The sequence below is a fragment of the Dermacentor variabilis genome, chromosome 10, assembly GCF_050947875.1.
Source record: "Dermacentor variabilis isolate Ectoservices chromosome 10, ASM5094787v1, whole genome shotgun sequence".
Classification (NCBI taxonomy): Eukaryota; Metazoa; Arthropoda; class Arachnida; order Ixodida; family Ixodidae; genus Dermacentor; species Dermacentor variabilis.
The window spans coordinates 128,040,333-128,112,421 of NC_134577.1; positions in this window are offsets into that span (position 1 = coordinate 128,040,333).

Here is a 72,089-nt window from a genome sequence, read left to right on the forward strand (position 1 = left end):
CGTCATTCAACTAGACAATGTAATCAACGTTACTCTCGGACATGGAGACCAACGGCAAGAGACGGGAATCACGTCCGACACTATAAATCGGCCACTGTCAATCTACGGCTTCAGTTGGCACGACGGCACAGGGTATGAAATGTCGTCCTACCACCTTCTGTTGCTTGAACAGGTGATGCGGATCACCGCATCATACCAACTGCATGCGTGGAACCAGTGTGCCATCGGACCATCTTTGGACCATAGCATAATTCAACTGGACCATGCTATCAACGTTACTCTCGGACACGGAGACCAACGGCAAGATACGGGAATCACGTCCGACACTATAAATCGGCCACTGTCAATCTACGGCTTCAGTGGGCACGACGGCACAGGGTATGAAATGTCGTCCTACCACCTTCTGTTGCTTGGACAGGTGATGCTGATGGCCGCATTCCAGCTGCATGCGTGGAGGCAGTACGCCATCAGACCGTCATTAGACCATACCGTCATTCAAGTAGACCATGCTATCAATGTTACTCCCGGACACGTAGACCAACGGCAAGAGATGGGAATCACGTCGGACACTATAAATGGACCACTGTCAACCTACGGCTTCAGTGGGCACGGCAGCACAGCGTATGCAATGTCGTCTAACCGTCTTCTGTTTCTTGAACAGGTGATGCTGATCGCAGCATCATACCAGCTGCATGTGTGGAACCAGTGCGCCATCGGACCGTCTTTGGACCGTGCCGTCATTCAACTGGACCATGTAATCAACGTTACTCTCGGACACGGAGACCAACGGCAAGAGACGGGAATCACGTCCCACACTATAAATCGGCCACTGTCAACCTGCGGGTTTACTGGGCACGACGGCACAGAGTATGCAATGTCGTCTAACCGCCTTCTGTTGCTTGAACAGGTGATGCTGATCAGCGCATCATACCAGCTGCATGCGTGCAACCAGTGCGCCATCGCACCGTCTTTGGGCCGTACCGTCATTCAACTAGACAATGTAATCAACGTTACTCTCGGACATGGAGACCAACGGCAAGAGACGGGAATCACGTCCGACAATATAAATCGGCCACTGTCAACCTAAGGCTTCAATGGGCACGGCGGCACAGCGTATGCGATGTCGTCTAACCGCCTTCTGTTGCTTGAACAGGTGCTGCTGATCGCCGCACCATACCAGCTGCATGGGTGGAACCAGCGCGCTATCTGACCGTCTTTGGACCGTACCGTCATTCAACTGGACCATGCTATCAACGTTACTCTAGGGCACGGAGACCAACGGCAAGAGACGGGAATCACGTCCAACACTATAAATCGGCCACTGTCAACCTGCGGCTTTACTGGGCACTACGGCACAGAGTATGCAATGTCGTCTAACCGCCTTCTGTTGCTTGAACAGGTGATGCTGATCAGCGCATCATACCAGCTGCATGCGTGCAACCAGTGCGCCATCGGACCGTCTTTGAACCGTACCGTCATTCAACTGGACCATGCTATCAACGTTACTCTCGGACACGGAGACCAAAAGTAAGAGACGGGAATCACGTCCGACACTATAAATAGGCCAGTGTGAACATAAGGCTTCAGTGCGCACGACGGCACAGCGTATGCAATGTCGTCTGACCGTCTTCTGTTTCTTGAACAGGTGCTGCTGATCACCGCATCATACCAGCTGCATGAGTGGAACCAGTGCGCCATCGCACCGTCTTTGGACCGTACCGTCATTCAACTAGACAATGTAATCAACGTTAATGTCGGACACGGAGACCAACGGCAAGAGACGGGAATCACGTCCGACAATATAAATCGGCCACTGTCAACCTAAGCTTCAGTGGGCACGGCGGCAGAGCGTATGCAATGTCGTCTAACCGCCTTCTGTTGCTTGAACAGGTGCTGCTGATCACCTCATCATACCAGCTGCATGCGTGGAACCAGTGCGCCATCGGACCGTCTTTGGACCGTACCGTCATTCAACTGGACCATGCTATCAACGTTACTCTCGGACACGGAGACCAAAAGCAAGAGACGGGAATCACGCCCGACACTATAAATCGGCCACTGTCAACCTATGGCTTCAGTGCGGACGGCGGCACAGCATATGCAATGTCGTCTAACCGCCTTCTATTGCTTGAACAGGTGATGCTGATTGCCGCATCATACCAGCTGCATGCGTGCAACCAGTGCACCATCGGACCGTCTTTGGACCGTACCGTCATTCAACTGGACCATGCTATCAACGTTACTCTCGGGCACGGAGACCGACGGCAAGAGACGGGAATCACGTCCGACACTATAAATCGGCCACTGTCAATCTACGGCTTCAGTGGGCACGACGGCAAAGTGTATGAAATGTCGTCCTACCACCTTCTGTTGCTTGGACAGGTGATGCTGATCAGCGCATCATACCAGCTGCATGCGTGCAACCAGTGCGCCATCGCACCGTCTTTGTACCGTACCGTCATTCAACTAGACAATGTAATCAACGTTAATCTCGGACACGGAGACCAACGGCAAGAGACGGGAATCACGTCCGACAATATAAATCGGCCACTGTCAACCTAAGCTTCAGTGGGCACGGCGGCAGAGCGTATTCAATGTCGTGTAACCGCCTTCTGTTGCTTGAACAGGTGCTGCTGATCGCCGCACCATACCAGCGGCATGGGTGGAACCAGTGCGCCATCGTACCGTCTTTGGACCGTACCGTCATTCAACTGGACCATGTAATCAACGTTACTCTCGGACACGCAGACCAACGGCAAGATACGGAAATCACGTCCGACACCATAAATCGGCCACTGTCAACCTACGGCTTCAGTGGGCACGGCGGCACCGCGTATGCAATGCCATCTAACCGCCTTCTGTTGTTTGAACAGGTGATGCTGTTCCCCGCCTCATACCAGCTGCATGCTTGGAACCAGGGCGCCATCGGACCGTCTTTGGACTGTACCGTCATTCAACTAGACCGTGCTATCAAAGTTACTCTCGGACACGGAGACCAACGGCAAGAGACGGGAATCACGTCTGACAATATAAATCGGCCAGTTTCAACCTACGGCTTCAGTGGGCACGGCGACACAGCGTATGTCGTGTCGTCTGACCGCATTCTTTTGCTTGAACAGGTGCTGCTGATCACCGCATCATACCCGCTGCATTCGTGGAACCAGTGCGCCATCGGACCAGGTGACCAGGACCGTCTTTGGACCGTACCGTCATTCAACTGGACCATGCTATCAACGTTACTCTCGGACACGGAGACCAACGGCAAGAGACGGGAATCACGTTCCACACTATAAATCGGCCACTGTCAACCTGCGGCTTTACTGGGCACGACGGCACAGAGTATGCAATGTCGTCTAACCACCTTCTGTTGCTTGAACAGGTGATGCTGATCAGCGCATCATACCAGCTGCATGTTTGCAACCAGTGCGCCATCGCACCGTCTTTGGACCGTACCGTCATTCAACTAGACAATGTAATCAACGTTAATCTCGGACACGGAGACCAACGGCAAGAGACGGGAATCACGTCCGACAATATAAATCGGCCACTGTCAACCTAAGCTTCAGTGGGCACGGCGGCAGAGCGTATTCAATGTCGTCTAACCGCCTTCTGTTGCTTGAATAGGTGCTGCTGATCGCCGCACCATACCAGCTGCATGGGTGGAACCAGTGCGCCATCGGACCGTCTTTGGGCTGTACCGTCATTCAACTAGACCGTGCTATCAAAGTTACTCTCGGACACGGAGACCAACGGCAAGAGACGGGAATCACGTCCGACACTATAAATCGGCACACTGTCAACCTAAGGCTTCATTGGGCACGGTGGCACAGCGTATGCGATGTCGTCTAACCGCCTTCTGTTGCTTGAACAGGTGATGCTGATCAGCGCATCATACCAGCTGCATGCGTGCAACCAGTGCGCCATCGGACCGTCTTTGAACCGTACCGTCATTCAACTGGACCATGCTATCAACGTTACTCTCGGACACGGAGACCAAAAGCAAGAGACGGGAATCACGTCCGACACTATAAATAGGCCAGTGTGAACATAAGGCTTCAGTGCGCACGACGGCACAGCGTATGCAATGTCGTCTGACCGTCTTCTGTTTCTTGAACAGGTGCTGCTGATCACCGCATCATACCAGCTGCATGCGTGGAACCAGTGCGCCATCGCACCGTCTTTGGACCGTACCGTCATTCAACTAGACAATGTAATCAACGTTAATGTCGGACACGGAGACCAACGGCAAGAGACGGGAATCACGTCCGACACTATAAATAGGCCAGTGTGAACATAAGGCTTCAGTGCGCACGACGGCACAGCGTATGCAATGTCGTCTGACCGTCTTCTGTTGCTTGAACAGGTGCTGCGGATCACCGCATCATACCAACTGCATGCGTGGAACCAGTGCGCCCTCGGACCATCTTTGGACCATAGCATAATTCAACTGGACCATGCTATCAACGTTACTCTCGGACACGGAGACCAACGGTGAGAGACGGGAATCACGTCCCACACTATAAATCGGCCACTGTCAACCTGCGGGTTTACTGGGCACGACGGCACAGAGTATGCAATGTCGTCTAACCGCCTTCTGTTGCTTGAACAGGTGATGCTGATCAGCGCATCATACCAGCTGCATGCGTGCAACCAGTGCGCCATCGCACCGTCTTTGGGCCGTACCGTCATTCAACTAGACAATGTAATCAACGTTAATCTCGGACACGGAGACCAACGGCAAGAGACGGGAATCACGTCCGACAATATAAATCGGCCACTGTCAACCTAAGCTTGAGTGGGCACGGCGGCAGAGCGTATTCAATGTCGTCTAACCGCCCTCTGTTGCTTGAATAGGTGCTGCTGATCGCCGCACCATACCAGCTGCATGGGTGGAACCAGTGCGCCATCGGACCGTCTTTGGGCTGTACCGTCATTCAACTAGACCGTGCTATCAAAGTTACTCTCGGACACGGAGACCAACGGCAAGAGACGGGAATCACGTCCGACACTATAAATCGGCACACTGTCAACCTAAGGCTTCATTGGGCACGGTGGCACAGCGTATGCGATGTCGTCTAACCGCCTTCTGTTGCTTGAATAGGTGCTGCTGATCGCCGCACCATACCAGCTGCATGGGTGGAACCAGTGCGCCATCGGACCGTCTTTGGGCTGTACCGTCATTCAACTAGACCGTGCTATCAAAGTTACTCTCGGACACGGAGACCAACGGCAAGAGACGGGAATCACGTCCGACACTATAAATCGGCACACTGTCAACCTAAGGCTTCATTGGGCACGGTGGCACAGCGTATGCGATGTCGTCTAACCGCCTTCTGTTGCTTGAACAGGTGATGCTGATCAGCGCATCATACCAGCTGCATGCGTGCAACCAGTGCGCCATCGGACCGTCTTTGAACCGTACCGTCATTCAACTGGACCATGCTATCAACGTTACTCTCGGACACGGAGACCAAAAGCAAGAGACGGGAATCACGTCCGACACTATAAATAGGCCAGTGTGAACATAAGGCTTCAGTGCGCACGACGGCACAGCGTATGCAATGTCGTCTGACCGTCTTCTGTTTCTTGAACAGGTGCTGCTGATCACCGCATCATACCAGCTGCATGCGTGGAACCAGTGCGCCATCGCACCGTCTTTGGACCGTACCGTCATTCAACTAGACAATGTAATCAACGTTAATGTCGGACACGGAGACCAACGGCAAGAGACGGGAATCACGTCCGACAATATAAATTGGCCACTGTCAACCTAAGCTTCAGTGGGCACGGCGGCAGAGCGTATGCAATATCGTCTAACCGCCTTCTGTTGCTTGAACAGGTGCTGCTGATCACCTCATCATACCAGCTGCATGCGTGGAACCAGTGCGCCATCGCACCGTCTTTGGACCGTACCGTCATTCAACTGGACCATGCTATCAACGTTACTCTCGGACACGGAGACCAAAAGCAAGAGACGGGAATCACGTCCGACACTATAAATAGGCCAGTGTGAACATAAGGCTTCAGTGCGCACGACGGCACAGCGTATGCAATGTCGTCTGACCGTCTTCTGTTGCTTGAACAGGTGCTGCGGATCACCGCATCATACCAACTGCATGCGTGGAACCAGTGCGCCCTCGGACCATCTTTGGACCATAGCATAATTCAACTGGACCATGCTATCAACGTTACTCTCGGACACGGAGACCAACGGCAAGAGACGGGAATCACGTCCCACACTATAAATCGGCCACTGTCAACCTGCGGGTTTACTGGGCACGACGGCACAGAGTATGCAATGTCGTCTAACCGCCTTCTGTTGCTTGAACAGGTGATGCTGATCAGCGCATCATACCAGCTGCATGCGTGCAACCAGTGCGCCATCGCACCGTCTTTGGGCCGTACCGTCATTCAACTAGACAATGTAATCAACGTTAATCTCGGACACGGAGACCAACGGCAAGAGACGGGAATCACGTCCGACAATATAAATCGGCCACTGTCAACCTAAGCTTGAGTGGGCACGGCGGCAGAGCGTATTCAATGTCGTCTAACCGCCCTCTGTTGCTTGAATAGGTGCTGCTGATCGCCGCACCATACCAGCTGCATGGGTGGAACCAGTGCGCCATCGGACCGTCTTTGGGCTGTACCGTCATTCAACTAGACCGTGCTATCAAAGTTACTCTCGGACACGGAGACCAACGGCAAGAGACGGGAATCACGTCCGACACTATAAATCGGCACACTGTCAACCTAAGGCTTCATTGGGCACGGTGGCACAGCGTATGCGATGTCGTCTAACCGCCTTCTGTTGCTTGAACAGGTGATGCTGATCAGCGCATCATACCAGCTGCATGCGTGCAACCTGTGCGCCATCGGACCGTCTTTGGACCGTACCGTCATTCAAGTTGACCATGCTATCAACGTCACTCTCGGACACGGAGACCAAAAGCAAGAGACGGGAATCACGTCCGACACTATAAATAGGCCAGTGTGAACATAAGGCTTCAGTGCGCACGACGGCACAGCGTATGCAATGTCGTCTGACCGTCTTCTGTTGCTTGAACAGGTGCTGCTTATCACCGCATCATACCAGCTGCATGCGTGGAACCAGTGCGCCATCGCACCGTCTTTGGACCGTACCGTCATTCAACTAGACAATATAATCAACGTTAATCTCGGACACGGAGTCCAACGGCAAGAGACGGGAATCACGTCCGACAATATAAATCGGCCACTGTCAACCTAAGCTTCAGTGGGCACGGCGGCAGAGCGTATGCAATGTCGTCTAACCGCCTTCTGTTGCTTGAACAGGTGCTGCTGATCACCTCATCATACCAGCTGCATGCGTGGAACCAGTGCGCCATCGGACCGTCTCTGGACCGTACCGTCATTCAACTGGACCATGCTATCAACGTTACTCTCGGACACGGAAACCAAAAGCAAGAGACGGGAATCACGTCCGACACTATAAATAGGCCAGTGTGAACAGAAGGCTTCAGTGCGCACGACGGCACAGCGTATGCAATGTCGTCTGACCGTCTTCTGTTGCTTGAACAGGTGCTGCTGATCACCGCATCATACCAGCTGCATGCGTGGAACCAGTGCGCCATCGGACCATCTTTGGACCATAGCATAATTCAACTGGACCATGCTATCAACGTTACTCTCGGACACGGAGACCAACGGCAAGATACGGGAATCACGTCCGACACTATAAATCGGCCACTGCCAACCTACGGCTTTCGTGGACACGGCAGCACAGCGTATGAAATGTCGTCTAACTACATTCTGTTGCTTGAACAGGTGATGCTGATCAGCGCAACATACAAGCTGCATGCGTGCAACCAGTGCTCCATCGGACCATCTTTGGACCGTACCGTCATTCAACTGGACCATGTAATCAACCTTACTCGCGGACACGGAGACCAACGGCAAGAGACGGGAATCACGCCCGACACTATAAATCGGCCACTGTCAACCTATGGCTTCTGTGCGCACGATGGCGCAGCATATGCAATGTCATCTAACCGCCTTCTATTGCTTGAACAGGTGATGCTGATTGCCGCATCATACCAGCTGCATGCGTGCAACCAGTGCACCATGGGACCGTCTTTGGACCGTACCGTCATTCAACTGGACCATGCTATCAACGTTACTCTCGGGCACGGAGACCAACGGCACGAGACGGGAATCACGTCCGACACTATAAATCGGCCACTGTCAATCTACGGCTTCAGTGGGCACGACGGCAAAGGGTATGAAATGTCTTCCTACCACCTTCTGTTGCTTGGACAGGTGATGCTGATCAGCGCATCATACCAGCTGCCTGCGTGCAACCAGTGCGCCATCGCACCGTCTTTCGACCGTACCGTCATTCAACTAGACAATGTAATCAACGTTAATCTCGCACACGGAGACCAACGGCAAGAGACGGGAATCACGTCCGACAATATAAATCGGCCACTGTCAACCTAAGCTTAGGTGGGCACGGCGGCAGAGCGTATGCAATGCCGTCTAACCGCCTTCAGTTGATTTAACAGGTGATGCTGTTCGCCGCATCATACCACCTGCATGCTTGGAACCAGTGCGCCATCGGACCGTCTTTGAACCGTACCGTCATTGAACTGGACCATGCTATCAACGTTACTCTCGGACACGGAGACCAAAGGCAAGAGACGGGAATCAGGTCCGACACTATAAATCGGCGACTGTCAACCTACGGCTTCAGTGGGCACGGCCGTACAGCGTATGCAATGTCGTCTAACCGCCTTCTATTGCTTGAACACGTGATGCTGATTACCGCATCATACCAGCGGCATGCGTGAAACCAGTGCGCCATCGGGCCGTCTTTGGACCGTACAGTCATTCAACTGGACCATGCTATCAACCTTACTCTCGGACACGGACACCAACTGCAAGAGACGGGAATCAGGTCCGACACTGTAAATCGGCCACTGTCAACCTACGGCTTCAGTGGCCACGGCGGCACAGCGTATGAAATGTCGTCTAACCACCTGCTATTGCTTGAATAGGTGATGCTGATCACCGCATCATACCAGCTACATGCGTGCAACCAGTGCGCCATCGGACCGTCTTTAGACCGTAACGTCATTCAACTGGACAATGCTATCCACGTTACTCTCGGTAACGGAGACCAACGGCCAGAGACGAGAATCAGGTCCGACACTATAAATCGGCGACTCTCAACCTACGGCTTCAGTGGGCACGGCGGCACAGCGTATGCACTGTCGTCTAACCGCGTTCTGTTGCTTGAACAGGTGATGCTGATCGCCGCATCATACCAGCTGCATGCGTGGAACCAGTACGACATCGGACCGTCTTTGTACCGTAGCGTCATTCAACTGGACCATGTAATCAACGTTACTCTCGGACACGGAGACCAACGGCAAGAGACGGGAATCACGTTCCACACAATAAATCGGCCACTGTCAACCTGCGGCTTTACTGGGCACGACGGCACAGAGTATGAAATGTCGTCTAACCGCCTTCTCTTGCTTGAACAGGTGCTGCTGATCGCCGCACCATACCAGCTGCATGGGTGGAACCAGCGCGCTATCTGACCGTCTTTGGACCGTACCGTCATTCAACTGGACCATGTAATCAACGTTACTCTCGGACACGGAGACCAACGGGGAGAGACGGGAATCACGTCCGACACTATAAATCGGCCACCATCAACCTACGGCTTCAGTAGGCACGGTGGCACAGCGTACGCAATGCCGTCTAACCGCCTTCTGTTGATTTAACAAGTGATGCTGTTCGCCGCATCATACCACCTGCATGCTTGGAACCAGCGCGCCATCGGACCGTCTTTGGACCGTACAGTCATTCAACTGGACCATGCTGTCAACCTTACTCTCGGACACGGAGACCAACGGCAAGAGACGGGAATCAGGTCCGACACTATAAATCGGCCACTGTCAACCTACGGCTTCAGTGGCCACGGCGGCACAGCGTATGAAATGTCGTCTAACCACCTTCTGTTGGTTGAATAGGTGATGCTGATCGCCGCATCATACCAGTTGCATGCGTGGAACCAGTGTGCCATCAGACCGCCTTTGAACCGTACCATCATACAACTACACCATGCTATCAACGTTACTCTCGGCCACGGAGACCAACAGCAAGAGACGGGAATCGCGTCCGACACTATAAATCCCCCACTCGGAACCTATGGCTTCAGTGGGAACGGTGGCAAAGCGTATGCAATGTCGTCTAACCGCCTTCTGTTGCTAGAACAGGTGCTGCAGATCGCTGCATCATACCAGCTGCATGCGTGCAACCAGTGCGCCATCGGACCGTCTTTGGACCGTACCGTTATTCAACTGGACTATGCTATCAACGTTACTCTCGGACACGGAGACCAAAGGCAAGAGACGGGAATCAGGTCCGACACCATAAATAGGCCTCTGTCAACCTAAGGCTTCAGAGGGCACGGCGGTACAGCGTATGCAATGTCGTCCTACCACCTTCTAGTGCTTGGACAGGTGACGCTGATGGCCGCATACCAGCTGCATGCGTGGAGGCAGTACGCCATCAGACCGTCTTTAGACCATACCGTCATTCAAGTAGACCATGCTATCAATGTTACTCCCGGACACGTAGACCAACGGCAAGAGACGGGAATCACGTCGGACACTATAAATCGACCACTGTCAACCTACGGCTTCAGTGGGCACGGCAGCACAGCGTATGCAATGTCGTCTAACCGTCTTCTGTTTCTTGCACACGTGATGCTGATCGCCGCATCATACCAGCGGCATGCGTGAAACCAGTGCGCCATCGCACCGTCTTTGGACCATACCGTCATTCAACTGGACCATGCTATCAACCTTACTCTCGGACACGGAGACCAACGGCAAGAGACGGGAATCAGGTCCGACACTATAAATCGGCCACTGTCTACCTACGGCGTCAGTGGCCACGGCGGCACAGCGTATGAAATGTCGTCTAACCACCTTCTGTTGCTTGAATAGGTGATGCTGATCACCGCATCATACCACCTACATGCGTGCAACCAGTGCGCCATCGGACCGTCTTTGGACCGTAACGTCATTCAACTGGACAATGCTCTCAACGTTACTCTAGGTTACGGAGACCAACGGCCAGAGACGGGAATCAGGTCCGACACTATAAATCGGCGACTCTCAACCTATGGCTTCAGTGGGCATGGCGGCACAGCGTATGCACTGTCGTCTAACCGCCTTCTGTTCCTTGAACAGGTGATGCTGATCGCCGCATCATACCAGCTGCATGCGTGGAACCAGTGCGCCATCGGACCGTCTTTGTACCGTAGCGTCATTCAAATGGACCATGTAATCAACGTTACTCTCGGACACGGAGACCAACGGCAAGAGACGGAAATCACGCCCGACACCATAAATCGGCCACTGTCAACCTACGGCTTCAGTGGGCACGGCTGCACCGCGTATCCAATGCCGTCTAACCGCCTTCTGTTGTTTGAACAGGTGATGCTGTTCCCCGCCTCATACCAGCTGCATGCTTGGAACCAGTGTGCCATCGGACCGTCTTTGGACCGTACGGTCATTCAACTAGACCGTGCTATCAAAGTTACTCTCGGACACGGAGACCAACGGCAAGAGACGGCAATCACGTCCGACACTATAAATCGGCACACTGTCAACCTACGGCTTCATTGGGCACGGTGGCACAGCGTATGCGATGTCGTCTAACCGCCTTCTGTTGCTTGAACAGGTGATGCTCATCGCCGCATCATACCAGCGGCATGCGTGGAAAAAGTGCGCCATTGGACCGTCTTTGGACCATACCGTCATTCAACTGGACCACGCTATCAGCGTTACTCTCGGACACGGACACCAACGGCAAGAGACGGGAATCACGTCTGAAAATATAAATCGGCCAGTTTCAACCTACGGCTTCAGTGGGCACAGCGGCACAGCGTATACCGTGTCGTCTGACCGCCTTCTTTTGCTTGAACAGTTGCTGCTGATCACCGCATCATACCCGCTGCATTCGTGGAACCAGTGCGCCATCGGACCAGGTGACCAGGACCGTCTTTGGACCGTACCGTCATTCAACTGGACCATGCTATCAACTTTAGTCTCGGACACGGAGACCAGCGGCAACAGACGCGAATCACGTCCAACATTATTAATCGGTGACTGTCAACCTACGGCTTCAGTGGGCCCGGCGGCACAGCGTTTGCACTGTCATCTAACCACCTTCTCTTGCTTGAACAGGTGATGCTATTCGCCGCATCATGCCAGCTGCATGCGTGGAACCAGTGTGCCATTGGACCGTTTCTGGACAGTACCGTCATTCAACAGGACCATGCTATCAACATTACTCTCGGACACGGAGACCAACGGCAAGAGACGGGAATCACGTCCAACACTATAAATCGGCCCTGTCAAACTACGGCTTCAGTGGGCATGGCGCCACAGCGTATGCAAAGTCGTCTAACCGCCTTCTGTTGTTTGAACAGGTGATGCTGATCGCCGCATCATAGCAGCTGCATGCGTGCAACCAGTGCGCCATCGGACCGTCTTTGGACCATACCGTCATTCAACTGGACCATGCTATCAACGTTACTCTCAGGCACGGAGACCAACGGCAAGAGACGGGAATCACGTCCGACACTATAAATCGGCCTCTGTCAATCTACGGCTTCAGTGGGCACGACGGCACAGGGTATGAAATGTCGTCCTACCACCTTCTGTTGCTTGAACAGGTGATGCTGATCAGCGCATCATACCAGCTGCATGCGTGAAACCAGTGCGCCATCGCACCGTCTTTGGACCGTACAGTCATTCAACTAGACAATGTAATCAACGTTACTCTCGGACACGGAGACCAACGGCAAGAGACGGGAATCACGTCCGACAATATAAATCGGCCACTGTCAACCTAAGGCTTCAGTGGGCACGGCGGCAGAGCGTATGCAATGTCGTCTAACCGCCTTCTGTTGATTGAACAGGTGCTGCTGATCGCCGCACCATACCAGATGCATGCGTGGAACCAGTGCGCCATCGTACCCTCTTTGGACGGTACCGTCATTCAACTGGACCATGCTATCAACCTTACTCTCGGACATGGAGACCAACTGCAAGAGACGGGAATCAGGTCCGACACTGTAAATCGGCCACTGTCAACCTACGGCTTCAGTGGCCACGGCGGCACAGCGTATGAAATGTCGTCTAACCACCTGCTATTGCTTGAATAGGTGATGCTGATCACCGCATCATACCAGCTACATGCGTGCAACCAGTGCGCCATCGGACCGTCTTTGGACCGTAACGTCATTCAACTGGACAATGCTATCCACGTTACTCTCGGTAACGGAGACCAACGGCCAGAGACGAGAATCAGGTCCGACACTATAAATCGGCGACTCTCAACCTACGGCTTCAGTGGGCACGGCGGCACAGCGTATGCACTGTCGTCTAACCGCGTTCTGTTGCTTGAACAGGTGATGCTGATCGCCGCATCATACCAGCTGCATGCGTAGAACCAGTACGACATCGGACCGTCTGTGTACCGTAGCGTCATTCAACTGGACCATGTAATCAACGTTACTCTCGGACACGGAGACCAACGGCAAGAGACGGGAATCACGTTCCACACAATAAATTGGCCACTGTGAACCTACGGCTTCATTGGGCACGGTGGCACAGCGCATGCAATGTCGTCTAACCGCCTTCTGTTGCTTGAACAGGTGATGCTGATCGCCGCATCATACCAGCTGCATGCGTGGAACCAGTGCGCCATAGGACCGTCTTTGTACCGTAGCGTCATTCAACTGGACCATGTAATCAACGTTACTCTCGGACACGGAGGCCAACGGCAAGAGACGGAAATCACGTCCGACACCATAAATCGGCCACTGACAACCTACGGCTTCAGTGGGCACGGCGGCACCGCGTATGCAATGCCGTCTAACCACCTTCTGTTGTTTGAACAGGTGATGCTGTTCCCCGCCTCATACCAGCTGCATGCTTGGAACCAGTGCGCCATCGGACCGTCCTTGGACCGTACCGTCATTCAACTAGACCATGCAATCAAAGTTACTCTCGGACACGGAGACCAACGGCAAGAGACGGGAATCACGTACGACATTATAAATCGGCACACTGTCAACCTACGGCTTCATTGGGCACGGTGGCAGAGCGTATGCGATGTCGTCTAACCGCCTTCCCTTGCTTGAACAGGTGATGCTCACCGCCGCATCATACCAACGGCATGAGTGGAAAAAGTGCCAAATCGGATCGTCTTTGGACCATACCGTCATTGAACTGGACCACGCTATCAACGTTACTCTCGGACACGGAGACCAACGGCAAGAGATGGGAATCACGTCTGACAATATAAATCGGTCCGTTTCAACCTACGGCTTCAATGGGCACGGCGGCACAGCGTATGCAGTGTCCTCTGACCGCCTTCTTTTGCTTGAACAGGTGCTGCTGATCACCGCATCATACCCGCTGCATTCGTGGAACCAGTGCGCCATCGGACCAGGTGACGAGGACCGTCTTTGGACCGTACCGTCATTCAACTGGACCATGCTATCAACGTTAGTCTCGGACACGGAGACCAGCGGCAACAGACGCGAATCACGTCCGACATTATTAATCGGTGACTGTCAACCTACGGCTTCAGTGGGCACGGCGGCACAGCGTTTGCACTGTCATCTAACCACCTTCTCTTGCTTGAACAGGTGATGCTATTCGCCGCATCATGCCAGCTGCATGCGTGGAACCAGTGTGCCATTGGACCGTTTCTGGACAGTACCGTCATTCAACAGGACCATGCTATCAACATTACCCTCGGACACGGAGACCAACGGCAAGAGACGGGAATCACGTCCAACACTATAAATCGGCCCTGTCAAACTACGGCTTCAGTGGGCATGGCGCCACAGCGTATGCAAAGTCGTCTAACCGCATTCTGTTGTTTGAACAGGTGATGCTGATCGCCGCATCATACCAGCTGCATGCGTGCAACCAGTGCGCCATCGGACCGTCTTTGGACCATACCGTCATTCAACTGGACCATGCTATCAACGTTACTCTCAGACACGGAGACCAACGGCAAGAGACGGGAATCACGTCCGACACTATAAATCGGCCACTGTCAATCTACGGCTTCAGTGGGCACGACGGCACAGGGTATGAAATGTCGTCCTACCACATTCTGTTGCTTGAACAGGTGATGCTGATCAGCGCATCATACCAGCTGCATGCGTGAAACCAGTGCGCCATCGCACCGTCTTTGGACCGTACAGTCATTCAACTAGACAATGTAATCAACGTTACTCTCGGACACGGAGACCAACGGCAAGAGACGGGAATCACGTCCGACAATATAAATCGGCCACTGTCAACCTAAGGCTTCAGTGGGCACGGCGGCAGAGCGTATGCAATGTCGTCTAACCGCCTTCTGTTGATTGAACAGGTGCTGCTGATCGCCGCACCATACCAGATGCATGCGTGGAACCAGTGCGCCATCGTACCGTCTTTGGACCGTACCGTCATTCAACTGGACCATGTAATCAACGTTACTCTCGGACACGGAGACCAACGGCGAGAGACGGGAATCACGTCCGACACTATAAATCGGCCACCGTCAACCTACGGCTTCAGTAGGCACGGCGGCACAGCGTACGCAATGCCGTCTAACCGCCTTCTGTTGATTTAGCAGGTGATGCTGCTCGCCGCATCATACCACCTGCATGCTTGGAACCAGCACGCCAACGACCGTCTTTGGACGTCCCGTCATTCAACTGGACGATGCTATCAACATTACTATAGGGCACGGAGACCAACGGCAAGAGACGGGAATCACGTCCGACACAATAAATCGGCGACTGTCAACCTACGGCTTCAGTGCGCACGGCGGCACAGCGTATGCAATGTCGTCTGACCGCCTTCTGTTGCTTGAACAGGTGCTGCTGATCACCGCATCATACCAGCTGCAGGCGTGGAACCAGTGCGCCATCGGACCATCTTTGGACCGTACCGTCATTCAAGTGGACCATGCTATCAACGTTACTCTCGGACACGGAGACCAAAGGCTAGAGACGGGAATGAGGTCCGACACTATAAATCGGCGACTGTCAACCTACGGCTTCAGTGGGCACGGCGGTACAGCGTATGCAATGTCGTCTAACCGCCTTCTATTCCTTGAACACGTGATGCTGATCGCCGCATCATACCAGCGGCATACGTGAAACCAGTGCGCCATCGGACCGTCTTTGGACCGTACCGTCATTCAACTGGACCATGCTATCAACCTTACTCTCGGTAACGGAGACCAACGGCCAGAGACGGGACTCAGGTCCGACACAATAAATCGGCGACTCTCAACCTACGGCTTCAGTGGGCACGGCGGCACCGCGTATGCAATGCCGTCTAACCACCTTCTGTTGTTTGAACAGGTGATGCTGTTCCCCGGCTCATACCAGCTGTATGCTTGGAATCAGTGCGCCATCGGACCGTCCTTGGACCGTACCGTCATTCAACTAGACCATGCAATCAAAGTTACTCTCGGACACGGAGACCAACAGCAAGAGACGGGAATCACGTACGACACTATAAATCGACCACTGTGAACCTACGGCTTCATTGGGCACGGTGGCACAGCGCATGCAATGTCGTCTAACCGCCTTCTGTTGCTTGAACAGGTGATGCTGATCGCCGCATCATACCAGCTGCATGCGTGGAACCAGTGCGCCATAGGACCGTCTTTGTACCGTAGCGTCATTTAACTGGACCATGTAATCAACGTTACTCTCGGACACGGAGGCCAACGGCAAGAGACGGAAATCACGTCCGACACCATAAATCGGCCACTGACAACCTACGGCTTCAGTGGGCACGGCGGCACCGCGTATGCAATGCCGTCTAACCACCTTCTGTTGTTTGAACAGGTGATGCTGTTCCCCGCCTCATACCAGCTGCATGCTTGGAACCAGTGCGCCATCGGACCGTCCTTGGACCGTACCGTCATTCAACTAGACCATGCAATCAAAGTTACTCTCGGACACGGAGACCAACGGCAAGAGACGGGAATCACGTACGACATTATAAATCGGCACACTGTCAACCTACGGCCTCATTGGGCACGGTGGCAGAGCGTATGCGATGTCGTCTAACCGCCTTCCCTTGCTTGAACAGGTGATGCTCATCGCCGCATCATACCGACGGCATGAGTGGAAAAAGTGCCAAATCGGATCGTCTTTGGACCATACCGTCATTGAACTGGACCACGCTATCAACGTTACTCTCGGACACGGAGACCAACGGCAAGAGACGGGAATCACGTCTGACAATATAAATCGGTCCGTTTCAACCTACGGCTTCAATGGGCACGGCGGCACAGCGTATGCAGTGTCCTCTGACCGCCTTCTTTTGCTTGAACAGGTGCTGCTGATCACCGCATCATACCCGCTGCATTCGTGGAACCAGTGCGCCATCGGACCAGGTGACGAGGACCGTCTTTGGACCGTACCGTCATTCAACTGGACCATGCTATCAACGTTAGTCTCGGACACGGAGACCAGCGGCAACAGACGCGAATCACGTCCGACATTATTAATCGGTGACTGTCAACCTACGGCTTTAGTGGGCACGGCGGCACAGCGTATGCACTGTCGTCAAACAACCTTCTGTTGCTTGAACAGGTGATGCTATTCGCCGCATCATGCCAGCTGCATGCGTGGAACCAGTGTGCCATTGGACCGTTTCTGGACCGTACCGTCATTCAACATGACCATGCTATCAACGTTACTTTGGGACACGGAGACCAACGGCAAGAGACGGGAATCACGTCTGATACTATAAATCGGCCAGTTTCAACCTACGGCTTCAGTGGGCACGGCGACACAGCGTATGAAACGTCGTCTATCCACAATCTCTTGCTTGAACAGGTGATGCTATTCGCCGCATCATACCAGCTGCGTGCGTGCAACGAGTGCGCCATCGGACCGTCTTTGGACCATACCGTCATTCAACTGGACCATGTAATCAACGTTACTCTCGGACACGGAGACCAACGAAAAGAGACCGGAATCACGTCCGACACAATAAATCGGCGACTGTCAACCTACTCCTTTAGTGCGCACGGCGGCACAGCGTATGCAATGTCGGCTGACCGCCTTCTGTTGATTGAACAGGTGTTGCTGATCACCGCATCGTGCAAGATGTATTCATGGAACCTGTGCGCCATCAGACCAGGTGACCAGGACCGTCTTTAGACCATACCGTCATTCAACTGGACCATGCTATCAACGTTACTATCGGACATGGAGACCCACTGCAAGAGACAGGAATCACGTCCGACACTATAAATCGGCGACTGTCAACCTACGGCTTCAGTGGGCACGGCGGCGCAGCCTATGCACTGTCGTCTAACCGCCTTCTGTTGCTTGAACAGGTGATGCTGACGGCCGCATCATACCAGTGCATACGTGGAACCAGTGTGCCATCGGACCGTCTTTGGACCGTACCTTCATTCAAGTGGACCATGCTATCACGTTGCTCTTGGACACGGAGACCAATGGCAACAGACGGGAATCACGTCCGACACTATAAATCGGCCACTGTCAACCTACGGCTTCAGGGGGCACGGCGGCACAGCGTATGCACTGTCGTCTAACCGCCTTCTGTTGCTTGAAGAGGTGATGCCGATCGCCGCATCATACCAGCTGCATGTGTGGAACCAGTGTCCCATCGGACCGTCTTTTTACCGTACCGTCATTCAACTGGACCATGCTATCAGCGTTACTCTCGGACACGGAGACCAACGGCAGGAGACGGGAATCACGTCCGACACTATAAATCGGCAATGTCAACGTACGACTTCAGTGGGCACGGCGGCGCAGCCTATGCACTGTCGTCCAACCGCCTTCTGTTGCTTGAACAGGTGATGCTGACGGCCGCATCTTACCAGTGCATACGTGGAACCAGTGTGCCATCGGACCGTCTTAGGACAGAACCGTCATTCAACTGGACCATGCTATCAACGTTACTATCGGACACGGAGACCAACGGCAAGAGACGGGAATCACGTCCGACACTATAAATCGGCCACTGTCAACCTACGGCTGCAGTGGGCACGGCAGCAAAGCGTATGAAATGTCGTCTAACCACCTTCTGTTGCTTGAACAGGTGATGGTATTCGCCGCATCATACCAGCTGCATGCGTGGGACCAGTGTGCCATTGGACCGTTTCTGGACCGTACCGTCATACAACTGGCCCATGCTATCAACATTACTCTCGGACACGGAGACCAATGGCAAGAGACGCGAATCACGTCCGACACTATAAATCGGCGACTGTCAACCTACGGCTTCAGTGGGCACGGCGGAACAGCGTATGCACTGTCGTCTAACCGCCTTGTGTTGCTTGAACAGGTGCTGCTGATCGCAACATCATACCAGCTGCATACGTGGAGGCAGTACGCCATCAGACCGTCTTTGGACCGTACCGTCATTCAAGTGGACCATGCCATCAACGTTACTCCCGGACACGTAGACCAACGGCAAGAGACGGGAATCACGTCGGACACTATAAATCGACCACTCTCAACCTACGGCATCAGTGGGCACGGCAGCACAGCGTATGCAATGTCGTCTAACCGTCTTCTGTTTCTTGAACAGGTGATGCTGATCGCCGCATCACACCAGCTGCATGTGTGGAACCAGTGCGCCATCGGAACGTCTTTGGACCGTGCCGTCATTCAACTGGACCATGTAATCAACGTTACTCTCGGACACGGAGACCAACGGCAAGAGACGGCAATCTCGTCCGACACTATAAATAGGCCCCTGTCAAGCTACGGCTTCAGAGGGCAAGGCGGTACAGCGTATGCAATGTCGTCTTACGGCCTTCTATTGCTTCAACACGTGATGCTGATCGCCGCATCATACCAGCGGCATGCGTGCAACCAGTGCGCAATCGGACCGTCTTTGGACCGTACCGTCATTCAACTGGACAATGCTATCAACGTTACTCTCGGTAACGGAGACCAACGGCCAGAGACGGGAATCAGGTCCGACACAATAAATCGGCGACTCTCAACCTGCGGCTTCAGAGGGTACGGCGGCACAGCGTATGCACTGTCGTCTAACCGCCTTCTGTTGCTTGAACAGGTGATGCTGATCGCCGCATCATACCAGCTGCATGCGTGGAACCAGTGCGCCATCGGACCGTCTTTGTACCGTAGCGTCATTCAACTGGACCATGCAATCAAAGTTACTCTCGGACACGGAGACCAACGGCAAGAGACGGGAATCACGTCCGACACTATAAATCGGCACACTGTCAACCTACGGCTTCATTGGGCACGGTGGCACAGCGTATGCGATGTCGTCTAACCGCCTTCTCTTGCTTGAACAGGTGATGCTGACGGCCGCATCTTACCAGTGCATACGTGGAACCAGTGTGCCATCGGACCGTCTTAGGACCGTACCGTCATTCAACTGGACCATGCTATCACTTTACTCTCGGACATGGAGACCAATGGCAGCAGACGCGCATCACGTCCGACAATATTAATCGGTGACTGTCAACCTGCGGTTCAGTGGGCACGGCGGCACAGCGTATGCACTGTCGTCAAACCACCTTCTGTTGCTTGAACAGGTGATGCTATTCTCCGCATCATGCCAGCGGCGTGCGTGTAACCAGTGTGCCATTGGACCGTTTCTGGACCGTACCGTCATTCACCATGACCATGCTGTCAACGTTACTTTCGGACACGGAGACCAACGGCAAGAGACGGGAATCACGTCTGATACTATAAATCGGCCAGTTTCAACCTACGGCTTCAGTGGGCACGGCGGCACAGCGTATGAAACGTCGTCTGTCTGCCTTCTCTTGCTTGAACAGGTGATGGTATTCGCCGCATCATACCAACTGCGTGCGTGCAACGAGTGCGCCATCGGACCGTCTTTGGACCATACCGTCATTCAACTGGACCATGCTATCAACGTTGCTATCGGACACGGAGACCCACGGCAAAAGACGGGAATCACGTCCGACACTATAAATCGGCGACTGTCAACCTACGGCTTTAGTGCGCACGACGGCACAGCGTATGCAATGTCGGCTGACCGCCTTCTGTTGATTGAACAGGTGCTTCTGATCACCGCATCATGCAAGTTGGATTCATGAAGCCAGTGCGCCATCAGACCAGGTGACCAGGACCGTCTTTAGACCATAACGTCATTCAACTGGACCATGCTATCAACGTTGCTATCGGACACGGAGACCCACGGCAAAAGACGGGAATCACGTCCGACACTATAAATCGGCGACTGTCAACCTACGGCTTCAGTGGGCACGGCGGCACAGCCATGCAATGTCTTCTAGCCGTCTTCTGTTGCTTGAACAGGTGATGGTGATCGCCGCATCATACCAGCTGCATGCGTGGAACCAGTGTGCAATTGGACCGTTTCTGGACCGTACCGTCATTCAGCTGGACCATGCTATCAACGTTACTCTCGGACACGGAGACACACGGCAAGAGACGGGAATCACGTCCGACGCTATAAATCGGCGACTGTCAACCTACGGCTTCAGTGGACACGGCGGCACAGCGTATGCACTGTTGTCTAACCGCCTTCTGTTGCTTGAACAGGTGATGCTTATCGCCGCATCGTACCAGCTGCATGCGTGGAAGCAGTGTTCCATCGGACCTTCTTTTTACCGTACCGTCATTCAACTGGACCATGCTATCAACGCTACTCTCGGACACGGAGACCAATGGCAGGAGACGGGAATCACGTACGACACTATAAATCGTCACTGTCAACCTACGGCTTCTGTGGGGACGGCGGAACAGCCATTCAATGTCGTCTGACCGTCTTATGTTGCTTGAACAGGTGGTGCTGATCGCCGCATCAGACCAGCTGCATGCGTCGAACCAGTGCGCCATCGGACCATCTTTGGACCGTAGCGTAATTCAACTGGACCATGCTATCAACGTTACTCTCGGACACGGAGACCAACGGCAAGAGACGGGAATCACGTCCGACACTATAAATCGGCCACTGTCAACCGTACGGCTTCAGTGGACACGGCGGCACAGAGTATGCAGTGTCTTCTAACCGCCTTCTTTTGCTTGAACAGGTGACGCTGATCGCCGCATCATACCAGCGGCAAGCGTGGAACCAGTGCGCCATCGGACCGTATTTGGACCGTACCGCGATTCAAATGGACCATGCTATCAACGTTACTCTCGAACACGGAGACCAACGGCAAGAGACGGGAATCAGGTCCGACACTATAACTCGACGACTGTCAGCCTACGGCTTCACTGGGCACGGCGGCACAGCGTATGCGCTGTCGTCTATCAGCCTTCTGTTGCTTGAACACGTGATGCTGATCGCCGCATCATACCATCTGCATATGTGGAACCAGTGTGCCATCAGACCTTCTTTGGACCGTACCGTCATTCAACTGGACCATGCTATCAACGTTACTCTCGGACACGGAGACCAACGGCAAGAGACGGGAATCACGTCCGACACTATAAATCGGCCACTGTCAACCTACGGCTTCATTGGGCACGGTGGCACAGCGTATGCGATGGCGTCTAACCGCCTTCTCTTGCTTGAACAGGTGATGCTCATCGCCACATCATACCAGCGGCATGCGTGGAAAAAGTGCGCCATCGGACCGTCTTTGGACCATACCGTCATTCAACTGGGCCACGCTATCAACGTTACTCTCGGACACGTAGACCAACGGCAAGAGACGAGAATCACGTCCGACACTATAAATAGGCCCCTGTCAAGCTACGGCTTCAGTGGGTACGGCGGCACAGCGTATGCGCTGTCGTCTAACCGCCTTCTGTTGCTTGAACAGGTAATGCTGATCGCCGCATCATACCAGCTGCATGCTTGGAACCAGTGCGCCATCGGACCGTCCTTGGACCGTACCGTCATTCAACTAGACCATGCAATCAAAGTTACTCTCGGACAAGTAGACCAACGGCAAGAGACGGGAATCACGTCCGACACTATAAATAGGCCCCCGTCAAGCTACGGCTTCAGTGGGTACGGCGGCACAACGTATGCACTATCGTCTAATCGCCTTCTGTTGCTTGAACAGGTGATGCTGATCGCCGTATCATACCAGCTGCATGCTTGGAACCAGTGCGCCAACGGACCGATCTTGGACCGTACCGTCATTCAACTGGACCACGCTATCAACGTTACTCTCGGACACGGAGACCAACGGCAAGAGACGGGAATCACGTCTGACAATATAAATCGGCAAGTTTCAACCTACGGCTTCAGTGGGCACGGCGGCACAGCGTATGCAGTGTCGTCTGACCGCCTTCTTTTGCTTTAACAGGTGCTGCTGGTCACCGCATCATACCCGCTGCATTCGTGGAACTAGTGCGCCATCGGACCAGGTGACCAGGACCGTCTTTGGACCGTAGCGTCATTCAACTGGAACATGCTATCAACGTTAGTCTCGGACACCGAGAACAGCGGCAAGAGACGCGAATCACATCCGACATTATTAATCGGTGACTGTCAACCTACGGCTTCAGTGGGCACGGCGGCACAGCGTATGCACTGTCGTCTAACCACCTTCTGTTGCTTGAACAGGTGATGCTATTCGCCGCATCATGCCAGCTGCATGCGTGGAACCAGTGTGCCATTGGACCGTTTCTGGACCGTACCGTCATTCAACAGGACCATGCTATCAACGTTACTTTCGGACACGGAGACCAACGGCAAGAGATGGGAATCACGTCTGATACTATAAATCGGCGACTGTCAACCTACGGCTTCAGTGGGCACGGCGGCGCAGTCTATGCACTGTCGTCTAACCGCCTTCTGTTGCTTGAACAGGTGATGCTGACGGCCGCATCATACCTGTGCATACGTGGAACCAGTGTGCCATCGGACCGTCTTTGGACCGTGCCGTCATTCAAGTGGACCATGCTATCACGTTACTCTCGGACACGGAGACCAATGGCAACAGACGGGAATCACGTCCGACAATATAAATCGGCCACTGTCAACCTACGCCTTCAGGGGGCACGGCGGCACAGCGTGTGCACTGTCGTCTAACCGCCTTCTGTTGCTTGAACAGGTGATGCCGATCGCCGCATCATACCAGCTGCGTGCGTTCAACGAGTGCGCCATCGGACCGTCTTTGGACCATACCGTCATTCAACTGGACCATGTAATCAACATTACTCTCGGACACGGAGACCAACGAAAAGAGACCGGAATCACGTCCGACACAATAAATCGGCGACTGTCAACCTACGGCTTCAGTGGGCACGGCGGCACAGCCATGCAATGTCTTCTAACCGTCTTCTGCTGCTTGAACGGGTGATGCTGACCGCCGCATCATACCAGCTGCATGCCTGGAACCAGTGTGCCATCGGACCGTTTCTGGACCGTACCGTCATTCAACAGGACCATGCTATCAACGTTACTCTCGGACACGGAGACCAACGGCAAGGGACGGGAATCACGTCCGACACTATAAATCGGCAATGTCAACGTACGACTTCAGTGGGCACGGCGGCGCAGCGTATGCGCTGTCGTCTAACCGCCTTCTCTTGCTTGAACAGGTGATGCTGACGGCCGCATCATACCAGTGCATACGTGGAACCAGTGTGCCATCGGACCGTGTTTGGACCGTACCGTCATTCAAGTGGACCATGCTATCACGTTACTCTAGGACACGGAGACCAATGGCAGCAGACGGGAATCACGTCCGACACTATAAATCGGCCACTGTCAACCTACGGCTTCAGTGGGCACGGCGGCACAGCGTGTCCACTGTCGTCTAACCGCCTTCTGTTGCTTGAACAGGTGATGCTGATCGCCGCATCATACCAGCTGCATGCGTGGAACCAGTGTGCCATTGGACCGTTTCTGGACCGTACCGTCATTCAACAGGACCATGCTATCAACGTTACTTTCGGACACGGAGACCAACGGCAAGAGATGGGAATCACGTCTGATACTATAAATCGGCGACTGTCAACCTACGGCTTCAGTGGGCACGGCGGCGCAGTCTATGCACTGTCGTCTAACCGCCTTCTGTTGCTTGAACAGGTGATGCTGACGGCCGCATCATACCTGTGCATACGTGGAACCAGTGTGCCATCGGACCGTCTTTGGACCGTGCCGTCATTCAAGTGGACCATGCTATCACGTTACTCTCGGACACGGAGACCAATGGCAACAGACGGGAATCACGTCCGACAATATAAATCGGCCACTGTCAACCTACGCCTTCAGGGGGCACGGCGGCACAGCGTGTGCACTGTCGTCTAACCGCCTTCTGTTGCTTGAACAGGTGATGCCGATCGCCGCATCATACCAGCTGCGTGCGTTCAACGAGTGCGCCATCGGACCGTCTTTGGACCATACCGTCATTCAACTGGACCATGTAATCAACATTACTCTCGGACACGGAGACCAACGAAAAGAGACCGGAATCACGTCCGACACAATAAATCGGCGACTGTCAACCTACGGCTTCAGTGGGCACGGCGGCACAGCCATGCAATGTCTTCTAACCGTCTTCTGCTGCTTGAACGGGTGATGCTGACCGCCGCATCATACCAGCTGCATGCCTGGAACCAGTGTGCCATCGGACCGTTTCTGGACCGTACCGTCATTCAACAGGACCATGCTATCAACGTTACTCTCGGACACGGAGACCAACGGCAAGGGACGGGAATCACGTCCGACACTATAAATCGGCAATGTCAACGTACGACTTCAGTGGGCACGGCGGCGCAGCGTATGCGCTGTCGTCTAACCGCCTTCTCTTGCTTGAACAGGTGATGCTGACGGCCGCATCATACCAGTGCATACGTGGAACCAGTGTGCCATCGGACCGTGTTTGGACCGTACCGTCATTCAAGTGGACCATGCTATCACGTTACTCTAGGACACGGAGACCAATGGCAGCAGACGGGAATCACGTCCGACACTATAAATCGGCCACTGTCAACCTACGGCTTCAGTGGGCACGGCGGCACAGCGTGTCCACTGTCGTCTAACCGCCTTCTGTTGCTTGAACAGGTGATGCTGATCGCCGCATCATACCAGCTGCATGCGTGGAACCAGTGTGCCATTGGACCGTTTCTGGACCGCACCGTCATTCAACTGGACCATGCTATCAAAGTTACTCGCGGACACGGAGACCAACGGCAAGAGACGGGAATCACGTCCGACACTATAAATCGGCCACTGTCAACCTACGGCTTCAGTGGGCACGGCGGCACAGCGTGTCCACTGTCGTCTAACCGCCTTCTGTTACTTGAACAGGTTATGCTGATCGCCGCGTCATGCCAGCTGCATGCGTGGAACCAGTGTGCCATTGGACTGTTTGTGGACCGTACCGTCATTCAACTGGACCATGCTATCAACGTTACTGGCGCACACGGAGACCAACGGCAAGAGACGGGAATCACGTCCTACACTATAAATCGGCGACTGTCAACCTACGGCTGCAGTGGGCACGGCAGCAAAGCGTATGAAATGTCGTCTAACCACCTTCTGTTGCTTGAACAGTTGATGCTGATCGCCGCATCATACCAGCTGCATGCGTGGAACCAGTGTGCCATTGGACCGTTTCTTGACCGTACCGTCATTCAACAGGACCATGCTATCAACGTTACTCTCGGACATGGAGACCAACAGCAAGAGACGGGAATCACGTCCGACACTATAAATCGGCAATGTCAACGTACGACTTCAGTGGACACGGCGGCGCAGCCTATGCACTGTCGTCTAACCGCCTTCTGTTGCTTGAACAGGTGATGCTGACGGCCGCATCATACCAGTGCATACGTGGAACCAGTGTGCCATCGGACCGTCTTTGGACCGTACCGTCATTCAAGTGGACCATGCTATCACGTTACTCTCGGACACAGAGACCAATGGCAGCAGACGGGAATCACGTCCGACACTATAAATCGGCCACTGTCAACCTACGGCTTCAGTGGGCACGGCGGCACAGCGTATGCACTGTCGTCTAACCGCCTTGTGTTGCTTGAACAGGTGCTGCTGATCGCAACATCATACCAGCTGCATACGTGGAACCGGTGCGCCATCGGACCATCTTTGGACCGTAGTGTAATTTAACTGGACCATGCTATCAACGTTACTCTCGGACACGTAGACCAACGGCAATAGACGGGAATCACGCCCGACACTATAAATCGATCACTGTTAACCTACGGCTTCTGTGGGGACGGCGGCACAGCTACGCAATGTCGTCTGACCGTCTTGTGTTGCTTGAACAGGTGCTGCTGATCGCCGCATCAGACCAGCTGCATGCGTGGAACTAGTGTGCCATCGGACCGTCTTATTACCCTACCGTCATACAACTGGCCCATGCTATCAACATTACTCTCGGACACGGAGACCAACGGCAAGAGACGGGAATCACATCCGACACTATAAATCGGCGACTGTCAACCTACGGATTCAGTGGGCACGGCGGCACAGCGTATGCACTGTCGTCTAACCGCCTTGTGTTGCTTGAACAGGTGCTGCTGATCGCAACATCATACCAGCTGCATACGTGGAACCAGTGCGCCATCGGACCATCTTTGGACCGTAGTGTAATTCAAGTGGACCATGCTATAAACGTTACTCTCGGACACGGAGACCAACGGCAAGAGACGGGAATCACGTCTGACAATATAAATCGGCCAGTTTCAACCTACGGTTCAGTGGGCACGGCGGCACAGCGTATGCAGTGTCGTCTGACCGCCTTCTTTTGCTTTAACAGGTGCTGCTGGTCACCGCATCATACCCGCTGCATTCGTGGAACCAGTGCGCCATCGGACCAGGTGACCAGGACCGTCTTTGGACCGTACCGTCATTCAACTGGACCATGCTATCAACGTTAGTCTCGGACACCGAGAACAGCGGCAAGAGACGCGAATCACGTCCGACATTATTAATCGGTGACTGTCAACCTACGGCTTCAGTGGGCACGGCGGCACAGCGTATGCACTGTCGTCTAACCACCTTCTGTTGCTTCAACAGGTGATGCTATTCGCCGCATCATGCCAGCTGCATGCGTGGAACCAGTGTACCATTGGACCGTTTCTGGACCGTACCGTCATTCAACAGGACCATGCTATCAACGTTACTTTCGGACACGGAGACCAACGGCAAGAGATGGGAATCACGTCTGATACAATAAATCGGCGACTGTCAACCTACGGCTTCAGTGGGCACGGCGGCGCAGTCTATGCACTGTCGTCTCACCGCCTTCTGTTGCTTGAACAGGTGATGCTGACGGCCGCATCATACCTGTGCATACGTGGAACCAGTGTGCCATCGGACCGTCTTTGGACCGTGCCGTCATTCAAGTGGACCATGCTATCACGTTACTCTCGGACACGGAGACCAATGGCAACAGACGGGAATCACGTCCGACAATATAAATCGGCCACTGTCAACCTACGCCTTCAGGGGGCACGGCGGCACAGCGTGTGCACTGTCGTCTAACCGCCTTCTGTTGCTTGAACAGGTGATGCCGATCGCCGCATCATACCAGCTGCGTGCGTTCAACGAGTGCGCCATCGGACGGTCTTTGGACCATACCGTCATTCAACTGCACCATGTAATCAACGTTACTCTCGGACACGGAGACCAACGAAAAGAGACCGGAATCACGTCCGACACAATAAATCGGCGACTGTCAACCTACTGCTTTAGTGCGCACGGCGGCACAGCGTGTGCAATGTCGTCTGACCGCCTTCTGTTGATTGAACAGGTGCTGCTGATCACCGCATCATGCAAAATGCATTCATGGAACCAGTGCGCCATCGGACCAGGTGACCAGGACCGTCTTTAGACCATACCGTCATTCAACTGGACCATGCTATCAACGTTACTCTCGGACACGGAGACCCACGGTAAGAGACGGGAATCACGTCCGACACTATAAATGGGCGACTGTCAACCTACGGCTTCAGTGGGCCCGGCGGCACAGCCATGCAATGTCTTCTAACCGTCTTCTGCTGCTTGAACGGGTGATGCTGACCGCCGCATCATACCAGCTGCATGCCTGGAACCAGTGTGCCATCGGACCGTTTCTGGACCGTACCGTCATTCAACAGGACCATGCTATCAACGTTACTCTCGGACACGGAGACCAACGGCAAGGGTCGGAAATCACGTCCGACACTATAAATCGGCAATGTCAACGTACGACTTCAGTGGGCACGGCGGCGCAGCGTATGCACTGTCGTCTAACCGCCTTCTCTTGCTTGAACAGGTGATGCTGACGGCCGCATCATACCAGTGCATACGTGGAACCAGTGTGCCATCGGACCGTGTTTGGACCGTACCGTCATTCAAGTGGACCATGCTATCACGTTACTCTAGGACACGGAGACCAATGGCAGCAGACGGGAATCACGTCCGACACTATAAATCGGCCACTGTCAACCTACGGCTTCAGTGGGCACGGCGGCACAGCGTGTCCACTGTCGTCTAACCGCCTTCTGTTGCTTGAACAGGTGATGCTGATCGCCGCATCATACCAGCTGCATGCGTGGAACCAGTGTGCCATTGGACCGTTTCTGGACCGCACCGTCATTCAACTGGACCATGCTATCAAAGTTACTCTCGGACACGGAGACCAACGGCAAGAGACGGGAATCACGTCCGACACTATAAATCGGCCACTGTCAACCTACGGCTTCAGTGGGCACGGCGGCACAGCGTGTCCACTGTCGTCTAACCGCCTTCTGTTACTTGAACAGGTTATGCTGATCGCCGCATCATACCAGCTGCATGCGTGGAACCAGTGTGCCATTGGACTGTTTGTGGACCGTACCGTCATTCAACTGGACCATGCTATCAACGTTACTGGCGGACACGGAGACCAACGGCAAGAGACGGGAATCACGTCCTACACTATAAATCGGCGACTGTCAACCTACGGCTGCAGTGGGCACGGCAGCAAAGCGTATGAAATGTCGTCTAACCACCTTCTGTTGCTTGAACAGTTGATGCTGATCGCCGCATCATACCAGCTGCATGCGTGGAACCAGTGAGCCATTGGACCGTTTCTTGACCGTACCGTCATTCAACAGGACCATGCTATCAACGTTACTCTCGGACATGGAGACCAACAGCAAGAGACGGGAATCACGTCCGACACTATAAATCGGCAATGTCAACGTACGACTTCAGTGGACACGGCGGCGCAGCCTATGCACTGTCGTCTAACCGCCTTCTGTTGCTTGAACAGGTGATGCTGACGGCCCCATCATACCAGTGCATACGTGGAACCAGTGTGCCATCGGACCGTCTTTGGACCGTACCGTCATTCAAGTGGACCATGCTATCACGTTACTCTCGGACACAGAGACCAATGGCAGCAGACGGGAATCACGTCCGACACTATAAATCGGCCACTGTCAACCTACGGCTTCAGTGGGCACGGCGGCACAGCGTATGCACTGTCGTCTAACCGCCTTGTGTTGCTTGAACAGGTGCTGCTGATCGCAACATCATACCAGCTGCATACGTGGAACCGGTGCGCCATCGGACCATCTTTGGACCATAGTGTAATTTAACTGGACCATGCTATCAACGTTACTCTCGGACACGTAGACCAACGGCAATAGACGGGAATCACGCCCGACACTATAAATCGATCACTGTCAACCTACGGCTTCTGTGGGGACGGCGGCACAGCCACGCAATGTCGTCTGACCGTCTTGTGTTGCTTGAACAGGTGCTGCTGATCGCCGCATCAGACCAGCTGCATGCGTGGAACTAGTGTGCCATCGGACCGTCTTATTACCGTACCGTCATACAACTGGCCCATGCTATCAACATTACTCTCGGACACGGAGACCAACGGCAAGAGACGGGAATCACATCCGACACTATAAATCGGCGACTGTCAACCTACGGCTTCAGTGGGCACGGCGGCACAGCGTATGCACTGTCGTCTAACCGCCTTGTGTTGCTTGAACAGGTGCTGCTGATCGCAACATCATACCAGCTGCATACGTGGAACCAGTGCGCCATCGGACCATCTTTGGACCGTAGTGTAATTCAAGTGGACCATGCTATAAACGTTACTCTCGGACACGTAGACCAACGGCAATAGAAGGGAATCACGCCCGACACTATATATCGATCATTGTCAACCTACGGCTTCTGAGGGGACGGCGGCACAGCCATTCAATGTCGTCTGACCGTCTTCTGTTGCTTGAACAGGTGGTGCTGATCGCCGCATCAGACAAGCTGCATGCGTCGAACCAGTGCGCCATCGGACCATCTTTGGACCGTAGCGTAATTCAACTGGACCATGCTATCAACGTTACTCTCGGACACGGAGACCAACGGCAAGAGACGGGAATCACGTCCGACACTATAAATCGGCCACTGTCAACCGTACGGCTTCAGTGGACACGGCGGCACAGAGTATGCAGTGTCTTCTAACCGCCTTCTTTTGCTTGAACAGGTGACGCTGATCGCCGCATCATACCAGCGGCATGCGTGGAACCAGTGCGCCATCGGACCGTCTTTGGACCGTACCGTGATTCAAATGGACCATGCTATCAACGTTACTCTCGAACACGGAGACCAACGGCAAGAGACGGGAAACACGTCCGACACTATAACTCGACGACTGTCAGCATACGGCTTCACTGGGCACGGTGGCACAGCGTATGCGCTGTCGTCTATCAGCCTTCTGTTGCTTGAACACGTGATGGTGATCGCCGCATTATACCATCTGCATATGTGGAACCAGTGTGCCATCAGACCTTCTTTGGACCGTACCGTCATTCAACTGGACAATGCTATCAACGTTACTCTCGGACACGGAGACCAACGGCAAGAGATGGGAATCACGTCCGACATTATAATTCGGCCACTGTCAACCTACGGCTGCAGTGGGTACGGCAGCAAAGCGTATCAAATGTCGTCTAACCACCTTCTGTTGCTTGAGCAGGTGATGCTGACGGCCGCATCATACCAGTGCATACGTGGAACCAGTGCGCCATGCGACCATCTTTGGAACGTACCGTCATTCAACTGGACCATACCATCAACGTTACTGTCGGACACGGAGACCAACGGCAAGAGACGGGAATCGCGTCTGACACTATAAATCGGCCAGTTTCAACCTATGGCTTCAGTGGGCACGGTGGCACAGCCATGCAATGTCGTCTAGCCGTCTTCTGTTGCTTGAACAGGTGATGCTGATCGCCGAATCATACCAGCTGCATGCCTGGAAGCAGTGCGCCATTGGACCGTCTTTGGACCGTACCGCCTTTCAACTGGACCATGCTCTCAATGTTACTCTCGGACACGGAGACCAACGGCAAGAGACGGGAATCACGTCCGACACTATAAATAGGCCACTGTCAACCTACGGCTTCAGTGCGCACGGCAGCACAGCGTATGCAATGTCGTCTAACCGCCTTCTGTTGCTTGAACAGGTGCTGCTGTACGCCGCATCATACCAGCTGCATGCGTGGAACCAGTGCGCCATCGGGCCATCTTTGGACCGTAGAGTAATTCAACTGGACCATGTAATGAACGTTAGTCTCGTACAACGAGACCAACGGCAAGAGACGGGAATCACGTCCGACAGTATAAATCGGCGACTGTCAACCTACGGCTTCAGTGCGCACGGCGGCACAGAGTATCCAATGTCGTCTGACCGCCTTTTGTTGCTTCCACAGGTGCTGCTGATCACCGCATCATGCAAGCTGCATTCGTGGAACCAGTGCGCCATCGGACCAGGTGACCAGGATCGTCTTTGGACCGTACCGTCATTCAACTGGACCATGCTATCAACGTTACTCTCGGACACGGAGACCAACGGCAAGAGACGGGAATCACGTCTGACACTATAAATCGGCGACTGACAACCTACGGCTTCAGTGGGCACGGCGGCACAGCATATGCACTGTCGTCTAACCGCCTTCTGTTGCTTGAACAGGTGATGCTGATCGCCACATCATACCAGCTGCATGCGCGGACGCAGCGTGCCATCGGACCGTCCTTGGACCGTACAGTAATTCAAATGGATTATGCTATCAACGATACTCTCTGACACGGAGACCAAGGGCAAGAGACGGGAATCACCCCCGACACTATAAATCGGCCACTGTCAACTTACGGCTTTAGTGGGCACGGCGGCACAGCGTTTGCAATGTCGTCTAACCGCCTTCCGTTGCTTGAACAGGTGATGCTGATCGCCGCATCATACCAGCTGCATGCGTGGAACCGGTGCGCCATCGGACCAGGTAACCAGGACCGTCATTGGACCGTGCCGTCATTAAACTGGACGATGCTATCAACGTTACTCTCGGACACGGAGACCAACGGCAAGAGACGGGAAACACGTCCGACACTATAAATCTGCGACTGTCAACCTACGGCTTCAGTGGGCACGGCGGCATAGCGTATGCACTGTCGTCTAACCGCCATCTGTTGCTTGAACAGGTGATGCTGATCGCCGGATCATACCAGCTGCATGCGTGGAGCCAGTGTGCCATCGGACCGTCTTTGGACCGTAACGTCATTCAAGTGGACCATACTATCAACGTTACTCTCGGACACAGAGACCAACGGCAAGGGACGTGAATCACATCCGACACTATAAATCGGCCACTGTCAACCTACAGCTTCAGTGGGCACGGCGGCACAGCGTATGCAATGTCGTCTAACCGCCTTCTGGTGCTTGAACTGGTGATGCTGATCGCTGCATCATACCAGCGGCATGCGTGGAACCAGTGCGCCATCGGACCAGGTGAGCAGGACCGTCATTGGACCGTACCGTCATTCAACTGGACGATGCTATCAACGTTACTCTCGGACACGGAGACCAACGGCAAGAGACGAGAAACACGTCCGACACTTTAAATCGGCGACTGTCAACCTACGGCTTCAGTGGGCACGGCGGCACAGCGTATGCAATGTCGCCTAACAGCCTTCTGTTGCTTGAACAGGTGCTGCTGATCGCCGCATCATACCAGCTGCATGCGTGGAACCGGTGCGCCATAGGACCAGGTGACCAGGACCGTCATTGGACCGTACCGTCATTCAACTGGACGAAGCTATCAACGTTACTCTCGGACACGGAGACCAACGGCAAGAGACGGGAAACACGTCCGATACTATAAATCGGCGACTGTCAACCTACGGCTTCAGTGGGCACGGCGGCATAGCGCATGCACTGTCGTCTAACCGCCTTCTGTTGCTTGAACAATTGATGCTGATCGCCGGACCATACCAGCTGCATGCGTGGAACCAGTGTGCCATCGGACCGTCTTTGGACCGTACCATAATTCAAGTGGACCATGCTATCAACGTTACTCTCGGACACGGAGACCAACGGCAAGAGACTGAAATCACGTCCGACACTCTAAATCGGGCACTGTCAACCTACGGCTTCAGTGGGCACGGCGGCACAGCGTATGCAATGTCGCCTAACAGCCTTCTGTTGCTTGAACAGGTGCTGCTGATCGCCGCATCATACCAGCTGCATGCGTGGAACCGGTGCGCCATAGGACCAGGTAACCAGGACCGTCATTGGACCGTACCGTCATTCAACTGGACGATGCTATCAACGTTACTCTCGGACACGGAGACCAACGGCAAGAGACGGGAAACACGTCCGACACTATAAATCGGCGACTGTCAACCAACGGCTTCAGTGGGCACGGCGGCATTGCGTATGCACTGTCGTCTAACCACCTTCTGTTGCTTGAGCAGGTGACGCTGATCGCCGGACCATACCAGCTGCATGCGTGGAACCAGTGTGCCATCGGACCGTCTTTGGACCGTAGCGTCCTTCAACTGGACCATGCTATCAACATTACTCTCGGACACGGAGACCAACGGCAAGAGACTGAAATCAGGTCCGACACTCTAAATCGGGCACTGTCAACCTACGGCTTCTGTGGGCACGGCGGCACAGCGTATGCAATGTCGCCTAACCGCCTTGTGTTGCTTGAACAGGTGCTGCTGATCGCAACATCATACCAGCTGCATACGTGGAACCAGTGCGCCATCGGACCATCTTTGGACCGTAGTGTAATTCAACTGGACCATGCTATCAACGTTACTCTCGGACACGGAGACCAACGGCACGAGACGGGAATCACGTCCGACACTATAAATCGGCCACTGTCAACCGTACGGCTTCAGTGGACACGGCGGCACAGAGTATGCAGTGTCTTCTAACCGCCTTCTTTTGCTTGAGCAGGTGACGCTGATCGCCGCATCATACCAGCGGCATGCGTGGAACCAGTGCGCCATCGGACCGTCTTTGGACCGTACCGTGATTCAAATGGACCATGCTATCAACGTTACTCTCGAACACGGAGACCAACGGCAAGAGACGGGAAACACGTCCGACACTATAACTCGACGACTGTCAGCCTACGGCTTCACTGGGCACGGTGGCACAGCGTATGCGCTGTCGTCTATCAGCCTTCTGTTGCTTGAACACGTGATGGTGATCGCCGCATCATACCATCTGCATATGTGGAACCAGTGTGCCATCAGACCTTCTTTGGACCGTACCGTCATTCAACTGGACAATGCTATCAACGTTACTCTCGGACACGGAGACCAACGGCAAGAGACGGGAATCACGTCCGACATTATAATTCGGCCACTGTCAACCTACGGCTGCAGTGGGTACGGCAGCAAAGCGTATGAAATGTCGTCTAACCACCTTCTGTTGCTTGAACAGGTGATGCTGACGGCCGCATCATACCAGTGCATACGTGGAACCAGTGCGCCATGGGACCATCTTTGGAACGTACCGTCAATCAACTGGACCATACCATCAACATTACTGTCGGACACGGAGACCAACGGCAAGAGACGGGAATCGCGTCTGACACTATAAATCGGCCAGTTTCAACCTATGGCTTCAGTGGGCACGGTGGCACAGCCATGCAATGTCGTCTAGCCGTCTTCTGTTGCTTGAACAGGTGATGCTGATCGCCGCATCATACCAGCTGCATGCCTGGAAGCAGTGCGCCATTGGACCGTCTTTGGACCGTACCGCCATTCAACTGGACCATGCTCTCAATGTTACTCTCGGACACGGAGACCAACGGCAAGAGACGGGAATCACGTCCGACACTATAAATAGGCCACTGTCAACCTACGGCTTCAGTGCGCACGGCAGCACAGCGTATGCAATGTCGTCTAACCGCCTTCTGTTGCTTGAACAGGTGCTGCTGTACGCCGCATCATACCAGCTGCATGCGTGGAACCAGTGCACCATCGGGCCATCTTTGGACCGTAGAGTAATTCAACTGGACCATGTAATGAACGTTAGTCTCGTACATGGAGACCAACGGCAAGAGACGGGAATCACGTCCGACACTATAAATCGGCGACTGTCAACCTACGGCTTCAGTGGGCACGGCGGCATTGCGTATGCACTGTCGTCTAACCACCTTCTGTTGCTTGAACAGGTGACGCTGATCGCCGGACCATACCAGCTGCATGCGTGGAACCAGTGTGCCATCGGACCGTCTTTGGACCGTGCCGTCATTCAAGTGGACCATGCTATCAACGCTACTATCGGATACGGAGACCAACGGCAAGAGACTGAAATCACGTCCGACACTCTAAATCGGGCACTGTCAACCTACGGCTTCAGTGGGCACGGCAGCACAGCGTATGCAATGTCGCCTAACAGCCTTCTGTTGCTTGAACAGGTGCTGCTGATCGCCGCATCATATCAGCTGCATGCGTGGAACCGGTGCGCCATAGGACCAGGTGACCAGGACCGTCATTGGACCGTACCGTCATTCAACTGGACGATGCTATCAACGTTACTCTCGGACACGGAGACCAACGGCAAGTGACGGGAAACACGTCCGACGCTATAAATCGGCGACTGTCAACCTACGGCTTCAGTGGGCACGGCGGCATAGCGCATGCACTGTCGTCTAACCGCCTTCTGTTGCTTGAACAATTGATGCTGATCGCCGGACCATACCAGCTGCATGCGTGGAACCAGTGTGCCATCGGACCGTCTTTGGACCGTACCATAATTCAAGTGGACCATGCTATCAACGTTACTCTCGGACACGGAGACCTACGGCAAGAGACTGAAATCGCGTCCGACACTCTAAATCGGGCACTGTCAATCTACGGCTTCAGTGGGCACGGCGGCACAGCGTATGCAATGTCGCCTAACAGCCTTCTGTTGCTTGAACAGGTGCTGCTGATCGCCGCATCATACCAGCTGCATGCGTGGAACCGGTGCGCCATAGGACCAGGTGACCAGGACCGTCATTCGACCGCACCGTCATTCAACTGGACGATGCTATCAACGTTACTCTCGGACACGGAGACCAACGGCAAGAGACGGGAAACACGTCCTACACTATAAATCGGCGACTGTCAACCTACGGCTTCAGTGGGCACGGCGGCATTGCGTATGCACTGTCGTCTAACCACCTTCTGTTGCTTGAACAGGTGACGCTGATCGCCGGACCATACCAGCTGCATGCGTGGAACCAGTGTGCCATCGGACCGTCTTTGGACCGTGCCTTCATTCAAGTGGACCATGCTATCAACGTTACTATCGGACACGGAGACCAACGGCAAGAGACTGAAATCACGTCCGACACTCTAAATCGGGCACTGTCAACCTACGGCTTCAGTGGGCACGGCGGCACAGCGTATGCAATGTCGCCTAACCGCCTTGTGTTGCTTGAACAGGTGCTGCTGATCGCAACATCATACCTGCTGCATACGTGGAACCAGTGCGCCATCGGACCGTCTTTGAACCGTAGCGTCATTCAACTGGACCATGCTATCAACATTACTCTCGGACACGGAGACCAACGGCAAGAGACTGAAATCAGGTCCGACACTCTAAATCGGGCACTGTCAACCTACGGCTTCAGTGGGCACGGCGGCACAGCGTATGCAATGTCGCCTAACCGCCTTCTGTTGCTTGAACAGGTGCTGCTGATCGCTGCATCATACCAGCTGCATGCGTGGAACCGGAGCGCCATCGGACCAGGTGAGCAGGACCGTCATTGGACCGTACCGTCATTCAACTGGACGATGCTATCAACGTTACTCTCGGACACGGAGACCAACGGCAAGAGACGGGAAACACGTCCGACACTATAAATCGGCGACTGTCAACCTACGGCTTCAGTGGGCACGGCGGCATTGCGTATGCACTGTCGTCTAACCACCTTCTGTTGCTTGAACAGGTGACGCTGATCGCCGGACCATACCAGCTGCATGCGTGGAACCAGTGTGCCATCGGTTCGTCTTTGGACCGTAGCGTCATTCAACTGGACCATGCTATCAACATTTCTCTCGGACACGGAGACCAACTGCAAGAGACTGAAATCAGGTCCGGCACTCTAAATCGGGCACTGTCAACCTACGGCTTCAGTGGGCACGGCGGCACAGCGTATGCAATGTCGCCTAACCGCCTTCTGTTGCTTGAACAGGTGCTGCTGATCGCCGCATCATACCAGCTGCGTGCGTGGAACCGGAGCGCCATCGGACCAGGTGAGCAGGACCGTCATTGGACCGTACCGTCATTCAACTGGACGATGCTATCAACGTTACTCTCGGACACGGAGACCAACGGCAAGAGACGAGAAACACGTCCGACACTTTAAATCGGCGACTGTCAACCTACGGCTTCAGTGGGCACGGCGGCATAGCGCATGCACTGTCGTCTAACCGCCTTCTGTTGCTTGAACAATTGATGCTGATCGCCGCACCATACCAGCTGCATGCGTGGAACCAGTGTGCCATCGGACCGTCTTTGGACCGTACCATAGTTCAAGTGGACCATGCTATCAACGTTACTCTCGGACAAGGAGACCAACGGCAAGAGACTGAAATCACGTCCGACACTCTAAATCGGGCACTGTCAACCTACGGCTTCAGTGGGCACGGCGGCACAGCGTATGCAATGTCGCCTAACAGCCTTCTGTTGCTTGAACAGGTGCTGCTGATCGCCGCATCATACCAGCTGCATGCGTGGAACCGGTGCGCCATCGGACCAGGTGAGCAGGACCGTCATTGGACCGTACCGTCATTCAACTGGACGATGCTATCAACGTTACTCTCGGACACGGAGACCAACGGCAAGAGACGAGAAACTCGTCCGACACTTTAAATCGTCGACTGTCAACCTACGGCTTCAGTGGGCACGGCGGCATAGCGTATGCAATGTGGTCTAACCGCGTTCTCTTGCTTGAACAGGTGATGCTGATCGCCGAACCATACCAGCGGCATGCGTGGAACCAGTGCGCCATCGGACCGTCACTGGACCGTACCGTCATTCAACTGGACGATGCTATCAACGTTACTCTCGGACACGGAGACCAACGCCAAAAGACGGAAATCACGTCCAACACTATAAATCGGTTACTGTCAATCTACGGCTTCAGTGGGCACGGCGGCACAGCGTATGCAATGTCGTCTAACCACCTCCTCTTGCTTGAACACGTGATGCTCATCGCCGCACCATACGAGCTGCATGCTTGGAAATAGTGGGACATCAGACCGTCTTTGGACTGTACCGTCATTCAACTGGACCATGCTAACAACGTTACTCTCGGACATGGAGATCAACGCCAAGAGACGGGAATCACGTACGACACTGTATATCGGCCACTTTCAACCTACGGCTTCAGTGGGCACGGCGGCACAGTGTATGCAATGCCGTCTAACCGCCTTCTGTTGCTTGAACAGGTGATGCTGCTCGCCGCATCATACCAGCGGCATGCGTGGAACCAGTGCGCCATCGGACCGTCTTTGGACCGTACCGTCCTTCAAGTCGACCATGCTATCAACGTTACTGTCGGACACGGATACCAACGGCAAGAGACGGGAATCACGTCCGACACAATAAATCGGCCACTGTCAACCTACGGCTTTAGTGGGCACGGCGGCACAGCGTATGCAATGTCGTCAAACCGCCTTCTGTTGCTTGAACACGTGATACTGATCGCCGCATTATGCCAGCGGCATGCGTGGAACCAGTGCGCCATCGGACCGTCTTTGGACCGTACCGTATATCAACTGGACCATGCTAACAACGTTACTCTAGGAGACGGAGACCAACGCCAAGAGACGGAAATCACGTCCAACACTATAAATCAGTCACTGTCAATGTACGGCTTCAGTGGGCACGGCGGCACAGCGTATGCACTGTCGTCTAACCGCCTTCTGTTGCTTGAACAGGTGATGCTGATCGCCACATCATACCAGCTGCATGCGCGGACGCAGCGTGCCATCGGACCGTCCTTGGACCGTACAGTATTTCAAGTGGATTACGCTATCAACGATACTCTCTGACACGGAGACCAAGGGCAAGAGACGGGAATCACCCCCGACACTATAAATCGGCCACTGTCAACTTACGGCTTTAGTGGGCACGGCGGCACAGCGTTTGCAATGTCGTCTAACCGCCTTCCGTTGCTTGAACAGGTGATGCTGATCGCCGCATCATACCAGCTGCATGCGTGGAAGCGGTGCGCCATCGGACCAGGTAACCAGGACCGTCATTGGACCGTGCCGTCATTAAACTGGACGATGCTTTCAACGTTACTCTCGGACACGGAGACCAACGGCAAGAGACGGGAAACACGTCCGACACTATAAATCGGCCACTGTCAACCTACAGCTTCAGTGGGCACGGCGGCACAGCGTATGCAATGTCGTCTAACCGCCTTCTGGTGCTTCAACAGGTGATGCTGATCGCCGCATCATACCAGCGGCATGCGTGGAACCAGTGCGCCATCGGACCGTCTTTGGACCGTAGCGTCATTCAACTGGACCATGCTATCAACATTACTCTCGGACACGGAGACCAACGGCAAGAGACTGAAATCAGGTCCGACACTCTAAATCCGGCACTGTCCACCTACGGGTTTCAGTGGGCACGGCGGCACAGCGTATGCAATGTCGCCTAACAGCCTTCTGTTGCTTGAACAGGTGCTGCTGATCGCCGCATCATACCAGCTGCATGCGTGGAACCGGTGCGCCATCGGACCAGGTGAGCAGGACCGTCATTGGACCGTACCGTCATTCAACTGGACGATGCTATCAACGTTACTCTCGGACACGGAGACCAACGGCAAGAGACGAGAAACTCGTCCGACACTTTAAATCGGCGACTGTCAACCTACGGCTTCAGTGGGCACGGCGGCATAGCGTATGCAATGTGGTCCAACCGCGTTCTCTTGCTTGAACAGGTGATGCTGATCGCCGAACCATACCAGCGGCATGCGTGGAACCAGTGCGCCATCGGACCGTCACTGGACCGTACCGTCATTCAACTGGACGATGCTATCAACGTTACTCTCGGACACGGAGACCAACGCCAAAAGACGGAAATCACGTCCAACACTATAAATCGGTTACTGTCAATCTACGGCTTCAGTGGGCACGGCGGCACAGCGTATGCAATGTCGTCTAACCACCTCCTCTTGCTTGAACACGTGATGCTCATCGCCGCACCATACGAGCTGCATGCTTGGAAATAGTGGGACATCAGACCGTCTTTGGACTGTACCGTCATTCAACTGGACCACGCTAACAACGTTACTCTCGGACATGGAGATCAACGCCAAGAGACGGGAATCACGTACGACACTGTATATCGGCCACTTTCAACCTACGGCTTCAGTGGGCACGGCGGCACAGTGTATGCAATGCCTTCTAACCGCCTTCTGTTGCTTGAACAGGTGATGCTGCTCGCCGCATCATACCAGCGGTATGCGTGGAAATAGTGCGCCATCAGACCGTCTTTGGACTGTACCGTCATTCAACTGGACCATGCTAACAACGTTACTCTCGGACATGGAGATCAACGCCAAGAGACGGGAATCACGTCCGACACTGTAAATCGGCCACTTTCAACCTACGGCTTCAGTGGGCACGGTGGCACAGCGTATGCAATGTCGTCTAACCGCCTTCTCTTGCTTGAACAGGTGATGCTGATCGCCGCATCATACCAGCGGTATGCGTGGAAATAGTGCGCCATCAGACCGTCTTTGGACTGTACCGTCATTCAACTGGACCATGCTAACAACGTTACTCTCGGACATGGAGATCAACGCCAAGAGACGGGAATCACGTCCGACACTGTAAATCGGCCACTTTCAACCTACGGCTTCAGTGGGCACGGCGGCACAGTGTATGCAATGCCGTCTAACCGCCTTCTGTTGCTTGAACAGGTGATGCTGCTCGCCGCATCATACCAGCGGCATGCGTGGAACCAGTGCGCCATCGGACCGTCTTTGGACCGTACCGTCCTTGAAGTCGACCATGCTATCAACGTTACTGTCGGACACGGATACCAACGGCAAGAGACGGGAATCACGTCCGACACAATAAATCGGCCACTGTCAACCTACGGCTTTAGTGGGCACGGCGGCACAGCGTATGCAATGTCGTCAAACCGCCTTCTGTTGCTTGAACACGTGATACTGATCGCCGCATTATACCAGCGGCATGCGTGGAACCAGTGCGCCATCGGACTGTCTTTGGACCGTACCGTCATTCAACTGGACCATGCTAACAACGTTACTCTCGGACAGGGAGCGCAACGCCGAGGGACGGAAATCACGTCCAACACTATAAATCAGTTACTGTCAATCTACGGCTTCAGTGGGCACGCCGGCACAGCGTATCCAATGTCGTCTAACCGCCTCTTCTTGCTTGAACATGTGGTGCTGATCGCAGCATCATACGAGTTGCATGCTTGGAACCAGTGCGCCATCGCACCAGGTGATCAGGACCGTCTTTGGACCATACCGTCATTCAACTGGACCATGCTATCAACGTTACTCTCGGACACGTAGACCAACGGCAAGACACGGGAATCACGTCCGACACTATAAATCGACCACTGTCAACCGAGGGCTTCAGTGGGCACGGTGGCACAGCGTATGCAATGTCGTCTAACCGCCTTCTCTTCCTTGAACAGGTGATGCTGATCACCGCATCATACCAGCGGCATGCGTGGAACGAGTGCGCCATCGGACCGTGTTCGGACCATACCGTCATTCAACTGGACCATGCTAACAACGTTACTCTCGGACACGGAGACCAACGCCAAGAGACGGGAATCACGTCCGACACAGTAAATCGGCCACTGTCAACCTACGGCGTCAGTGGGCACGGCGGCACAGTGTATGCAATGCAGTCTAGCCGCCTTCTGTTGCTTGAACAGGTGATGCTGATCACCGCATCATACCAACGGCATGCGGGGAACCAGTGCGCCATCGGACCGTCTTTGGACCGTACCGTCATTCAAATTGACCATGCTATCAACGTTACTCTCGGACACGTAGACCAACGGCAAGAGACGGGAATCACGTCCGACACTATAAATCGACCACTGTCAACCTACGGCTTCAGTGGGCACGGTGGCACAGCGTATGCAATGTCGTCTAACCGCCTTCTCTTGCTTGAACCGCTGATGCTGATCGCCGCATCATACCAGCGGCATGCGTGGAACCAGTGCGCCATCGGACCGTCTTTGGACCGTACCTTCATTCAACTGGACCATGCTAACAACGTTACTCTCGGACACGGAGACCGACGCCAAGAGACGGAAATCACGTCCAACACTATAAATCGGTTACTGTCAATCTACGGCTTCAGTGGGCACGGCGGCACAGCGTATGCAATGTCGTCTAAGCGCCTCCTCTTGCTTGAACATGTGATGCTAATCGCCGCATCATACGAGCTGCATGCTTGGAATCAGTGCGCCATCGGACCAGGTGACCAGGACCGTCTTTGGACCATACCGTCATTCAAGTCGACCATGCTATCAACGTTACTCTCGGACACGTAGACCAACGGCAAGAGACGGGAATCACGTGCGACACTATAAATCGACCGCTGTCAACCTACGGCTTAAGTGGGCACGGCGGCACAGCGTTTGCAATGTCGTCAAACCGCCTTCTGTTGCTTGAACACGTGATGCTGATCGCCGCATTATGCCAGCGGCATGCGTGGAACCAGTGCGCCATCGGACCGTCTTTGGACCGTACCGTATATCAACTGGACCATGCTAACAACGTTACTCTAGGAGACGGAGACCAACGCCAAGAGACGGAAATCACGTCCAACACTATAAATCAGTCACTGTCAATGTACGGCTTCAGTGGGCACGGCGGCACAGCGTATGCAATGTCGTTTAACCGCCTCCTCTTGCTTGAACATGTGATGCTGATCGCCACATCATACCAGCTGCATGCGCGGACGCAGCGTGCCATCGGACTGTCCTTGGACCGTACAGTATTTCAAGTGGATTACGCTATCAACGATACTCTCTGACACGGAGACCAAGGGCAAGAGACGGGAATCACCCCCGACACTATAAATCGGCCACTGTCAACTTACGGCTTTAGTGGGCACGGCGGCACAGCGTTTGCAATGTCGTCTAACCGCCTTCCGTTGCTTGAACAGGTGATGCTGATCGCCGCATCATACCAGCTGCATGCGTGGAAGCGGTGCGCCATCGGACCAGGTAACCAGGACCGTCATTGGACCGTGCCGTCATTAAACTGGACGATGCTATCAACGTTACTCTCGGACACGGAGACCAACGGCAAGAGACGGGAAACACGTCCGACACTATAAATCGGCCACTGTCAACCTACAGCTTCAGTGGGCACGGCGGCACAGCGTATGCAATGTCGTCTAACCGCCTTCTGGTGCTTGAACAGGTGATGCTGATCGCCGCATCATACCAGCGGCATGCGTGGAACCAGTGCGCCATCGGACCGTCTTTGGACCGTAGCGTCATTCAACTGGACCATGCTATCAACATTACTCTCGGACACGGAGACCAACGGCAAGAGACTGAAATCAGGTCCGACACTCTAAATCCGGCACTGTCCACCTACGGGTTTCAGTGGGCACGGCGGCACAGCGTGTGCAATGTCGCCTAACCGCCTTCTGTTGCTTCAACAGGTGCTGCTGATCGCTGCATCATACCAGCTGCATGCGTGGAACCGGAGCGCCATCGGACCAGGTGAGCAGGACCGTCATTGGACCGTACCGTCATTCAACTGGACGATGCTATCAACGTTACTCTCGGACACGGAGACCAACGGCAAGAGCCGAGAAACACGTCCGACACTTTAAATCGGCGACTGTCAACCTACGGCTTCAGTGGGCACGGCGGCATAGCGCATGCACTGTCGTCTAACCGCCTTCTGTTGCTTGAACAATTGATGCTGATCGCCGGACCATACCAGCTGCATGCGTGGAACCAGTGTGCCATCGGACCGTCTTTGGACCGTACCATAATTCAAGTGGACCATGCTATCAACGTTACTCTCGGACACGGAGACCAACGGCAAGAGACTGAAATCACGTCCGACACTCTAAATCGGGCACTGTCAACCTACGGCTTCAGTGGGCACGGCGGCACAGCGTATGCAATGTCGCCTAACAGCCTTCTGATGCTTGAACAGGTGCTGCTGATCGCCGCATCATACCAGCTGCATGCGTGGAGCCGGTGCGCCATCGGACCAGGTGACCAGGACCGTCATTGGACCGTACCGTCATTCAACTGGACGATGCTATCAACGTTACTCCCGGACACGGAGACCAACGGCAAGAGACGGGAAACACGTCCGACACTATAAATCGGCAACTGTCAACCTACGGCTTCAGTGGGCACGGCGGCATTGCGTATGCACTGTCGTCTAACCACCTTCTGTTGCTTGAACAGGTGACGCTGATCGCCGGACCATACCAGCTGCATGCGTGGAACCAGTGTGCCATCGGACCGTCTTTGGACCGTACCGTCATTCAAGTGGACCATGCTATCAACGTTACTATCGGACACGGAGACCAACTGCAAGAGATAGGAATCACATCCGACACTATAAATCGGCCACTGTCAACCTACAGCTTCAGTGGGCACGGTGGCAAAGCGTATGCAATGTGGTCTAACCACGTTCTCTTGCTTGAACAGGTGATGCTGATCGCCGAACCATACCAGCGGCATGCGTGGAACCGGTGCGCCATCGGACCAGGTGACCAGGACCGTCATTGGACCGTACCGTCATTCAACTGGACGATGCTATCAACGTTACTCTCGGACACGGAGACCAACGTCAAGAGACGGGAAACACGTCCGACACTATAAAGCGGCGACTGTCAACCTACGGCTTCAGTGGGCACGGCGGCATTGCGTATGTACTGTCGTCTAACCACCTTCTGTTGCTTGAACACGTGATGCTGATCGCCGCATTATACCAGCGGCATGCGTGGAACCAGTGCGCCATCGGACTGTCTTTGGACCGTACCGTCATTCAACTGGACCATGCTAACAACGTTACTCTAGGAGACGGAGACCAACGCCAAGAGACGGAAATCACGTCCAACACTATAAATCAGTCACTGTCAATGTACGGCTTCAGTGGGCACGGCGGCACAGCGTATGCAATGTCGTCTAACCGCCTCCTCTTGCTTGACCATGTGGTGCTGATCGCCGCATCATACGAGTTGCATGCTTGGAACCAGTGCGCCATCGGACCAGGTGATCAGGACCGTCTTTAGACCATACCGTCATTCAACTGGACCATGCTATCAACGTTACTCTCGGACACGTAGACCAACGGCAAGAGACGGGAATCACGTCCGACACTACAAATCGACCACTGTCAACCTAGGGCTTCAGTGGGCACGGTGGCACAGCGTATGCAATGTCGTCTAACCGCCTTCTCTTGCTTGAACAGGTGATGCTGATCACCGCATCATACCAGTGGCATGCGTGGAACCAGTGCGCCATCGGACCGTGTTTGGACCATACCGTCATTCAACTGGACCATGCTAACAACGTTACTCTCGGACACGGAGACCAACGCCAAGAGACGGGAATCACGTCCGACACAGTAAATCGGCCACTGTCAACCTACGGCGTCAGTGGGCACGGCGGCACAGTGTATGCAATGCCGTCTAACCGCCTTCTGTTGCTTGAACAGGTGATGCTGATCTCCGCATCATACCAGCGGCATGCGGGGAACCAGTGCGCCATCGGCCCGTCTTTGGACCGTACCGTCATTCAACTGGACCATGCTATCAACGTTACTCTCGGACACGTAGACCAACGGCAAGACACGGGAATCACGTCCGACACTATAAATCGACCACTGTCAACCTACGGCTTCAGTGGGCACGGTGGCACAGCGTATGCAATGTCGTCTAACCGCCTTCTCTTGCTTGAACAGGTGATGCTGATCGCCGCATCATACCAGCGGCATGCGTGGAACCAGTGCGCCATCGGACCGCCTTTGGACCGTACCTTCATTCAACTGGACCATGCTAACAACGTTACTCTCGGACACGGAGACCAACGCCAAGAGACGGAAATCACGTCCAACACTATAAATCGGTTACTGTCAATCTACGGCTTCAGTGGGCACGGCGGCACAGCGTATGCAATGCCGTCTATCCGCCTCCTCTTGCTTGGACATGTGATGCTAATCGCCGTATCATACGAGCTGCATGCTTGGAATCAGTGCGCCATCGGACCAGGTGACCAGGACCGTCTTTGGACCGTACCGTCATTCAAGTCGACCATGCTATCAACGTTACTCTCGGACACGTAGACCAACGGCAAGATACAGGAATCACGTGCGACACTATAAATCGACCGCTGTCAACCTACGGCTTAAGTGGGCACGGCGGCACAGCGTTTGCAATGTCGTCTAACCACCTTCTGTTGCTTGAAGAGGTGCTGCTGATCGCCGCATCATACCAGCTGCATGCGTGGAACCAGTGCGCCATCGGACCGTCTTTGGACCATACCGTCATTCAACTGAACCGTGCTATCAACGTTACTGTCGGACACGGATACCAACGGCAAGAGACGGGAATCACGTCCGACACTATAAATCGGCCACTGTCAACCTACGGCTTTAGTGGGCACGGCGGCACAGCGTATGCAATGTCGTCAAACCGCCTTCTGTTGCTTGAACACGTGATACTGATCGCCGCATTATGCCAGCGGCATGCGTGGAACCAGTGCGCCATCGGACCGTCTTAGGACCGTACCGTCAATCAACTGGACCATGCTAACAATGTTACTCTAGGAGACGGAGACCAACGCCATGAGACGGAAATCACGTCCAACACTATAAATCAGTCACTGTCAATGTACGGCTTCAGTGGGCACGGCGGCACAGCGTATGGAATGTCGTTTAACCGCCTCCTCTTGCTTGAACATGTGATGCTGATCGCCGCATCATACGAGCTGCATGCTTGGAACCAGTGTGCCATCGGACCAGGTGACCAGGACCGTCTTTGGACCGTACCGTCATTCAACTGGACCATGCTAACAACGTTACTCTCGGACACTGAGCCCAACGCCAAGAGACGGAAATCACGTCCAACACTATAAATCAGTTACTGTCAATCTACGGCTTCAGTGGGCACGGCGGCACAGCGTATGCAATGTCGTCTAACCGCCTCCTCTTGCTTGACCATGTGGTGCTGATCGCCGCATCATACGAGTTGCATGCTTGGAACCAGTGCGCCATCGGACCAGGTGATCAGGACCGTCTTTAGACCATACCGTCATTCAACTGGACCATGCTATCAACGTTACTCTCGGACACGTAGACCAACGGCAAGAGACGGGAATCACGTCCGACACTACAAATCGACCACTGTCAACCTAGGGCTTCAGTGGGCACGGTGGCACAGCGTATGCAATGTCGTCTAACCGCCTTCTCTTGCTTGAACAGGTGATGCTGATCACCGCATCATACCAGTGGCATGCGTGGAACCAGTGCGCCATCGGACCGTGTTTGGACCATACCGTCATTCAACTGGACCATGCTAACAACGTTACTCTCGGACACGGAGACCAACGCCAAGAGACGGGAATCACGTCCGACACAGTAAATCGGCCACTGTCAACCTACGGCGTCAGTGGGCACGGCGGCACAGTGTATGCAATGCCGTCTAACCGCCTTCTGTTGCTTGAACAGGTGATGCTGATCTCCGCATCATACCAGCGGCATGCGGGGAACCAGTGCGCCATCGGCCCGTCTTTGGACCGTACCGTCATTCAACTGGACCATGCTATCAACGTTACTCTCGGACACGTAGACCAACGGCAAGACACGGGAATCACGTCCGACACTATAAATCGACCACTGTCAACCTACGGCTTCAGTGGGCACGGTGGCACAGCGTATGCAATGTCGTCTAACCGCCTTCTCTTGCTTGAACAGGTGATGCTGATCGCCGCATCATACCAGCGGCATGCGTGGAACCAGTGCGCCATCGGACCGCCTTTGGACCGTACCTTCATTCAACTGGACCATGCTAACAACGTTACTCTCGGACACGGAGACCAACGCCAAGAGACGGAAATCACGTCCAACACTATAAATCGGTTACTGTCAATCTACGGCTTCAGTGGGCACGGCGGCACAGCGTATGCAATGCCGTCTATCCGCCTCCTCTTGCTTGGACATGTGATGCTAATCGCCGTATCATACGAGCTGCATGCTTGGAATCAGTGCGCCATCGGACCAGGTGACCAGGACCGTCTTTGGACCGTACCGTCATTCAAGTCGACCATGCTATCAACGTTACTCTCGGACACGTAGACCAACGGCAAGATACAGGAATCACGTGCGACACTATAAATCGACCGCTGTCAACCTACGGCTTAAGTGGGCACGGCGGCACAGCGTTTGCAATGTCGTCTAACCACCTTCTGTTGCTTGAAGAGGTGCTGCTGATCGCCGCATCATACCAGCTGCATGCGTGGAACCAGTGCGCCATCGGACCGTCTTTGGACCATACCGTCATTCAACTGAACCGTGCTATCAACGTTACTGTCGGACACGGATACCAACGGCAAGAGACGGGAATCACGTCCGACACTATAAATCGGCCACTGTCAACCTACGGCTTTAGTGGGCACGGCGGCACAGCGTATGCAATGTCGTCAAACCGCCTTCTGTTGCTTGAACACGTGATGCTGATCGCCGCATTATGCCAGCGGCATGCGTGGAACCAGTGCGCCATCGGACCGTCTTAGGACCGTACCGTCAATCAACTGGACCATGCTAACAATGTTACTCTAGGAGACGGAGACCAACGCCATGAGACGGAAATCACGTCCAACACTATAAATTAGTCACTGTCAATCTACGGCTTCAGTGGGCACGGCGGCACAGCGTATGCAATGTCGTCTAACCGCCTCCTCTTGCTTGAACATGTGATGCTGATCGCCGCATCATACGAGCTGCATGCTTGGAACCAGTGTGCCATCGGACCAGGTGACCAGGACCGTCTTTGGACCGTACCGTAATTCAACTGGACCATGCTATCAACGTTACTCTCGGACACGGAGACCAACGGCAAGTGACGGGAATCACGTCCGACACTGTAAATCGGCCACTCTCAACCTACGGCTTCAGTGGGCACGGCGGCACAGTGTATGCAATGCCGTCTAACCGCCTTCTGCTGCTTGAACAGGTTAGGTATAGCAATTATTATGGCTACATGAATGATAATCGCTTTGCTGTTGTGCTGCCGCGCCCAGATGTGATCTTTTCCGGTTTTGCATCTTTATGTCTGTTGCTCCCTGGCGATGTAGAAATGAACCCTGGGCCAGAAACGAAGGTGATGGTAAAGGAATTGTGCGATGGCCAAAAGGCAATACAATCGGATCTAGAGAGCATGAGCAAGCGACTGAAGGTGGTTGGAAGCAGCCTTAAAATATTTAAAGAACAGTGAAACAGAGAGTACACTTCGGCAGCAGCAGGAATGAATGGACAGCTTTGAGGACAGAAGTAGGCGGAATAACCTAGTGGTATTTGAAATAGCAGAAGGCGAGAAGGAATCCTTAGCTGACCTTGAAGCGAAAGGTTTAGTAGGTGTATTCGAATAAAAACTTCGCGTCAACTTGAGTACCGTGGCAGGAATACATCGGATAGGAAAAAAGAGCGCCCGGCCTCGACCTGTAATTCTCAGGTTGAATGACTATAGGGAAAAAGCTAAAATTTACAAGCAGTACAGAAAGCTGAAGCGCAGCGGCGTCTCCATTTCTGATGATTTTTCAAAAGAAACGCTGGCGAAGCGTAAAATGCTCTGGGATTCCGCGAAACAAGAAAGGGAGGACGGGCATCGCTTGCGCTTGTATTACGAGAAACTACATGTGGACTCTGACGTGTACATGTAGGATGAATCAAAGCGCAGCCGTGTGAAGGTTCCGTATCCTAACAGACGCCCTACTGCTGGTAGCGGTGACTGACGGAACAAAGAATGTGATTCGAATGCCTTCCGCTTGACCAATTTGAACGCTAGAAGTTTAGTAAACAAAATTGGAGACTTAGAATACATCCTGGCTAATTACGATCCTCATGTGCTTACAATAACCGAATCGTGGCTGCGACCCGAAATACAAGACCAAGAGCTCGTACCACCTAATCATAAAATCATACGAAGAGACCGCGATGCTCGTGGGGGCGGAGTTGCTATTGTATTCAAGGCTGATATTGACTGTGCTACTGATATGATACGATACACTGTTACTGATGATATTGATGTGATATCATATATCATATAGTGTATCATATATGATATGATACACTGTTACTGATACGATATTGACTGTGATATTGACTGACATTCCAACACATGAAATCATCTGGTGTGAAATTAAGCTAGACAATACAAGGATAATTCTTGGAACTGTTTAGAGACCACCTAAATGACCCATTTCGTATCTTGAAGATACGCAGCTTTACATAGAAAGCTTTAAAAAGCGCAGCTGTCGCATAATCATTGCTGGGGATTTCAACTTGCCAGGAATTGATTGGTCCACGCTTAGCGTTCAGCCTCGCGAAGATGCCCATTGCGAACTACTTCTAGAGATAGCTTTCAGTAAGGATTTAGAACAGGTAGTTCATGAGCGCACACGTGTAGTTGGGAAATCAAGATCTATATTAGACTTAGTTTTCCTAGACGGGCTATTTGAAGACTACTGCCTATCGGTTGAAACCGGCCTCTCGGATCATAAGCTAGTTTATTTGGAGATAAAGTCTACCACTGTACACCCGAAGGCTGGTAGTACTGCGCATGTTCTGTGCTTCGATAGAGCCGATGACACAAGCATTATTGATCATCTTTCGCTGTGTTTTGATGAATTCACATCGACGGATGACATCAATGCGATGTGGATTGCGTTTAAAGATATTATTTTTCATTGCGAAAACAGATTTGTGCCAACTCGGAAGAAGAAAATAAATAAACAGAACTCATGGATAACCCGCGAAATGATACATTTAAAGCGGAAAATGAACAGTGAGCGACAGTAGTAAAAAAAATCACAATAATATTTCGGCACTAAGCTCTATATTGCGCACAACTATGGCTGCTGCTAAAACAAATTACTATGACCTGACATTAACTAATTTTCTGAAGCACGACCCGCACCGTTTTTGGCGCCATTTGTCGCATAATAACGAATGTCGAAGTGTCATTGTCGCTAATGGCGAACTTGTGTCGGACAATTCGCGTATGGCAGTATGTTTTAATTATTTTTTTCAATCTGTCCTTACTGAAATTTCTGCAGATGGTCTTCCTGAACCCTCTATAGAATCCCCGTACACATCACCAATGCCTAATATTCAGGTTTCGCATGAAGGAATTGTAGCTCTCTTGCTTAAAATTAACGATAAGAAATCTGTAGGTCCTGACGGCATACCAAATGCCTTTCTGCGCAGATATGCGGAATGGGTAACTCACTATCTAGAGATCATTTTTAATTCTTCGCTGAAACAAAAACGGGTCCCAGATGACTGGTTAGTCGCAAAAGTGGTTCCGGTTCAGAAGTCTGGTGCAAGGCAACATATTGGAAACTATCGGCCAATTTCACTCACGTGTGTATGCTGCAAGCTACTTAAACACATAATTTCAAAGTCAATCTACACCTACCTTGAAGACAAGAAAGCTTTTTTTCCCAACCAGCATGGATTCCGACAGCACCTTTCTACTGTCACACAGTCGATAGAAACGATCAACGATTTTTCAGCTTCCTTGAACAATAGAAAGCAGGTCGACGCTATATTTTTAGATTACTCGAAGGTTTTTGATCTGGTCGTGCATAATGAATTAATTAAATGGCTGATGGAAATGAATATAAATTATGATGCTGTTATGTGGATCCGCTCATATCTTACAGATCGGACACAATACGTTTAAATAATTGGCAACAAATCTAACCAATTAAAAATAACCTCAGGCATTCCAGAGGGATCCGTTTTAGGACCACTTCTTATTCTAGTTTACATAAATGATATTGCTCATCACATAAGTAACGACATAACCATCCGGTCATTTGCAGACAATTGTTTATTATATCGTGAAATCAATAACCAAAACGATCGGGCGTCACTTAGTCAAGCCCTTAAAGCTGTAGAAGTCTGGGCTGCAAAAAGTAAAATGAAAATTAACGAATCTAAATCAGTCATGCTCAGAGTTACAAACAAAACAAAGCATGTTATTGAGTGTAATTATGAGATGAACTCAAAAATTCTAATCGAAGCTGAAACGATAAAATACCTAGGTTTAACAATTTCGAAAAACTTAAGTTGGAAATCACACATGGACAGAATTTGTGGAGCTGCAGAAAAAGAAGTTATGCTTCCTGCGCCGAAAATTAAAGCTAGCAACGACACCCGTCAAACTACTTGCATATTTAACTTACATTACACCGACGTTAGAGTATGTCAGTGTCATTTGGGGACCGTTTCAGTCAGGATTAAGAAACCGCATTAAGAAGATACAGAGAAAATCTGCAAGGTTCATTCTTTCCCGGTATTATCGTACTGACTCTGTTTCCAAAATGATTCGGTTGCTTGATTTGCCTCCACTGGCTCAACGGCGGAAGTTGGCTAGATTTAAATTTCTTTTTTTTTTATCAAAAGGCCATTTCAATATTGAAACCACACCCTATATTGCTCCCAGGCAGGCTAGAAACGTCAGGTCAAGCAATCACTCCATGTTCTCAATTCCAAAAGCATATCTGGACATGTACGCTTATTCATTTTTTCCGCGGAGAATTAGGGAGTGGGACAGTTTGCCGGCGTCTGTTTTGCAGTCGAGTAGCATTAAAATCTTTGAGGAAGGCGTTAAATGCTTTCATGAAATTGAATCTTAGTAGTGCCATGCAAACATTCTCACACTATTCTAGAAATACATACAATAGTCTTTCTCTTACGCTGCTTCCAATATCACTGTCACAATGTTACAAATATCTATTTCTTAGGCAAACTATTGTATTTGTTTTTCGGTATTTGTTTTGCATTGTATTTCCTATATTCCTTGCTTCATGCCCTATTTACGTTTGTAAGGTGTTTACATTTTTTACGCTATGTGCAAACTTGCTGTACCCACCCTGTTGCGGCCAAGACGGCCAACAGTATTTGGAATAAACAAATATGTTCCATGCGCGTTTCATTTATTTTTGGAACTTAAAAAGCGGAGAAAGAACACGGTATATCGGCTGCGTAAACGCTCTCTTTCGTGCATTTGAAATATAATGCTGAAAGCGAAGTTTGCTTTGGCTCAACGCAGGCTAGGTGCGCTCAAAACATGTAGCAGTCCACGAGGGTTGCAATATGGGCTTGTTGGTAATGCATCTTCAAGGGGTGTATGGTAGCGCCATTAAAATACTGGACAAACGAAGACCCACAGGGACACACACAGCGCTAACTTAAAAGCGCGATTAAAAGACGGGACAAAAGAAGACACACACGGACACACACAGCGCTAACTTCCGACCAGTTAGAATTTAGTGCTCAGCGTTTCTCTGTGTATCTTCTTCTGACCCGTCTTTTAATCCCGCTACCGTACACCCCTTGAAGATGTAGCAGTCGACAAAAAGGCGGGCATGGCGGGCTCCACGACGACACAGTGTCTGTGCGACTGGCGGCCTCGCTGGGTGCACACACGCTGCGCAGATTGCGTGAATATGCTGACGGCTTCACCCTTTGGATGGACACCTGGGCTATCGGCGCGTTTTCTGTACCGCTTCGACTATCAGCGCTGAAAAAGCCGTCCAGGCACACTGGGCGCGAATGACAAAACTATATTAATCGAGAGGACCTTGCGATTCGAGCTCTTGTGTTTCCAATGCTCTACGTCTCTTGTAAACTAACATTTGAACTGCAAAAAAACGGAGAAGAAAAATCTAAATTTGCATCAGCACCAGATATATACAGCGTTCACCATATACACGACCTTTCGAGTGCACCATGCGTACGTTGCAAACAAATGACACTTCAGGTGTTCTTGTAACCGTATGAAGCGAAATGGTGCAAGGTAGAAAATAGTCCTATTGATGTAAAGCGGAAGACACATATTGCGTTCACTGTATAGCATTAGTAACGCGGAACACATGTTGCCTTTTTACTTTCTTTCACTAAAGGTCTTGCTGCAGTCCAATTTACGGAAGTGTTAGGGCATTTATTTGTCTTCATTGCGGTCGACCATTAATACATTTAGCTATTCTTTGTGTGATTAAGGAAGTCAGGCTAGCAGACGACACAGGAGCGTGATGGCATCATGTCTAGGCGGCTCAGGTATTATAGCACCTCCTGAGTTTTTAACATGTGCAAATAGTAGAACAAGCCGCGCAAGCCAGTGTTCTCGTTAACTATCTTCAAAGTCAAACGACGTAGTCAGTTGCCAGGCAAAATCACTTCGCGACGTTCACGCACTAAAACACTCGAACCGCAGCTAACGAAGCAACAGAATCAATACTGGACGCCATGTGCCCTAATATCCGGCGGATTCATATGCCAGAATTCAGACAAATTAATTCTAATCGTACACAACAGAAAAAAGTTGCACTTTCCCGTCACTTCAAGAAACTAAACACTTGATCGTAACTAACAGTTGACGTCGCCGAAAGAGCATTGTCGAGAACGTACGCACGGCTTTTTTCTTACACTCTGGAAAGGCAAGACAAGGCAATAATACATTTGTCAGACGCACTGGTTAGCGCTTACGTGTGGCATAACAAACATGAGCAATTTCACCCTTTTAACGTGGCTGATTACCGAAGTTGTTTACCACACGACACGGAGGTGACAGAATTTCGAACAAATGTACGAACTCATTTATTGTCTTGATCGGTGGTCATTATGTCACTCGCAACTGCAATAAAATTATTTGGTAACGTCGAATGGATGCACTTACGCCGCTGGGTAGTCGGTTGTGCCTGATCGGTGTGGCATCGCAAGGGATATATGCCTGCAACACGGAATGCGGTATCGATACGTCCTAGTTGAAATCACCAATAAAGACAACAGGGGTAGTGACATGGCAGCTGATTCAGGAAAAAAGGTAGCCACAAACCTTACGGCACTATCATCATCAGATTATTTTATGTCCACTGCAGGACGAAGGCCTCTCCCGGCGATCTGCAATTACCCTTGTCCTGCGCCTACCGATTCCGACTAGCCCCCGCTAATTTCATAATTTCGTCGCACCACCTAGACTTCTGCGGTCCTCTACTACGCTTCTCTTCTCCTGGTACCAATTCTGTCACCCTAATGTTCCAACGGTAATCTAATCTGCAAATTACATGACCTGCCCAGCGCAATTTTTGTTCCTAATGTCTATTAGAATATCGCGTGTACCGATTTGCTCCCTGATCCAAACCGCTCTCTTTCTGTCTCTTAATGTTATGCCTAGCATTCTTCGCTCCATCGCTCTTTGCGCGGTCCTTAACTTGTTCTCAAGCTTCTTTGTCGGTCTCCTAGTCTCTGCCCCATATGTCAGCACCGGTAAAATGCACTGAATGTACACCTTCCTTTTCAATTATAATGATAAGCTTCCAGTCAGGAGCTCACGATGTCTGCCGTACGCGATCCAACACTACTTTATTCATTTGTGAATTTCCTTCTCATGGTCACGGTTCCGTGTGATTAGTTTACCTAAGTAAACATACTTCTTCACAGACTCTAGAGGCTGACTTGCGATCTTGAACTCATGTTCCCTTGTCTGGTTATTTATCTTTATATTTGTATTCTGCATATTGATCTTTAACCCCACTCTTAGACTCTCCCTCTTAAGGTCCTCAATCATTTGTTGTAACTCGTCTGCAGCAATACTGCAGACGAGTTAGTTTCGATGATCAATTGATGATCAGTTAGTCGATGATCAATATCATCGGCAAACCGAAGGCTGCTGAGGTATTCGCCATCGATCTTTAATCCTAAGCCTTCCCAGTTTAATAGCTTGAATACTTCTTCCAAGCACGCAGTGAATAGCAATGGCGAGATTGTGTCTCCTTGCCTGACCCCTTTCTTTTTAGGTATCTTTCTACTTTTATTGTGTAGAATTAAGGTGGCACTGGAGCCTGTGTAGATAATTTTCCAAGGTATTTGCGTAAGCGCTCTGTACTCCTTGATTACGCAATGCCTCTGTGACTGCTGGTATCTCTACTGAATGAAATGCTTTTTTCGTAACCTGTGCAAGTCAAATGGAAAGGCTTATTGTACTCGGCGAATTTCTCGATAACCTGATTAATGAGATGATTAATGATCCATTGTAGAGTATCCTTTCCTGAAGCCAGCCTGTTCCCTTGGTTGACTAAAGTCCAGTGTTGGCCTTATTCTATTCGTGATCATTTTGGTAAATGTTTTATATAATACACGGAATAAGCTAACGGGCCTATAATTTTTCAGTTTTTCAACGTCTCCCTTTTTGTGGATTTTGGTTTCTACCAGTTTTCTGGGGCCCTTGCAGTCGGTAGACGCTTCGTATAGAGAGCTGCCAGTTTTGCTATCTTTATGTCTCCTCCGTCTTTGATTAAATCGACCATTATTCCATCCTCTCCTTTCACTTTTCCCCGTTTCATGCCTCGTAAGGCCTTTCTGACTTCATATATAGCTACAGGAGGAGTTTATTTTATTTATTTATTTATTTATTTTTTTTAGCCAATACTGCCGGCATGTATTACAAGCCTTAGGCAGGAGTAGTGTACCGAAATAATAAAAACAGAAAATGTTCATTGCAACAGAAGAAGCAAACAACCCGACTCGACTAGAGTCCAAAACACAGTCGAATTAAGTAAAAAACAAAAACACTCGACTGGAAACCAATTACATGTGTGCCGTATTGTTCACGCAGGGCTTGTAAAAACAAGTTCTCTGTTTCGGAACTGACAACGTTTCCAGGCAGGTCATTCCATTAAACAATGGTGCGGGGGAATATGAGTATTTGTTTTACACTAAAATGCGCCGACTTCTTTAGAATGATAAGAACGCGTAGGGTGTTTGGTAAGGCGCTCAACTAAAATGCATTCCTCTAGTTTTAATTTATTATGATAATATAAGTAAAATAATTTTAATCATTCGCGGTGACGTCGGATGTCCAACTGTTCGAGTCTTGAGGTGTTCAGTAGGGCTGTTGGGCTTTGTTAGATGCGGCACCTTTTCCGAAACCCCCTTCGAGTTCACCAGACGACATTGAATCGCGTCACACCTAATTAAGGAGCACAGAAGCATATCTACCACTTTCCCGAGGCGTGGCACGTCCAAACAAGTTGGCGTCCCCCACATCGTGCGCCGCATGTGGAGCTGTTGTCCCACTGCTTGAATCTTCCCGAAAGTGTAGCGGGAGCCTGGCACGGTTCCAGATAACGTGGGTCCCGAGGAAAGCTGCTTTGCAGCTCTGAAAGGTCGCTCGAAGACAACCCGTTTCGCCCCATCCGCCTATTGTGACGGCGCTTGCAAGCCGCCAATCAACGACGGCCGTAATGCACCGTGAAGCCCTGGGAGCAATACCCCCCCGTCCGCTTTTGTGACCGCAGTTGCAGACCAGGAAGGCAATGCCGCAGACAAGTAATCCCTCTAACAATTGGAGCCCAAGGAGCGACCCTCTGCGCCACGTGTAACTTACATTCGCACGGCCGCCTACCATTGGCCGAAAATGACGCCACCTGAGCGGGCTCGCCGATTGGCCAAAAATAATGCCACCTGAGCGGGCTCGCCGATTGGCCGAACGTGACGTGACTTCGAGAAACCGAAGGGGTTAAAAGCCAGAGACCGGGAGCAGCAAGAGAGCATTCCTTCTTTCATCTCTTTCGAGTTTCTTGCCACGGGCCGCAGCGTCCGAGTTGCTGCCGGCCCGTGTTGACTTTATGACTGCTAATTTATTTGTACTCTTGCTGTAAATAATGTAAATAAGCCTCCACTTTTCATCTCAAAGTCCTCCTCAACCTCGGCCAACTCCTGCACCCAACGGTAAGGTCCAAAATCTGGGGAACAGCAATTGGGATTGTCCTCCAGATCGAACAGCTCGTATTCCAGCTCTAACAATTAAATATAAACCTGACTGCTTTGGGTTGGACATTTATAGGTTCACTTTGTTACTTTCGGTCTAGGGATCCCATACTGCCGCAGCATATTCTAATAGCGGTCGTACATAGGTGTTATAGGCTAAAAGCTTTATTTTGTGAGTAGATTGTGCTAGTCGCCTTTTTTTCAATATACGAGATATGCGGATTCCATCGAAGTTCAGAGGTTACGTGAATTACTAAGTATTTAAAAGTATTTACAAGTAAGAGAGGTTTGTTGGCTATGGGATATGTGAAACTTAAAGGATTCTTTTTTACGTGTGACAGTCATTGCTCCGGCCTTTTTGGAATTCACGGTCATTTGCCCCGTCAAGCACCAATTTTCTATTGCAGATAGGGAATCGCTTAAAAGAAGTTTATCGTCAGGGCCCTGAACTAAGGGCTCCACCCTGTGAGGAAGTCGCCCAATCTGATGAGAAATAAATGTTTTCTCTCTCTCTCTCTCTCTCGCTCAGGACTGGAAACTTCTTGATAAATTATACAATCATTTGCGAACAGTCGCAATTTAACATGTATGTTTTCAGCAATGTTGTTAATGAACAGTAGAAATAAAAGGGGACCTAGGACAGAGCAATGCGGAATACCGGAATCCACTGGGACCGCATCAGAAAGGACACCATCCACAACTACACTTTGATGCCTGTGCGAAAGATAGGCTCCAATCCACGAGAGAAGGAAATCGTGTTTTATTATGGGTTTTAATTTTAGCAGTAATTTGTGATGTGATACGCGGTCGAACGCCTTCTCGAAATCAAGAAAAATGATATCTACTTGACTTTGCCTATCTAATGCTGCTGCCAGGTCGTGGACAGTTGCAATCAGTTGCGTAATAGTGGAAAGACCGCTACGAAACCCGTGCTGTCGGTTATCAATAACGTGATTCTCCTTGAGAAAATTGGTTATGTGTTTAGAGATGATGTGTTCTAGTAATTTCACGGAAGTACAGCGAAGAGAAATCGGCCTGTAGAAAGAAGATGCTGGCGCGTTTCGCTCTTTAGGAATCGTAGTGATTTTGGCGAATGTCAAATCTGACAGCAATTCTGAGCGCTTTAGAGATTTCTTAAAAACTAAGGCTAAGTCCTTCGCACACAACTCAGCAGACCGGACTAGAAAGGTGTTGGGTATTTCATCGGTACCTGGCGACTTCTTCGTGTCGAAGTTGAGCAGAAGAGCTAACATGCCTTCCTCAGTTATACAAATGTCAGTGATTGGAGGTAAATCAACAATCGAATAGGACTGGGGTGTGAAACCGTCGTCATGTGTGAATACCGAACTGAAGTACTGGTTGAGCACTTGTGCAATTTCTAACTTGTCGTGCGTAGTCGCGCCATTTGTAGAGAGGCCACGGACCGATTTCTTGCGAGGCGAGAGATTTCGCCAGAACTTACTTGGAGATAAGAAAGTTTTTCATACGCACAGTGTGGAAATAGTGTTTAGCCTTACTGATAGAGTCCCGTAATGACCGGTGTATTGCGGAAATCCTATCGGCTGTGGCCTGTGAAAGACGTTTTTTATGCTGACGTCTTGCTTTTTTCAGTTTACGCCCCAGACACGCAATGTCTTTGGTCATCCATGGATTGCTGCTGCGCACTGTTTTCCGTTTTCTTGGCACAAAATTATTTATGCATCGGTAAACTAAGTTTTTGAAGAAGGCCCACATGTGCTCAACAGAAGAACTCTGTGATTCACACAAACAAGAAAAAGAAGAAAATGAACTGTATAGCTCATCTAAAATATCGACGCCCCTTGCACGTGAGAACAAGGGAATAACTATCTCTTTCTTCTGAAGCTTTGTTGTAGTGTGTAGTTCCAAGGTTAGATTTAGCAATTTCGGTCTGATATTCCTTCTAACACATCCGCATGGGGCTTACGGCGTAGCAGGTTGGCGGTAACAAGGAAGCGGCCCAGAGTTTACTGTGAGCAATCTTGTACGCGGGTGGGCTCAGTGACTAGCTGAGTCAGATAATGCAAGAGCACCACCTCGAGGAATGATTGACAGGCGCTAGTGAAAGCCTCTGGAGTGTCGATTAACCAATTTATTGACGGAAAGTTGAAATCCTCTGTCGACAGCAAGTTTGCAGAAGAGATTTCATTTTGGCATAAGAATTCACTAAGCTTTTCTACAAATGTATTATTGGAGTTGGGGGGGGGGCGACGAAATGCCCTAATTATAAAATAGAATTCCTCAAGGAATACTTTGACTAATATATTTTCTAGGCCGTCAATGTTTGGTAACCTTGACACTTGCAGAAATTATTTGTATATTATTGCGACGCTACTACCGCCCTATTTTCGTCACTCCGGAAAATGTTATAACTAGACGGTGTTACTTCAGTGTCATGAATATCTGTATGTAGCCACGTTTCCGTCACTACTACAACGTGAGGGTGATGTGCTAAGATAATGCTGTCTAAGTCAGCTAATTTGTTCGCTATACTTAGGACATTCACCTTGATGCACCGGAACGTCTTTTTAGGGCAATCATTTATTTATTGTGTTCGCTTGGACTGCGGCTTTCTTGAACAATTGCAACAAGTGCTGTCCCATTGAAACATGTCGTCATCTATCTCAATCTTATCGTATATAAGTTTCAATTTTCTGCCTTTTTTCTATCCTCAGCTGCACTCGCCACGAGGTTTTTTCTGATTGTCCTTGTAGCAGCGGAAAATCTTCAGACACAGAGATTTCTCCTTCCTTAAAGTTGTACCAATTTTTAAGTATATTAACTTTTCGCAGAGATTGAATAGTTTAAGAATTGTTGGCCGAGATTTGTTTGCTTGCTTGTGCCCTAGCCTATGGATTCTCTCTATAGAGGAGAGGTGTGCGCCCAACTTCTGCTGAAATAAGTTCACCACTGTCTCAGAAAGTGATGCCAAAGTTTCATACACCTTCTCGCTAATACAAAACAAGACAAGATTATTGCGGTGGCTTCCAACCTCAAGGTCGACCAGTTTTCTTTCAAGACGTTGGACAGTGCTTTCCAAACAGGAAAGCTTAGAGCCTATTTCTTTTACAGTTGACATAGATTCTTCTAGCTGTTTTAACTTAACGTCTATTGCACCCAACCGTTTTTGCATGGTTTTCTGTCCTTCGAGTAGTTAGCGAAGCGGTTCCTCAGAAGTACCAGGCCAAGGTTTAGACTCAACGTCCCTGCAGAGCATGAGAAGAGCAACAAAAACATTCCGTAAGTGCGAAAATAATGTACACACACTGTGAGGGCACACAAGTTCGACGAAACAACGATCACTTGTCCGAATAGAACCATATTTCTTACTAACCGGCGTGAAAAGCAAGAATGGATTCATCGTGATGTTGTTGGACTGCCAGCCGGTGTGCCCGCTGAAGGAATCCCAGACCGGGCTGTTCTTTATGTAGAGTGAAGACGACGATGTTGAAGGGGGTGGTGTCCAGCTGTTGATGACTTGATGCGGCAGTTCTTGTGCGCAGACTCCGTTCGAGTGAGCCGAGGCAACCCGACACACTGCTTCATTTGTTGCACTGGCCGTCTCTGTCGCTCCAAGCAGCAATATCTGCGTGAAAAGCAGGAATAGATTCATCGTGACGTTGTTCGACTGCCAGCCGGTATGCCCAATCTGTTGGACTGCCAGCGGGTGTGCCCACAGTATACAGTTTCTGTACACTGTTCATTATTGTTTTGAATAGAGTACTCCTGAGTCCTATGGCGACTACACAGGTCAGTATAGCATTCTTCCGCTGCTTTTATTATACTTTCGATATTGCTGATGATATTAGTATGCTTATCTTTAAGTGCGTACATCTTGGTTTGTCCTATGCCAAGTTTCCTTCTCACTGATTTCAGGCAGCATCCATTCTGTAGGGCTTCTTCTGTCTTTCTCACGTTATAATTTCCAACATCACTTATTTTCGTTTCGTTGATTAGTTTAGACAGTTCCGCGAATTCTATCTTATCTCCTGAGTTGGACACTTTCATTCATTGTCGTTTCATTATTAGGCCCTTTGTTACATGCGAGAGCTTGCCTACTGGTTGCCGTGGTGTCTTGCCTCCCACTTCAATTGCTGCCTCTGAAGCCAGCCTCGTTACCGTTTCATTCCTTACCTCTATGTCCTCATCATCATCACCACCGTCATCATCATCAACTCTCTGTTCTAAGGCTGCCTACTTGTTTGCAAGTACCAGCCTAAATTTGTCTGCTTATACCCTTACTGCCTCTAGGTTGAGCTGTTCTCTCTTGACCAATTATCCTATGAGTCATTGCATTGTTTGCTTGCTGACAGCGGATGAGCCATTGCTCACGGGGGTATGAGCCATTGATGATGGCAGTTTTCGACATGCGGTTCTGCATCTTGTATAGGTGATGACAAAGAATTCAAGCACTGTTCGCTTCACTTTGCTGAGTGCTAGTATCCTATGCCTTTACGGGGCTATGAGCCATTGATGATGATTTTTAGCTCAGGGAGAACAAAAATGCTACCTACTTTGCTCAGGGAGAACAAAAAGATATCTACACAGATTCCACTGCAACCCTAATTCGACACAATAAAAGTAGAAAGATGCCTATAGAGAAACGGGTCAGGCAAGGAGACACAATGTCGCCAATGCTATTCACTGTGTGCTTGGAAGAAGTATTCAAGCTATTAAACTCGGAAGGTTTAGGAGTAAGGATTGACGGCGAATACCTCAGCAGCCTTCGGTTTGCCGATGATATTGATCTACTCAGCAACACTGCAGACGAGTTCCAACAAATGATTGAGGAGCTTAAGAGGAAGAGTCTAAGAGTGGGGTTAAATATTAATATGCAGAAAACAAATATAAAGATAAATAACCGGACAAGAGAACATGAGTTCAGGATCGCATGTCAGCCTCTAGAGTCTGTGAAGAAGTATGTTCACTTAGGTAAACTATTCACACGGAAGCCTGATTATGAGAAGAAAATTCACAGAAGAATAAAATAGGGTTGGATCGCATACGGCAGACATCGTGAGCTCTTGACAGGAAGCTCAGCATTATAATTGAAAAGAAAGGTGTACAATCGGTGCATTTTACCGGCGCTGACATATGGGGCAGAGACTGCGAGACTGACAAAGAAGCTTGAGAATAAGTTAAGGACCTCGAAAAGAGCGATGGAGCGAAGAATGCTAGGCATAACTTTAAGAGACAGAAAGAGAGCGGTTTGTATCAGAGAGCAAACGGGTACACACGCTATTCTAATAGACATAAAGAACAAAAGATGGCTCTGAGCAGGTCATGTAATTTGCAGATTAGGTAACCGTTGGAACATTAGGGTGACAGAATTGGTACCAGGAGAAGATAAGCCTAGTAGAGGACAGCATAAGTCTAGGCGGTGCGACGAAATTAGGAAATTAGCGGGTGCTAGTCGAAATCGGTTGGCGCAGGACAAGGGTAATTGCAGATCGTCGGGAGAGGCCTTCGTCCTGCAGCGGACATAACATAGGCTGATGATGATAGTCCCGTGAGGTTCGTGGCTACTCTTTTTTCGTGAATAACTGCCATGTCACTACCCCTGTTGTCGTTGTCGGTGATTTCAACATGGATGTCTCGGTACCGAAGAGGAAGCGGTTTACGCATTCCGTGTTACAGATATATATCCCTTGCGAAGCCACACCGATCAGCCCCAACTGACCACCCAGTGGCGTAAGTGCATCCATTCGACGTTATCAAATAATTTTATTGCAGTTGCGAGTGACATAATGACCACCGATCAAGACAATAAATGAGTTCGTACATTTGTTCGAAATTCTGTCACCTCCGTGTCGTGTGGTAAACAACTTCGGTAATCAGCCACGTTAAAAGGGTGAAATTGCTCATGTTTGTTATGCCACACGTAAGCGCTAACCAGTGCGTCTGACAAATGTATTATTGCCTTGTCTTGCCTTTCCAGAGTGTAAGAAAAAAGCCGTGCGTACGTTCTCGACAATGCTCTTTCGGCGACGTCAACTGTTAGTTACGATCAAGTGTTTAGTTTCTTGAAGTGACGGGAAAGTGCAACTTTTTTCTGTTGTGTACGATTAGAATTAATTTGTCTGAATTCTGGCATATGAATCCGCCGGATATTAGGGCACATGGCGTCCAGTATTGATTCTGTTGCTTCGTTAGCTGCGGTTCGAGTGTTTTAGTGCGTGAACGTCGCGAAGTGATTTTGCCTGGCAACTGACTACGTCGTTTGACTTTGAAGATAGTTAACGAGAACACTGGCCTGCGCGGCTTGTTCTACTATTTGCACATGTTAAAAACGCAGGAGGTGCTATAATACCTGAGCCGCGTAGACATGCTGCCATCAGGCTCGTGTGTCGTCTGCTAGCCTGACTTCCTTAATCTGACAAAGAATAACTTAATCTGTAAATGACGGACCGCCAAAAAGAGAAATAAATGCACAAACACTTCCATAAATTAAACTGCAGCAAGAGCTTTAGTAAAAGAAAGTGAAAAGGCAGCATGTGTTCCGCGTAACTAATGCTATACAGTGAACGCAATATGTGTCTACCGCTTTACATCATCAGGACTATTTCCTACCTTGCACCATTTCGCTTCATACGGTTACAAGAACACCTGAAGTGTCATTTGTTTGCAACGTACGCATGGCGCACTCGAAAGGTCGTGTATATGGCGAACGCTGTAGATATCTGGTGCTGATGTAAATTGCGAATTTTGTTTTCCGTTTTTTTTTTGCAGTTCAACGTTAGTTTACAAGAGACGTAGAGCATTGGAAACACGAGAGCTCGAATCGCAAGGTCCTCTCGATGAATATAGTTTTGTCATTCGCGCCCAGTGTGCCTGGACGCTTTTTCAGCGCTGATGGTAGAGGCGGTACAGAAAACACGCCGATAGCCCAGGTGTCCATCCAAAGGATGAAGCCGTCACCATATTCACGCACTCTGCGGAGCGTGTGTGCACCCAGCGAGGCCGCGAGTCGCAGAGACACTGTGTCGTCGTGGAGCCCTCCATGCCCGCCTTTTTGTCGACTGCTACAACTTCAAGGGGTCTACGGTAGCGCGATTAAAAGACGGGTCAGAAGAAGATACACACGGACACGCTGAGCGCTAACTTCACTGGTTGGAAGTTAGCGCTGTGTGTATCCCTGTGTGTCTTCTTTTGTCCCGTATTTTAATCGCGCTGCCATACACTCCTTGAATGCATTACCAACAAGCTCACATTGTAACCCTCGTGGACTGCTACATGTTTTGAGCGCACCTAGCCTGCTTTGATGCGAAGCAAACTTCGCTTTCAGTATTATATTTCAAATGTGAGAAAGCGAACGTTTACGCAGGACTTATACCGTGTTCTTTTTGTTCATTTTAAGTTCAAAAAAATTATAAAAAGCGCATGGAACATATGGCAGAATTCGGCCTATTGACGTGGATTACATGAAGTAATTGGCTTTACTAGAGCGACAGATCGCTATGTCCAGGTTGCTAATTAAAACGATTCACTGCGCAACTTAATATTTATTCCCTTTGGAGCACATGCACGAATTCGAAAATCGACGCGAAGGAGTAATCAAGTCATCGCTCTATAGCGGAAATTCGAACACATGCGTTTCCAAAATCTGTTAAAACAGCATTGTTGTTACTGTTAAGCTTATCCTTGACATTACCCGCCGTGTTTGCTTTGTGGCTAGGCTGTTGGGCTGCTGAGCACGAGGTCGCGGGATCAAATCCCGGCCACGGCGGCCGCATTTCGATGGGGGCGAAATGCGAAAACACCCAGGTGCTTATCTTTAGGTGCACGTTAAATAAGGCCAGGTGGTCAAAATTTCTGGAGTCCTCTACTATGGCGTGCCTCATAATCAGAAAGTGGTTTTGGCACGTAAAAGCCCATAACTTTTTTTCAACCTTGATATTTAATGCTCGCGTGGAAAGCCACCGCCATCCTCTAGCCAAACGGCGTCACTAAGTCTACTGTACGCGGCGGACAATACGCCGCGTCCTCGGCTCTCCGTCGCACGTTTGCCGAGATGAGTTCGGCCAACCAGGCTTTGCAACTGAACACGCCACCGCCGACCCGGTCTGCCGTGAGCAAGGGATGTCCCGAGGGAACGTATTTGGAGGCCCCGTCCCACGCACCGTTCCTGACGTAAGCCCCAAGTTCTGCGAAGACCGTCTGACCTCGGTGGGGCCCATGAAACCCGTGTGGAAGTGTGTGTGTGTAAGCGCTCCCGCAAAAAGGCGGCTCGTCTACGATGACTGGTCAAACGGTTCCCTCACCTAGGGATTGTGGGAGGACCGAGTCTTTATAAACCGCTGTTGTGTGGCTGCCCAGGGTATTTCCTCTCGCAGTCCTGCTAGACTGATGAACTGCAACGTCATTATTTAGATACTGTAAATAAACCCATATTTCGCGTCCTAGATGAGAAGCAGTCGTTCCCTTCAACAACGTCCTCAGCGTGGATAAGTTGGACGACGGCATGGGGCAGCTGTTATCTAATTCATGCCCGGCTCCAATCTTGACAACGGGTTACGGGCGGTGGGATTGAGCTCCCGATCCTCACAAAGACAGAGGCATTGAGACCGCTGCTGTAGAGATTGTTGTGTTCATATAGGAGGTTGTGGCCAAGTACTGCACCAGGGTGGCCAATCCAGCTCTGGTGAGGGAGTGCGTTACCGGTTCTGGTCGCCGGGATCAGGCCACACTCCAGGCCTGTTTGTGCAATTTTATCAACACGCGAATTTTTTTTGTAATCCGGTGGAAAATTGTCGGCACAGGCATTCTAACCACGGACCTCTTGCACGCGAGGCGGGTGTTCTACCTCTATGCCACCGCTGCAGCGGTAGAGATAAGTAGGTTGATAACGAGAATGCTATTAATGATCGATGATCATCATCATCTCGGAAGTGGTGTCAGATTTATAGAATGGTTTCTTGCTGGGCTAGTCGGTTCATTGCAACTTAAGTAACAGCGCGAAACACAACGAAGGGACGATGATAGAGATCGAGTGAGAAGAATGCTGACTTCGAACTGTGTATTTTACTGTTGATACTATGCATATGTATACATAGGAACCGCTTCCTGTGGTCTCTGTGGCCAACGGCCTGTTGCGAAAAGAGAGAGAGATGAATAGAAAAGGCAGAGTGGTTAACAAGATATCAGTCTCCGGTTTGCTACCCCACACTCGGGAAGGGAGATAGGGGTTTGAAAAAGGACAAAGAGGAAAGTGTTCAAAAACACACGCACACACAGAAAAACGCAAACAAAAGCCGTGCCAGATCCCAATGGCCGGTAGATCGCAAAAAACGGAATAGCGCTTGCACGACCGTCTTCTGTGACGTTAGGTCCTTTCGATGGTGTAGAATTTTTTTTTCCCGGTTGTGGTTGCTCGTTCAATTGGTCAAGTTCGTGGCTAAGACATTCCCCCTCTCGACTGCGCTACGGGTAGGCGCACAAAATACGGCCAATTGATTCTTCACGGCCGCAGTGGTCACAGGTTGCGATGTCGATCACCCTTATGTGGAACGCACAGGCTTTGGTAAAGGCTACGCCCAACCACCGCCGATACAAGAGCGTTTCGTCTCCGTGGCAAAACTTTGATAGAGCTCGAAAACTTAATAGGGGATCAAGTGAATACAGTGAAGAATTTCTTAAATGTGGCTCATTCCATTGCGAAGTTGTGCACTACCGAGCAAGCACACGGACCTTCCATGCTACGTCAGTTCTAGAAAGGGGAATTGGAACTTGGTGTTCCTCGGTATGGGCTGAACGAGCAGCTTCATCGGCCCGTTCATTGCTGATAATCCCGCAGTGCCTTGGAAACCATTGGAAAATTATTTTATGGCCGGCATCACTTATATAATGTAACGTCTCTGTAATTTGAAATATTAGCTGTTCGTGTGGTCCTCGTCGTAATGGTGACAGTAGAGACTGCAGTGCCTTCCTTGAATCGCAGAATATCGTCCACTTTTGTGGCAGTTTATCACCAAAGTGATGAAGGGCAGTAAAGAGCACTTCGAGCTCTGCTGCGGGCGATGTTGTCACGTGAGTTGTCTTAAATGTGATTGTTGTAACTTTCGCTAGTATCGCGATTGCCTCCGCGGAGCTGTTTGGCCGGACAGATACATCAGTAGATATGCGTACAGTCACGGCAGTTCTCGTACAAAAGTAGTAACGTGAGCTTTTCAGGGCTGGTGATGATAGATCAGCTTTTTTCGTGATGCCAGGTATTGTGAGGTTGATGTTCTGCTGAGTGAGGCACTATGGAGGAATCGAACGTCTCTCAGCCGGAGTGAAACAAGCTGGGAATGATTTACTCTGTGTTGTTATTGTTTGGCTGAAAGGTGTGCGTGATCTGTCCGCTGGTAGAGAGATTAAGTGGTGACGAGGAGTCCAGGCATGATGCCTTATATGGGTCCTGAGCGCTTCAATTTCAATGATGGTCTTAACAAGGTAATTGGTCTCTAGCGATTGCTATCGTAGCCAATGTTGATGCGCTCTGAGGCCGGCCTAGACAGATCCGGAGCGCTTGAGCCTGAACACATTGTATTGTGCGTAGATTCGTCTTACCTGTGTTGGTTATTGCTGGCAAGCTGTACCGCAGAAAGCTTAGAAAAAGCGCCCTGTACAGTTGTAACATGGCACTCTTCGACATTCCCCATGTCTTGCCAGTGAAAAAATTGAACAGGTAGCAGATGCCTGTCAACCGTTTTTTCACGTATGATACCTGGGGCTCCATGGCAAGTCAATGTCGATTATGGCACCTAGAAACTTGTGCGATTGAACATGTGGTATTATTTGTCCATTTATCGCTACTCTGTAGTTTTTCATAGGCTTGCGCGTAATTGGCATAAGTGCGCATTTCTCGGAGTAAATTTCAGGATCTCGATTACGGAGGTAGTTTGTGTGGCGGATCTCTCAATTCTCGCTCGCGACTGTAGGCATAATACTGCAGACGTCCATATCCAGATGTCATCCACGTACATTGATAGCCTGACTCTGCTTGGCACATGCTCAAAGAGAGCAATTAGGGTTAGATAAAATAACACAGGGCTAAGTACACCACCCTGGGGGACGCCGTGGTAGCTATAATGTAGAGAAGTAAGGCCTTCCTCTGTGTTCACAAAAAAGGATCGTATGGAGAGATAGCTCCGTATCCATGGAAACATATGACCACCCACCACTCCCGTACCCTTCCAGACGTCCTAGGACCATACTCTCCCTTATTTCACCCACACAGCTTGCCAAAGCGATCGGGCGATATAATTAGAGTTCCAACGACGATTCGCAGGCTTCAGCAGTCGAACAAGGCGACTTGTCTTCCAGCTTGTTGGTAGCGTGTCATCTCTCCAAGATTCATTGTACAGCTCACGAAGAACACCTCTCGCTCGCTCCCCAAAGTGACACAGCGCTCGCTAGGAATTTTTATCAGGTGCTGGCGCTGATGTACGTCACAAAAAGCTAATGCTGCCTTAAATTCGTGGATTAAGAATGGTAGATACATTGGGCGATCACGTGGTAGCGAGCGACTACTCAAAGGCGATGGAATGTTGGGAGCTGAGTTGGCCGGATAATCTGGCGCAGAAATCCTCTGGGTTCCCGTTTCTTTTGAGAGAGGACTAGAGCCTTGAAGGGGAACCACTGTACGGGGAGTGTCCGGAGACCATGCATCGTTCTTCATGGGTGCGATAAAGGCTTGCGGGATCTAGCGACTCACAAAAGACAGTCTAACGTTGCGATTCGAGCTTCTCTAACCGGCGCTGGATCTTCTTTTGCGTGCGTCTGGCGGTCCGTAAATCGTCCATTGTCTTCGTACATCGGTTCCTTCGTTCAGCCCGTCATCGAATTGCTCGAAGTTCTTCCATTTGCACATTAAATTGCGTCAGTTTCGAAGAACATGTGAGACTACGCTTAGTGTCTTGCGCCGCGCGCTTAATTGCCTCTTCCAAGTCGAAAGATGGATTGGCTTCACAGTGTTCTTCCATGATAAATTGAAATTTAGACCAATCCACTCTTTGGGTCATATCCCGTATTTTGGAAGGGGACCTTGTCAGACGTGCTTGTCAAAAGCCTTGTCAGGCGTACTAGGTGTATTGCGGCCACCGAGACGCACGGATGCGACCATATCCCTCCGTACGTCAAGATGAGAGGATTCTCGTATCTTGACGTTCGGAGGGATATGATCGCTTCCCTGCGTCTCATTTCCACAAACCACCCAGCACGTCTGACAAGCTTCGTGAGAAAAAAGCCAAGTCAAGACAGCTGCTGTATGTGGAGCCGTGTAGGAACGTAGAACTTCCATCATTCAGCAGCCAAAGTTCATTAGTGGAGGCGAAAAATACCTGAGCTCTGCCTCTCGCGGTGATCTTCGAACTTCCCCAGAGTGTATGATGGGCGTTGAAATCTCCAATAATGACCCATGTATCGGGAGTTGAGGAAAGCACGTCTCGTAGTCTTTTGTGACCAAATGGACTTGACGGAGATAGGTAGGAAGCCACAAAAATAAAGGTAAAATTCTTTTTCTGTACTGCTAGGCATATGTATTGAGTATCAATAGGTGGCACCGGCTGATGAATGTAACTGAGGTCATGGCGAATAAAAACCAAAACGTTACTGTTTTCCCCACGAGTTGACGACATAAATGATTCATATCCACAAAACCAGATCGTGTTCGATAAGTTCGGCTCACAAATAATGATAATGGGAAAAATATTGGCATGTACAAAGCGATGGCAATCCGAAA